General features: G+C 38.7%; 2 pseudogenes; both read left to right on the top strand.

The window, feature by feature from the left end:
- Nucleotides 1–18,360: 18,360 nt before the first annotated feature.
- On the top strand, nt 18,361–43,318 carry LOC149157481 (uncharacterized; annotated as a pseudogene).
- A 3,912-nt stretch (nt 43,319–47,230) lies between these two features.
- Nucleotides 47,231–51,169, top strand: LOC149157480 (uncharacterized; annotated as a pseudogene).
- The last annotated feature ends 20,920 nt before the right edge of the window (nt 51,170–72,089 follow it).

Raw genomic sequence — 72,089 nt, 5'->3', positions numbered from 1 at the left:
TTCTCGAGACTCTCTTTCTCTCCTTAGCTCCTCACCAGTCTGATCTATCCATTCACTCAATTTAAAGCATCAAAACATTTGCCTTCCTTGCCCCAATCAAAACTCTGCAGAAACTGTGCCTCATCCCCGAGCCTAATTTGCCTTTCCCTGTTTCCAACACAAAACCCTCAAAAACTCAAATCAAATCCTTTGCACTTAATACCTAGCCTAAAATCAGTTGCAAAATCATTCATCTCGAGCCCCATCGCTTGTCTTTTGCCGAGATCGACCCGGAGAGAGCCCTCTCCTGTCCTCATAGGGCTAGCTACGAGGCTGAGCGTGGTTTGACGTGGTCCTAGAACCTTGTCTTTTCAACCTGAGACAAATCTAGGCTCTAACGAATGCCATAAACTGGTTGTTGTACCGGATCTTGAACACCAGCAACCCATTGATTATCAGCTTGACCAACAGGGGCAACATAGGGCTACTGAAAATTTTGATAAGGATTGACTTGTGGTTGATAATAATTTTGATACGGAGCACCCTGAGGCTTCCCTTGAGGTTGCTGAAGTACTTGGAGACCATATTGCGGCTGAGCTCCAAACTACGCCTGAGGCTTAGTGTTATAGACATTTTTGTGCCTTAGAGCATTGAGCATGAAATGTCCATAATCTAAGGGATCCAAAGTCCCTAAACATGTTGTTCCTACCCCTAGAGGAACAAGGCCAATAAACCACAGCAATTCAGAGAAGTTCTCCACCAAAAACTGATCAAAACCAAGTCAATTCAGGATCATTTCAGTGGCTACACTAGCTGTCTGCGCTGAATGTCAAAGCCAACACTAGCTACCTGCGCTGAATGTCAACTGCTACACTGGCTACCTACGCTGAGCGAGAAGGGACAAGTGGCAAGCTCATTTCTCAAGGTGTCAAAGTCCATGAAGCTTCCAAAATGACACTTGCCTCAGGGAATTCGACTGGTGATGAGTAAGAGGTTCCAAATCTCCAAGTGGAAGCAAGAACCTCCAAGTGGAATCAAGAACTGAAAGAGGGAGAGGACACTAGTCACATCTCAAGCTGACTCATCCTCTCTCCAAACATCTATATATGGATCTCTCTCCCATGAGATCTGGAGGCTGGAATTTTGTGAATGCAAAGAATTGCTGTTGGTTTGAGGTTAGAGCTATTGGGTGATTTGCTTTGAAGGAGGTGAAGAGGAGATTCCTTTCTGCTGGGAAGGTGATGTTGGATTGGGCCTCTTATGGTTGTATCACTTCCCGAACTTTACTTCTTCATCAATAAAGCCATTTGAGTTTCTTCTATATGCATGTATCTCAATGATGTTTTGTCATATTTGCATATTTAGTTTTTTCTAATCCTTAAACTAGTTATGAATGTATGCTTCTTGTAGTTTCCCTCTCTTGCCATTTTGCAGGAACTTGGTGTAGCTGGGCCAGTGAAAGAGCAAGGAGTTGGGAACAAGCAGTAAGGAGTGAGATTGGATCAACAAACTAGCGAAAGACATCGGTTAGTTAATCTCCTTCTCCTCTATTTACATTTCATAAAGAAGAATACTTAGATAGTTTTGTCTTGTTTGTTGCTGAGGTACTATCACTCCTTAGAGTGGGATAGGGTCATTCCGTATTGGATACTTTTCCCAACAACAAATTGGCAACTCCGCTGGGGATCGTATCTTGTTGGTTTGTTTGTGTTTTTGCTATTCATTTCATAAACTCAGAGAGTACCGAATCGAACTGCATTTGGATCTTTCAAATGCAAAGTAGAGAGCAGCTACTCTAGTCCAATTACTGGGCCTGTTTATGATCTGAAGAGCTGATCCACAAGTGCTCTAACAGCTCTTAGTGATAGATCTTCATCCTCTTTTGAATCATCCCTTAGGTTGTACTTGATTGCTAGCTTTGATTTGGCCAAAAACTGTGATTTTAACTGCAAACCGTAGCTCAAAACCCAGGAACAATTCTCGTTCTGGCTTCAGCGCAGACCCAGTGAAGAGGTTCTGCATTTCAACGCAGGTCCCGTGAAGGCTACCTGCGCTGAATGTCAAAACCTTTGTGTTAGACCTGCGCTGAAACAGTCCTTGCCTTGTGCAGCTGTGGTTCCCTGTGTCTTTTGCTCAGTTTTCATCCTTGTTTTTGCAGCCTGTTATCAGTCAATGTACCTATCTGAAACCACCTTTCTTTGCCTCTATTCCGCCTCGGTTATATAAAGAAACTGTATTTGTTCTTTGCGTATTTCTTACATCATTTGCAGTTTCCCATTACGAAAGTAAAACTAGTCTTACTGTGGCCTCTTAGATCTAGACCTGTCATAAGAGTCGTTTTGATCTTAGGAGTAAGTTTGTTTGCTGTTCACAGTTGATTGAGCTTTTACTTTCGTCATATGGTTTGAATTTATGTATTTCTAGTGTCAAAACAAGTAAATCATACGGTGTCTTTTGATTTTGGACTAAAAGCTTGTTTATGTTTTCACTTGAAATCGAATTCAAAGTTATACAACAGCTTTCTTTATATAAACATCAATATTAAGAAAGAGAAAAAGAAATACCTGCATTGTGCATTTGCATTTTGACAGCTTGCATGTTGATTTAGGGAAAAAGTACATTACTGTGTGCTCTATGCTCTGTGTGAAAATATGATGTCTTTCTTTTCCCTCAGTAGTTAGGATTTTCATATGTTGAAAAGATAGAAAAAGCTTGCTTATCATCTTTAGACTGCATTTAGGAGTTGTACCATACATCTCGTGGTGATCCATAAAGGCAAACTTCTAAACAAGATCAACCTAAAATAAATTGAATTAACATAACAACACTTTTAAACATAACGCACACATAGAGGTCTGGGCTAGAGACGTGTTCCGGCGTCGTTAAACCTGATATCTTACCGTTGAGTGGTTGGGTGATTCCTCCACGGTGAAGTGATAAGTATCAATACGGACTTGTGCTCCCACGTACCGTTGTGTATATATTGGGAGACCCCTATAGGAATAAATCCTTTATCCATAGGAAGCCGTGTCGGCCGCCCTACTGATCGCAATGTAGTGAACACAGCATTCACGAAGATCGACCGCCCGTACCCTAAAAAGTATTCTGTGGTTTTGCGAAAAGTTTGGCACACCCTCTGCCTAGAACTCTAGAGCAGTTCCTTTTGGCCTTTTTCAGACTCTATAACGGAAAAATTCCATCCGAGCATTTGTCACTTCAGGCTCGTTAAAACATCGAAGGAGACTAGAGTCATCTTTAGCTTTTTCTTGACTCTTTAAAAGTGAAAAAGCAAGTTGTGTCTAAAGCGTCGTTAAAAAAATTATTTTAAACGAAACAAAATCACCTCCTATTCCTGCATTGATCTTTCGGTTGAGAAAATGGAACACACCAACCAAGGAATTCCCCATGATGGAAATCCTAGTCCTTTCTCCTCTTGGGGAGATGTTGGTGCACCCCACATGGCCACATTGTCGCTTCCAGGACTGACAATTGGCCTGCCAGTCTGGCTTTTCTCAACTAATGTAGTTCAGAACACCACGGTTCCTGAACAGTCGAGTCAACAGTTAGATCAGTCTAGAGCTGCCCACCAGCCTTCTACTTCCTATAACTCTTCCTCCCCTCCTTCCTCCTCGCAAGGTAGAGCCGGCAAAAGCCAAGCTCCCAAAGAGAAGAAGGAGAAGAAGAAGAGAGAGAAGAAGAAGAAGGAGCCAAAGGCGACTGGGGGCAAGCAAAAGGCATCTGACAAAAATCCACACACAGCACTGACCGGGCCTAAATCGCCATGTGTCATATGTAGAGGAGATCACGCATCGCAAATAGTCACATACCAACCCTGAATGGTCTATTCAATCAAGAAATGTCTCCACCCCCAGTCCTTCTTCCCGATGAGCGTGAGTGATTCGGAAAGATGGGACTGGAACCCAGGGGGCATGCATCCTGGTCTGCTTTGGGCAGAGAAAACCTTGGGTATAAGGTAGGTTTCCACGGGAGAATATGACTAGTCCGTACCCCGTCCGAAGAAGGAATAGGGGTTGTTCTGGAACAAGATTCTTTTGTCAAAGTTATGTGTTTGATGAAATAATGATCATTCACCTTTGTCTATTTCGGTAGGCATCGCCAAGGAATGTTCTGTTTAATCTGCTAATGGAACAATCTTTGGATAACCTGAAAGAGGTAGGCCTCACCTCAGTAAAACAAATGTTTTGTCTTTGAGTAGTGTTCTTCTCTTGTCGCAAGTAGCTGTTCTCTTGTCGCAAGTAGCTGTTCTCTTGCGATCTTGCAGGAATCTATTAAAGTTGGGTTAGCGAGAAGGCAAGTAGCTGTTCTCTTGTGATCTCGTAGGGACCCGTTAAAACTAGACTAGCAAGAAGATAAGTAGCTGTGAACACCCAAAGAAAAGCAGATGTGAGAAGCCGGAGAGGTAACCTTGAAATTGTACTTTATACCTGGGGGCATGCAAACCTTTTGGAGTGCAAGCAAAGAACGGTTATTTATCTGTTTTTGGGATTAGTCATTTCCTAACTTGCATAAAGAAAGGATATGGAGCAAAGCTTAGTGAGATGAAGCTCCATAAAAAATAGAATCTCGAGGAGACATTCTTATCTTATCACTGGTATAATCGAGCAGTTTTAGCAAAAGTTCATGCTCGTTAAAAAATAAATGCAAAAATCGAGCAGTTTTAGCACAAGTTCATGCTCATTAAAAAATAAACGCAATTGTGAGCAAGCTTCCCCCTAGAGTTCAAGCTCATCCAGAAAAAATGAACCAGTAAATAACCATTGTGATCGTAAATTCATCAGCCATAAAAGCCTTGGTCGTGTTTGCACCGTCACCTCCACTTTTCATTTGGCCGATCGTTCACCTCCATTTGATTGTTTACCTATTTTTAGGAACAGCTGCGAAGAGTGATTTCACCTAGCCATCCTTGTGACACTGCCGTGATTGGAAAATTCCAACCTGTACCTGGAATCTGCTGCTATCCCCGTTTATCACTCGTTCCTCAAAATACGAGTCTTCTTTGAGCTCTTTTCATCTGACTCGTAAAATATGAAAATTTTGGCGAATTTTGGCCTTCCAGCTCGTTAAAGCGACCGGAAGAGCTATCCCTCCTCTAGATTTTAATCTTTTTGGACCTGAGGGATTATTGCACAAAAAGATCGAGCGCTTGTTTAGTTCGGCTCGTTAAAACTATCGAAAATTCATCCCTTATGTATTGTTTTATACTTTTTCGGACTTAAGGGATTAGATGACGAAAAAGGACCTTTGGAGTTAACTTTACGTACCTTTTCAGACTCTCTAAAAATGAAAAGGACCGAGTTGTCTTTGTCGCTAGACTCGTTAAATGCATTAAATAGCGACAAACTTGTCTTTAGACGAGAACGAGTTTCCCTATCGCTAGGCTCGTTAAAACATAGCGATGGGCTTGCCCGAAGGGCAGGTTATAGAACAAGCATATGTTATCCTCCTCAAGCTTGACAAAAATAAAGAGGTACTGGTCAGCAATGACTGGGGAAAAATTGGGAGAAACTCAAAGCTTTGATGGTAGCAAGTCGCTCTTGAACATGACACTTTTCCTCCGTACCACATCGGGTTGGGTTGTTTCATTCACCGGTCACATCACCATGGTCTCGCCATACCATCCATATTTGGGGTAATGCTACCGATCCATCGCATCAATGTCGCCATATGTTCAAGAGATGTTGTTCAGAAAGAGTCAACCGTGTCCCATCCACTGCCATACATTATCCTTCATCCTTTCATGACCGCCACCCTGAATCATATGTCACAGATCGTTTTCACCTCCATCACATTCATTAGCTCCATTCCGTGTCACTGATGTGGGATTCATTAAGGCCCTCCTTTGACGGATCGCTTCTTGTCGACATCAGCTCATTATCCAAGAAGTTGATCTAGGAACACCCCCCTCAGTACTTTGAAGCTTGCATGCCACAATGGCAAGTTTCTCACTTCCAGCGACAGGTATACATCAATGACCTTCGACCGAAAGATTTTGCGTGGTGTTCGACGCCAAGTCCTTTATTCACACCACATGAATTGTACTGCAGTACCTTGAGGGTCATCATCATTATCGGTGATTCCTCTCGCGCTTGTTAACAATTTACATCATTGACTGGTAATCAAGCGATGTATTTCCACGTTCGACTTCAAAAAATTCTCACGTGGATAGACTTGTACTTAGAGTGAAGATCGGACGAGATTGAAGACCCCGGATCTAGTTTCATCCATCCGGGCTGCGATATATATTCAGGAAATAAAGACATTGACATGTGCAGCGGATGATCATCCTACTCAAAGGATGATAATTTCATCAGAAAATTATCAGTCTACCATCAGACGATTGTCTGTTCTATGTACAGAAAAATGTATTTATAAAGCTGAGCATGGGAATGCCCGCCTCAGCTAGATCATGAAAGCAGTATGAAAAATAATGTATTGTATTGTATCTTATTACAGGTCGCCTTCCAGCATTGAATGAACTTCGGATCCTCCTGATAAAGCATTTCACCCGATAAACGGCCTCATACTTTAGGGGGCAACTGTTATAGACATTTTTGTGCCTTACAGCATTGAGCATGAAATTTCCATAATCTAAGGGATCCAAAGTCCCTAAACATGTTGTTCCTACCCCTAGAGGAACAAGGCCAATAAACCACAGCAATTCATAGAAGTTCTCCACCAAAAACTGACCAAAACCAAGTCAATTCAGGATCATTTCAGTGGCTACACTAGCTGTCTGCACTGAATGTCAAAGCCAACACTGGCTACCTGCGCTGAGCGAGAAGGGACAAGTGGCAAGCTCATTTCTCAAGGTGTCAGAGTCCAGGAAGCTTCCAAAATGACACTTGCCTCAGGGAATTCGACTGGTGATGAGTAAGAGGTTCCAAATCTCCAAGTGGAAGCAAGAACCTCCAAGTGGAATCAAGAACTGAAAGAGGGAGAGGACACTAGTCACATCTCAGGCTGACTCATCCTCTCTCCAAACATCTATATATGGATCTCTCTCCCATGAGATCTGGAGGCTGGAATTTTGTGAACGCAAAGAATTGTTGTTGGTTTGAGGTTAGAGCTATTGGGTGATTTGCTTTGAAGGAGGTGAAGAGGAGATTCCTTTCTGCTGGGAAGGTGATGTTGGATTGGGCCTCTTATGGTTGTATCACTTCCTGAACTTTACTTCTTCATCAATAAAGCCATTTGAATTTCTTCTATATGCATGTATCTCAATGATGTTTTGTCGTATTTGCATATTTAGTTTATTCTAATCCTTAAACTAGTTATGAATGTATGCTTCTTGTAGTTTCCCTCTCTTGCCATTTTGCAGGAACTTGGTGTAGCTGGGCCAGTGAAAGAGCAAGGAGCTGGGAAAAAGTAGTAAGGAGTGAGATTGGATCAACAAACTAGCGAAAGACATCGGTTAGTTAATCTCCTTCTCCTCTCTTTACATTTCATAAAGAAGAATACTTAGATAGTTTTGTCTTGTTTGTTGCTGAGGTACTATCACTCCTTAGAGTGGGATAGGGTCATTCCGTATTGGATACTTTTCCCAACAACACCTAGGCTGCATTTGATAAACAATTTGGGCTTGAAATCCAACTTGAGTTTGGAGACCGAGTTGAGTCTGGAGTCCAGCCTGAGTCTGGAAACGGGTGGGGCTTGAGAAACAACTAGTGTTTGAATGCCCGGTTGACTGAGAGGTGGATTTATTTGAGCATATTAATGTCCTTGTTGAAACTGGGGTTGACCCAACTAGCAATAAGGCTAGCCTTATTAGTACTGAGGTTGACCTATTTTCCCAAAAGTTTGAACTTGCTAGGTAATAGGTTGACCTTGATGAAACTAAGACTGGCCCATTTGACCAGAGGGTTGACCGGCTAGACAGTAGGTTAGCCTTGCTGGATTTGAGGCTGGCCCATTTGACTAGAGGGTTGACCTTACTGGATAGAAAGTGTTGCACAAAATATTGTCACCATGACATTCTGCAATTCGTATGAGTCTATCACCACTCATACTCTCCTCCTTTGCAAGTCTTAAACCTCAGTTCTTCATGTCAAGCCTTGAAAAATAAGAGAAAGCCCTTAAAAGCATCTAAATCTCTGGTTCCACACTTTCTCTTAGCATTACCTGCGGTCCTGCACCTACTGGTCATGTCCCCTGCGTACCTAACCGCTCTGTCTTTGTGTAATGGGTGCAGACCCCTGTAAATGTCAAAAAGGCGCAAGTACATTCTTAAAAACTCACTTTGAGTCATTTCTAGAAGCTTCTAGAAGGAATCTTGAGGTGGCAAGTTCGCTCCTTTAAGGTTCATGCATCCCATACTTTAAGGAGCTAACCCCTTGATGTGAGGAGCTTATCCCTTTGAAGGAGGACTCTATCCCTTCATAGGTGGACCTGTAACCTCCTTCCTTTGCACTATAAAATGAAGCATTGGGCTGGTTACTGGGAGGTTGAAAGTTGAAGATTTTTTAGGTGAAATGCTGTTGGAACTTAGTCTTCCTAATTGAGCTTTTGTGAGGAAAGATTACATACCTTGTTGATCTCATTTGGAAGAGTGTGAGGCTTGTCAAAGTAGAGGAGATTCCTGTTTCAGGCCCTGGGAGGAGCTTGCACAACATCAAGGCACCAAAGGTTGTAAAGTTATTCTATTTTCAAAGTTAATACAATCAAGTTTATTTTTCTCAATAAGCTGTGTTTTATGGTTTATTTCATGGATTCCTTGATCACCATGATGAATACGATTTATTATATTAGCTATGCAGGTGTTATTTGATGTGTGCTTGTTTGTGATTGTAGGTTCTCAAAAGGAAACTCTTTTGGATGGTCAAAGCGTGGCTGCCACAAACTAGCGTTGGAATTAAGGTAGGGTCTAAAACTCCTCTTAGTTTTTATTAATGAATCGCAATATATTTAGAGAAAGGTAGATTTGCTTGTCCTGCTTGTTGCTAGATATCTTTTGATACTAGGGAGATCGATCTTGTCTGCAAGAACGATTTATCCGGCGATAGCAAGCTAGCCTTACTAGTTCTGAGGCTGTCCTGCTTGAATAGAGGGTTGACCTTGCTGGGCAACGGGTTGGCCTAGTTGAAACAGAGGTTGACCTAGTTGTCCAGAAGGCTGACTTTGCTAGGCGACAAGTTGGCCTGGATAGAATTGAGGTTGACCTAGTTGACCAGAAGATTTCCCTAGATAAACGAAAGAGGCACCTGTGGAGGCCAAAGGTTGTCCCTAAAAGGGTTGTCCTTGTATGCCTAAAGGTTTCCCTTGCAAGTTGGAAGGCTGCACTTGTAAAGGTTGGCCTTGATACGTTTGCCCCTATTATGAAACCAGCTCACAAAAAGATAGAAAATATAGATTAATGCCTTAGAATTCAGCTTCTTCAAGGGGGAAACCTCTTTTACATTACATAAATGAACAATTCTTGGATGATGCAAATGACAAGACCTCCTTTCTATATATAGGAGTCTAAGGAGTCATAATATAATCAAAGTCGACATAACAATAATAATGTAAGGGCACAATAATAACAATAGTGGGCTTCTATGGGGCATAATAGTAACAATATGGGGACTACATGGGTACAAAAATATAATAAGGGGGTTGTACTAATAACAATAAGGGGTTACACTAGTAGTATAGGGGCCTAACATGCCCCTCTCCTTCAAAAAGTGTTGTCCTCAAGGCTTGAGTAGTTCTTGATGCTTCTATAGAATATTCTTGTCCTCTCATGTGGAATATTCAATGGGTAAGTTCTTCCACTTGATGAGATACTCTGAAATTGATCGATTTCGTAGCTGTCAGGTTCTTGTTTCTGTGACTGCTCCAAGTTCCAATATGATTTTTCCTTCCTCTTCAAGTTCTGGCAATATTGTTTGAATGGAGATCTTTTGCAACTTTTGAATGAGTGGCCACACTTCTTCATCCTTCTTCCATTCATCCCTTGCTTCGTTTATCCAATCTAGTTGGATAATAGAAATAGCACAAAACAATGCTTCCACATCCTCATCTTTTCTTGAGAGTGTATCTGCAACAAAATTTTGCTTCCCTTTTCTATAGATGATGTCAAACTCATAACCCAATATATTTCTGACCCATTTTTTCTGTTCTTCTATAGATAATATTTTTTCTAAAAAGTATTTAAGACTATCATGATACATTTTTACCTTGAAGTGTCTTCCCATTCGGTAAGGTTGCCATTTCTTAAGTGCATGTAGTATTTCCAACATTTACTTCTCATAAATAGCTTTCTTGAGATTTAGCAGTAAAAATACCCAATCACCTACATCAAAACATTTTTCACTACAATGTTGATCTACTTGTTGTTTCATTCGATTTTGCACCAAAGTGGCGTTATCCTTTAAAAGTTGGAGAACTTGTTGTTGATGCTCGATGTGATCTTTCACTGCTTGAACCTTTTTCTTCTTGATATGTCCTTCTATCTCGAGAGTTTGAGGAGTGGTAATTTCTTCCAATTCTTTACAAGATATGGTCGGATTCATTTCTTGATGCTCGTTGTGATCTTTCACTTCTTGAACATTTTTCTTCTTGATATGTCCTTCTATCTTTATAATTTGAGGAGTGGTAATTCCGGCCAATGCATTATAAGATATGGTTGGATTCATTTCTTCTTTTTCGATGTGATCTTTCACTTCTTGAACCTTTTTCTTCTTGATATGTCCTTCTATCTTGAGAGTTTGAGGAGTGGTAATTCTTGCCAATGCTTTACAAGATATGGTCGGATTCATTTCTTCTTTCTCTGGGGTTGGTTCCTGGTGTATATACTCTTCCTTTGATGTTTCTTGATCCTTTTCTTCCTCCTCTTCATAATCTATGTAAAATAATTTCTTCTCAGCACACTTATGACTTTTAGTGCATTTGCTATCACAATTGTAACAAAGCCTTTTTTCTCTTTTCTCTTCCAATTGTTGTGGTGTAACCGTTGTAGGTTGTGGAAGGCTAGGAGAAACAACACTTCCATTATTATTGTTGTGACGGGTAGACTTCCTTGTTACCATAATTTTACTTTCCACTATGTAACAAAGCTCTTTTACTCTTTCCAATTGTTGTGGTGTTGCTCTAAAGAAGGTGTTGCTCTTTGTATTCTCATAATGTGCTATCATTTCCTCCATGAAAATTAACCACGTAACAAGTTGTTTACAAGAACAAAGCCCTTTATACCATAAAAATTGATCAGTTCTAAATATGAAGATGCAATACATACCTTTTGTAACAATGGTACACCATGTAGATCAAAATATTGCTCCATCTAAAGTATACAATTTACCGGATCCTTGCCATCAAACTTCCTCATATTGCCTTGTCTTGATTTTAGGATCTCTATCTTGAAACGACTATAACTCTATAATTTCAGTTCTTCCAGTTCTAAAATTGTGACCTGTAGTAGCCTTCTATGTCCTCCTTCCAATGCCACCAGTCTGATCCAAATTGGATTCTCCAAGGAAGGGTTATGCCAAATCTCCCACAGTGACCTGATTATAGACTATTTCAGTAGATCAAACTTGTACGACATGCCATGAGTCACTGTTTCAACCTTTGGCTCTAAAAATTATATACAAGAAACTGAAATCCATCCTCTTTCTGTAGCTTCTTACGAAACTTCAGTCCGATGCTCAGAGAGAAAGTTATGACAATTTTCCCCAGGTCACCTATTTGGAATGTAATTCAGGAGTCTGCAAAAAGACCAACTTCCTCATATCATATCTCCGCAAATATAGCGCGAAAAGCTCTAAAATTTGGATCCAAGGTTCAATGTGATTTCGTCTCAAATGTTTTTTTTTTTTCACTTCTGAAACGTCGCAAAAAAAAGTTATAGCGAAAATGCCACGATGACCTATTTGGAGCAACGAAACCCTAGAATCCAAAGCTCTCATACCAAATGTTATGGAACCAACTCACAAAAAGATAGAAAAGATAGATCAACGCCTTAGAAATTAGCCTCTTCGAGGGAGCAACCTCCTTTACATTGCATAAATGAACAATTCTTGGATGATGCACATGACAAGACCTCCTTTCTATATATAGGAGTCTAAGGAGTCATAACATAATCAGAGCCGACATAACAATAATAATGTAAGGGCACAATAATAACAATAGTGGGCTTCTATGGGGCACAATAATAACAATATGGGGACTACATGGGTACAAAAATATAATAAGGGGGCTCTACTAATAACAATAAGGGGTTACACTAGTAGTATAGGGGCCTAATAGCCCTTGCAAACCGAAAGGTTGTCCTTGTAAAGGTAGGCTTTGCGAGCCATGATAAGTGGTGTGATTCTAGGCAACCGCTAGCGAAACATAAACTTTGACTCTGGATTCTGGAAGGAGAGACCCAATGTGATAAATATGAGCCCCTCGAGGATCATAATAGTGCAACGGGTTATGTGGATAGGACGGAAGTTGGGAGCCCAGAGGTTATAATTCGGGTTTTGAAGAGCAAACATGTATTGCTCATATGACCATCCTACTGGAATAGAACTAGAAGAAAATGGCATATTACTTATACAGTGAATGACTCTGGACGTCAAGGATGAAGGATCACTGCTATCGGGTTCAACAGAGGGCCCGGTAACAGTAGTAACCACCGAGGACGTAATAACTGCAGTAATGGAAGGAGCCGTAGAGGCCACACAAACAGTTGGCATTGACATAACAAATGTAACTGAGACATCGTGAATCTGATTTATGAAAGGCCCTAAAGTCGGGTGATAGCACGAGACCACCCAGAACTCCGATTTAGAGATGTGGAACTCATGACATCAGACAAGGCATGATAGCGCAATGGTAATGACACACCTAGAGGAGTGGTAAAAGGGAAACCTTCTGAGGGAAGAGGAATTTCTCTGCTTGACACAAGGTTCTCTTCACTACTAATGGGACTTGTCTCATCCATGTCGGAAGAAGACATTGCAATCAAAACACCAGGAGGAGAAGACAGGAGGTCTTCTTCTGAAGGCTCCCAAATAGGATTCCAATTGATATCAAAAGGCTCCTCTCCCGGAGCTCGAGAGTCAAGAGGCTGAACACTTGGAACAATGGGAAGGGTACCACCAACAGTCAATACCTCAGAAGGTACAGGGGATGCAGAGTCCCTGTTGTTTGGTAAAGAGGATGGGATTGGTGATTCCACCAAGATGGCCTAAACTCAAAATCCGAGAAAAGTAGATAATCGAGTAGGGTTGCAACACTACACAAACCAAGAACACAGCCAAGATTAACAGGTAAAATGTGAGCATGGACAAATAAATTTTATTACATAGGAATGAAACTTGGCCTTTTCATATTTAAAGAGTTGAGAAAAAGGACAAAAGATGACTCTAGTCAACTTCAAATGTTTAATGAGCCTAAAAGGACAAGTTCTTAGATGATCCTTTTAATTTTAAAGATTCTAAAAGGAATGAAAGTGACTTCTCTAGAGTACTAGACAAGAGGTTTACCAGACAAATCGCAAAACTGCATATACACCTTAGTGATCAAATGAAAGAGAAATGACCAAGGACTTTCCGTACGGCAGTCAATCTTCTCGAATGTTGTGTTCGGTGCGTTACAATTCATAAGGCGGCAGACTCGGCTTCCTATGGATAATAGGATGATAACCTAGTGGGGTCTCCCAATATATACTCGACAGTACGGGGATCAGAAATCCGTACTAGTACCTAGTGAATCACAAAACGAGGAATCACCCAACCTTAGTGAAAACAATAGTAACTAGGTTTAACGACGTCGGAACACATCTCTAGCCTAGACCTCTAGGTATGTGAGCATTAGGTTCCAATGCGTTTTTAAGTTCATTCAATAGATTTTAACAATTAATCTTGAATTAAGTCTCGATTTCAAGGCCCTACCAAATGTATTCCAACAATTTCTAGGATGCAACTACAATGAGTAAAAAACCATTCCTTTCGATGAACGACTACCTAAATGAGGGTAAGGAGTTCATTTCCAAGCAAATGAAAACAATAACAAGAAAATGTAAGAACAATAGTGCATGCAAAAAATCCAATCACTAGGAAACACGATGCATCAATCTCACTTATCTCACAACTACAATGATAGAAAATGAGAGATTTGAACTTTGCTTTTTAATTTCTCAATCATGAAAAATCCACTATTGCAAACATGCTTTCACTTTTGTATGCTATATGAGTGCAATGTTTTTGATTTTTTGGACTTAATAACAAACAAGAAAATGCAAGCCTGACTGATCAAAACAAATGTAATCTATGTTCGATAGTGAACGGAAATCAAATCAACATAACAAACTGGTTCGATGACCAATCACTACAGACCAATAAAAAAGAATAGACAAGTAGTAAGGGAACAACTTCAAACAAGCCAATAAGATGGTTGTGGATGTAGTTCAGAATGTTGGAAGGACAAGCAACCCAAAACAAGTAGCTTCTTGAAAAAACCTTAAAAGACTGAGGTCAGACAGCCCAAAAACTCAAAACTCAAACAAACGGAACCAAGAAGGATATGCCTTAGCAAACACAATCAAAACAAGCTTGATAAGATGTAAGAGACAATAGAGGATAAGCTACACTGGCCTATTTAGGACGTAGGGCTGTGAAAAGCAACCCTACAGGAATCATTGCAAGAGTTATACTAGCAACATGAGATGAACGCCAAAGCGTTGCAGGCATGACGTTAGCAACTAAGATACGTCGTCACAAGAGTACACCTGTCTTCGGAGATGATTTGATTTAAGGAATCATCATAGTTGTATGACGGGATATCCACGACACACAGCTTGGTCAAAGAGGACAGGGGCGATTCATCACAACTATTAAGAGCTAAATAACAACAATCTTAATCAAGAGGCAAACAAGGCAAAGGCAGTTGAAAGACACCAGGATTATCACTCAGACAGTGAGGTGGACTACTAGATCTACTCAAGTGATCTAGAACACTGATGGCTCAGTCCCAAAACAAAGAGACAATATGTAATTCAATCAAGAACAAATCAAGAGAAAAACAAGAGACAACACACAAAGGACTTCCCAGGGGAGTCGCCAACTTGTAATGTAGGTAAAGTTTCCTCTGTGGACAAAGGCAACCCCTCTAGCCCTAGAGCGGATCTAGTCACAACAAAACAAAGACAACAACTAGTTCCTTAAATAGTCATCATTGAAGGAGCCTACCTTATGGCGGTGTTTGATGCAGTCGTTATTATGCTGCTTCAGCTATCGTTTTCTTCTCCTTGATGAGCGGTTCACCTGAAACAACATAAGAGAACAATGAAACACATAATAGAGCACAAAAATGAACTATCCACTTACAGAGTCAAGGAACCATAAGCTATCAAATATATTTCATACGTGATATAGGAGATAACCATTGATTGTATTAATATGAGAAAAAGTAAAGCTTACAACCATGCCTTGACATCACAAGCTTCCTTGAAGGGTCCAATCAGTATGTCTCCAAAAGCATTCACTCTCAAAGGTATCCCAAAAAGGATGATGGCTCTCTCTCTCACCCAAAAGCACTAGTATGAGACTAAGGCAATCACAACAACACTTTCTTCTTATAAGACCATTTCACACTATCAATCCACAACCAATTGCTAGACTATCAACAATTCACACTGCAAACTATCAATCCAACAACAAGAACTAGCTAATTTTCTTACTACGAAAAAAAACTAGCTGATCATAGTCATGGAGGATGCTTTTATAAGAGGAGGAGCCTCCATAAATGAGGGAGAGGAAGCTTATATTTATGGGAGGTTACTCAAAAGGTGGAACCACCATCTCAAATGAGGAAAGGCGAACTTCCTTGACCCAACAACCAGTTCCAGAACCACCCAGAAGCATTATGTTTGAACTAATTTGCCATATCTGGGTCGTCGCGAGTCAAACACTAAGACTCAGAGACGACATCGCGAGGCAGCAGTGTATTCAGAGCTATCATCACAAGCAGGATACTGATGACTTGTGACAATCCCTAAAATCTGACCGTCACTAAGAACATATTAACTCTTGCGATGATGTTGCGAGGTTCTTGTTTACTCTGGGCTATCGTCGCAAGCAGAATATTGATGTCTTGCAACGATCTTCAAACATAGGCAAAAAGGGTCAACTTCACGATGAATGAGCATGGTTAATCTTCTTGAGTGATTTCGAAGATGTGGACACATATTTTGATGTATGACATAGAGCATATGCCATTCAGGGACCAACCTTACCCGGGATCCGGGGATACGGGGTTGGTGACAAAATACTGTGTAACAATGGCTCAATCTAAATTCTAGGCATAATTTTTCCTTCAAAGTAATAAATTCATTATTAGAACCTGAAGTATAAATCTGGGAAACCTCATGTTTCTCGTCCTAACTTGAAGCATTAGTTCTATCATTTTTGTATGCCCAATTTGTGTCCATAAGGAATTGGTAGAATATGAATTCCTTCTTTGTTAAGAATAATCTCGGGTTGCATCAAGCTAGTTCTACCTCTGTCAAGAATTTATTGTCACCTATTGTTAGTCTCGGTACAATGATCATAATGTGTAACATTAGCCTCCAAAATTTCATCAGCTTCACTGAAAGAAATTCTATTTTCATTCATATGATGATCAGCTTCAGTATTAGTCTAACCAAAATTTTGGTTGTACTTCTCATCAAGGCCTCCTTTTACATGCATACACTATGTTTGACCTTCTATGCCTATTAATTCATTATCCTTGGATCCTTAGCTTTCAGGTGCATCATTCTCCTTTCTATAAATTGTGTTTGTAATTTTAGGATTCTCTATTATTATTTCTCCTTTGTTACCTTCAATTAGACCAAGAATATTTCACTTCTGTAGGGTTGTCAGTAGCTCCTAATATGTGTCTTCAGAACATTTACTTGTAATTTGATCATTCTTGGGCTAAAAATTAGTGCTTCATTTCCATATTTCTCTTCTGCTGCTTTGCAAGCCTCATTCCTTGCATTTTTCTCTTCGAAACACATGTCAATAAAACTATCATCACCCTATTCATTCTATCCTTCAATGTCGTACACTAGGGGGTATTCAAAATTCATAAAATAATGTTTATGCTTATCCCATTCCAATGACAGGCTAAGGGTTTCATCACTTGCAAATTCAAAGGCACACATTTTTCTTGCATCAGCGCACAACAATTTTTCATTCAGGTCATCCTCATCTTTATCACAATGATGACCAAAATTTGAACTGTCACATTCATGAGCTCTAGTGAATGTGAATTCTATCATATGGCTGGAAACAAACATAGGCTGCTATAGGCTCGGAATACAAGTTGAAAAATTCTCTTCCATAATTTCTTCCCCAACATATCCTGACCTATTGACTTGCATAATCTCATAGTTTTCCCTTGGAAATGAATTATCAAATCTATCACTATTTTCAAATAGTTGCTCCTTACCCTCCTCTGGAAAAGTGTGCATGTCATCAAGATTTGGAAGATCCTTGATGCTCCATTACCCTCCTTACCCTCTCTTTCAGACTTGAAGCTCCATTACCTTCAAGGAAGTAATTTAGAATGAAAATTTAAGAAATTTAAGCCCTAAATTATTTTGATGTAAGTGGGTGTTTTTTATTAATATCTGATTTTTATAGAGGAACATGATTCGACTGTGATGAAAAACATTCCTATTTCTAGTGCATACAATCATTCCCTATCTTTGGATATGAGCTCACCCCCTTCCTCTCTAGTAGATTCAATTCCACCAGCTTTACCTTGTGCATGTATGTACTTTACATTATTTATTAATTCTTGAATGATATAATCAAGGCAATTTATCCAAGTTAAACCCAAGATATTTGTGTTTTGAATTGGGTATGCATTGAGTAGCCCATCTCCATGGTATAAATATAACATTTAGTGAAGTATGTTTTATCTAGGGAGTGAGAGTTACATGGGATACATTGGATCCGAGGAATATGAAAAAGCATAATTGAGTAGTATGACTGTTTATGATAGCTTTGCGTACATGCCCCGACTCTCTTAGTAAAATTCTTAAATATAAGAAAGCCCATAAATTGGAATAATTTGAAGAATATGGGAATGAAATGCCTAGGCTATACACTCACATTTGTATGGGCCATAAATTCATGCTTTATATTGAGGAGACACGGTCAAAAAGGCATTTGATAGGTGAAAACTTTATCAATCATTTGAATTTCAAACATGTACACACTGACATAGATATTGTGTGCTATTGCATTCATCGCTACGTTTGTAGGTATTTGGTACACTAGGAAATTAATATTATGTTATAATTTTTGTCACTGCTCTAGATATTTCATCTTAAGACTAGGATATAGTTATGATGGGAGCTCCAGGTCTGTCTAATACGCTTCCACAGATGTGGTAATTTCAAGATTCATGGTGGAGTTTTGTTGGGCTAGCTGTGCAATTCTACTCTCAGAATGGACAACAATATGGATGAATCTAGAAGGCCAAATACTCTTTTCATGGATGTAGACATTGAATGGAAATAGAGGATCAACACTAAGTACATGGAATCCTAGGTCCTGGAGACCAAAATTCTTGTAAATGGAGTGGCATCTCATGTTCTTCCGAAGACTTGGCTACATGTATATTTTTGTATTCCATAGAAATATTAGGTCAAGTTACTCCATAGTTTGCAACTCTTAAATATCTTAAATCACTTGTAATGTCTGCAACCAATCAGACTGGTACACTTCCAAGAGAGATTGGATATTACAATAACTTACTGTTGTTACATCTCTATGGAAATAGAATAACAGGAAGTATACCCTCTGATATTAGTAATCTAAAGAATCTCTAGACCCTTATTCTCAACCCCAATGAACTTGAAGGAACCCTCCCTCCAAACCTTGCTAATTTCTCTAGTCTCGTCGATTTATTTATATTTGATAACCAAGTGGTATGATACCACAAAAACTCGGTAGGCTATCAAATTTCTTCATGGAGGTGGGAATCTAAACATTAAAGGTGAACTACATCCTAGACTTGGAAAGTGTAATAATATTACTATTTTGGGGCTTGCATATGTTAAGAAATCTAGGGCAGTGAGATGAGATGATTTCTCTTGCTTGATAACTATTTGTGATGTATTTTATTTTACTTCATTCACTTCTTTTACTTACTTATTATTATGTTTTATGTTAATCAAACAATTACCAAACACATAAAGAACAATGATACAAAGGCCACACAATATAGGCGATCACACATGGCCAACATCTCTCCAATATTGAGAGGAAAAACCACAAGATTTATTCTTCTTATAGAATATTCAATTGACGAATTCCAACACCTAGACCCTTGACAAAAACTCCTCCAAGACCATGTCAAATTTACTTCTTTTTCCAAGTCCATTTGCTGCTTCTTCCTTGACTTCGATTTCAACCTTCTAATACCTTGACTGCAATTTCAACCTATCTTGCTACAATCTCGTACTCCCTGCAACTTCTGTGAGTTTTTACCCTTGTTTCAAAATCCCTAGTTGCATGTATGAGATGATAAAGGCATATTTCAATGCTATTTATCCTTCACTTGTCTTGATCCCTTCTCCTTGTGAACATGGCTAGTAAAGTGACTCTTCTTGGACTATATATCGACTTCTTTCAAGGCTTGTAATATTGTACTACAAAAACCCTATCTATCTTCACACATGTGATATGAGGGACCCAAAACAAAGCCAGAACAACTTCCATATTCTCTTTCTCTTACTCGCTACTCAAGAGGCTTCCCTTGTTTCTTCTTTTGAACTTATTTTCTTGGTGATGATTCTTCCTTCTTCGTCCTTGAATGAGGAAGTCCTCTTGTATATATAGGCTTTATTCTTATGCTTGTAGGCCAACTTGATATAGCACCCAAGATGACATGTTGTAGCACTTGAGATGAGGTCTTGGAGGGTCTATTGACTTCAACTAATTTCTTTTTACAATATGTAACATGCCCAAATGGCTCATTCATACATGACAATGACTCAATGACTTTATCATAAGCCTAGAAGTGCTCAATGAGTGCTTGACACATAAAAATACATTCTCTTGAGCATGAAACCCATGCCTCAAGACTCACAATAATAAATTATTTTTCTCTTTTTATTAAATACATAAAACCACGATTATATCTGTCATTATGAAAAACAAACTTAGTTACATATTTCAACACTCCCTCCTAACCAGGGAGGTATTCAAAATCCTTACAAGGTACTTCGACATTCTAAATTTGAAGGATTCTCATAAGAAGATTCGGGTTGGTAACCCATTTTTTTAGCATCATATCATCTAGCATTGTCACATAGCAAGGAATTAACTAATAAATCTATCTCTCCACATTATCATAACATAATGTTGGTGAGACCAATGATTTATAGACACCTTCATCATTGTCTCTCAAGGAACATATCCCACTCAGGTTCTCTCAGGATATGTCCTTCCAAGACTATTATTATCTTGAATTCCTAGTCCTCAAAGAATATTGGTCCTCTATGATTACTCTTATCTTGGATGTCCTACCACATCCTCAAAGAGTATTGTATGCCAGATGATTACCAAATCCTCCATTGTTTCTTCCCAAGTGAAGATAAGAATGGTGTGTCTATCTTTGCCTCTCATTCAGGGAGGATATACCCATTCCTATGAAGGGATGCAACCATTCCTATGAAAGAAATGTACCCAAGCTCCCTCTTAACCAAGGAATTGCTTCCAGAGCTCTATAGGTGGAGATCATGGGACAATCAAATACTTGTAGGGATCCCTCTTTTAATGTCATGAATTTTATCTTCTTTGATATGGAGCCTTCATCTTTTGGTACTTATTTGTAGGGAATCAACCATCCATCACTTTCCTCAAGTAAGTCATGTCATTTTTCCTCATGTTTGAAAGTGATCTTCTAGTTCATATATGACTTGTGATCATATAACTACCTCCTTTACATCATGTTTCCTTTAGGATCTTTCATCCCAACATATGAGTATTAGTTTTAGGTTACATCCACAACATTTCTTTTGGTATCCCTGTATTATCCCATCCAAATATTGTTCAAAAATAAAAATGGAACATCAAAATAACATTACCTTTATGATGGCCTTACATCATGACATCTGCTTGTTGTGACATCAACATCCTGCACATATATTAACACATCTCCAAAAGGATATTAAATTTCAAGGGTCATCTTCCTTTCCAGACTTCATCACAGTATTCATACCTTTTTCATGGAGATGTCATGGTCAATCCTTCTAGTTATCAAATGTTGATTTCCTTTTTGTATGTGGCTATAATTACATTTTTCCTTATCTCTCCTTACTTTCTTCACATATTGATCCTCAGGACCATCGATCCATAGTTCCTTTATTTGTTTTAACCACCTCATATTCCATATGAGGACCTATTACATTGATTTAATCATGCCTTCATGCATCCTTCCAAAGGAGGAGATCCCTTTCTCTTGATCATGCTCATGAGGTAGAGGATTTATCCATGTTATCAGCAACTATATGACATGGCTCAATTTTAGTAAATATAAGCATATATACCTCATCTCTTCCTTTTGGTCATCTAGAATTCCTTCGATAGCTTCCTTGATTGAAAGAACTTCAATTACCTTGACGTGCTTCACTTCTTTTGACATCATTCCATCATCCTCTTAATCCCATACAAGTTGGAATTTTCAGCAAGCCATTTGCTTCTCCCATGAGATGAATCTTTCAATGAAGATTCCATTATAGGATCCTGATTACCCTCATTTTGCAAATGCTTCTTCCTAATGATGTATAATGAACTCTTCACTAGATGAATTTTTTATATCCATAAGTAACACTTATGCTTCCAATGAGGTTAGTAGGAGCTACTTCTTTCTAATAATGATTGCCATACAATTCAACTATCTTTAAAGTTTCCCATAATGATTTAATGATCTCTTGCTTTAAATCATATGTTGTTATGATGCCATTCTTAATGTGATGCATCCTATCATACTATATTGGTTGTAATTATTTCACAATGGTAGATGTCTTACACATTCTACTCCTTCTAGGTATCCATAACTCATGAATAATTCCCAAGGGTCTGTATAGTTCCCTTATTTTATCATGCTTCTTAAAAAAAGGTTCAACACATCCACCTTTACTTCTTGTACCTGCAATATTTATTGACAAGCACACCAAGAAAAATATATGATACCAAAATATGATGTCAAGCTATATTATTAGGGTTTTATGCAATCAAGAGGTCATCCTAGGGTTTCTTACATTCAAACTCTAGGTCATATTATTTTTCTCTTCATGTCATTCTAGGGTTTATCCCATGTCTCAGAATCCTAACAAATGCTAGAAATCATAGGGAACAAGTACCTTAAGAATAAGGTTCCTCGTTACTAGGGTTTCTTATGGGCCATCAAAATACAAATCCTAGAGCCATAATTTTAACCCTACAACATCTTATGATGGACCCTCGAAAATTAAAAGGAAAATATCATACATTCCTTATGGATAACTACCTAACTGTAATGCTTGGTATTTCAGGATGCCATGGTACTATTGTCTTTACTGACCCTTCTTCCTTTTTCAAGAATTATTTAACTGGATAAATTATTGTCCTTCTTGTTGAGACATTCTTCTTCACGAGTTCCTTTATAGCTCCTTTCTGCTACTTTGATGGCTACAAGACTTATTTGCAACAAAACTTCATAATGTAGACTATTTTTGGCACTTACTTTCTACCTGTAGTTTCTTGATTTAATTGCTTATTAAAATATATTGAGGAAATTTAGCCTTCTTAGACATTTGATTTCTCTACAGAGAACAAGTATATTTGATTTGAAGATGATTGCACCCTTAGTTCCACAGATGATAGATTCATCCCAATCTCGGTGCTTTTCACACTGTGATATGAATTTCTCTGTCTTCTTGGGGAATTCAATTCCTTTCTAAGGATGTCTTGAAATTGGGTCATGTGATTGCTACAAATAATCTGGTGATGAAAACAATCTTCTTCTTTGAGTCACAAATATTTGATCTTCTTGTCAATGGATTCAGACTGTTCTGAATTTTTGAATGAGGCCTTCGACCTCTTGAAGCAGTGATGTAGTATCTTCAAAAATCGCTTCATTATGCACACAATTAAGAAGTATGCTTACTTGGAGAAAGATTGATATTGTTGTTGTAATTTGTATCTTTGGAATGAGTTTCAATGCCTTGAGAGAGATAGAGTCTTCTTGAGATTTATTTGTTTTGAGATTTGAGAACTTCAGAACTTGGTCAAGCCTTCTTGGTAGATTCTGATCATTCCTTTCTTTGAGTTGATACTTCAACGAGGCTGCCAAGAATGCTAGGGTTTTTGATATTTTCTTTTATGTTATTCTTGTCCTTGAAATACCTTGGAGATGAGAATATATTCTTGATGATTGAGACTGTTATCACTTAGAACTAATAAAAAAAAAAATTATGTATATAGTTGTTTGTCCTAGTCCAAGTACAAAGGTCTGTGTCAAGTTGATTTCGTTTTATATGTCTTACTTAGGATTTGAGTGTTAAAGTTCTTAATTTAAACCATACTCGACTCCTATTGGTTCTAATTCATCCATCAATCGTTCCATAGTCATGTCTTATCCATGTCCGAGTCATCGTGTCTTTTAGTGATTTCGCAGCGTAATCCTATTGGCCAGTTTCGCAGCGCAATTATGGTTTAGCATTTTCGCAGCGCGTCATGATTAGGCCGTTTCACAGCGCATTATTAGAATTTCAAACTAACAGCGCTGCGAAATCATGGATTCGTGCTTTTTGCAGCGAATCTTTCCTGAAAGGTCAAGTCTGTTATCCGAGTCATTAGTTGTGTCCACTCATGTCAGGTTTTGTACCTCTCGTATCACGTTTAAACACTCATTTGCCACTATCCCACTAATAGATCTGTTAACATGCACAGAAATATCATTCCCAAGGGATTTTACCGTGCATGTACTTAATGACAGTCGTAAGTGATGAGCCCCAATTTTTGGTACAATTTGGGCTCATTTTGGCCTATTTTACTTGCTCAACCATTCATCTTTTACTGTTTATGCATTCATTTCTTAGTATATTCGTGTGTTTGTAGGAAGAAGGGCAAACATTATATTTTTGTGGCTAATACATGTTGATTTCAGGTTTTTGGCATTAAAGAGAGAAAAAGACCATGTAAAGGGAGACAAGGAGACAGCAAGGAGGACATTACAGGTTTATAGGGAGGTTTTCTACGGCCTTATATGACCCCCCTCGTAATTATCACCTCAACTCCGAGCTCCAACAGCTCTCCCCACCGAGCTCAAAGGCAGCCAACTCGTTCTACAGGATCAGCAGTTTTACAGCAGTTTGACTTCAGTTGGACAGCCAAGCCCCACGAATGAAGGAAGCCTGCCTAATCATCATTTTGTATAAATATGCAAGTCGTAGCCTATGTTAGGGGATTTTTGAACTTTGGGATTACATTTGTAATTGTTGTGCACAAGTTGCAAGCTTGGTTTTTGTTTTTGTGTAAGCCAGTTTTGGCATGACATTAGATTTTTGATATGAATAAAGGAAACCAGATTTGAATCTAGTTCTGAGCTTTCAAGGGAGCTATAGCTCTCAGGTTAGGGCCCAACCTGAGAGCAATAGGCCTCCTCTGTGTTGTAATGTTAATTACTTTTCGTTCCAACACTTTATTTCATCGCTTTCCCATGCAATTCGAAATTACAGTTTGCTGAGTTAGTTTTTATGAATTTGAGTGAGTTTAGCTTATGGTTGAAATGCTTTTAGTTGTTTAGTTAGACTAGCAGGTTGATAATACATTGGAGCTCCAAGGAAAACGGTTGAGAAAGCCTCCACTGCCATCTCTGTTTGGAGATTGGAGTGCAGCCTACACCAACCACAAAAATACGCAGTTCTTTACTTTTTACATGCTGCAACACAGTCACGGTTATGATAGATTCTTTCATGCACTTCACTCTTGCACCATACACCTTCATCACAGCTTCATGCACATTTCTCTTCACGCTTTGGATTGCTGTTCATTGAGTTCATAGCACAGGTAGCATAGGTTAATGAATTTTCGTCTTGGTGACAGTCATAAGCCATTTGTTTTATTTACACTGCTCTTCATCGTTCCATTACCTTCTCCTTCGTCTTGATCATGCATGCAACCACATCCTTGACCTCTGCTCCGCTCTGTTATCTCCCAATCTCTTCCACTCCTCACGTAACTCCATCCTCTCAACCTTTCGTTGTTCTAGCCCTCCATTTTCCAACCTACTCCATACGCTCGTTCCCCATCCTACTTCTCCACTCCTGAGCCATCAACATCTTTATCCCTACCTTACATATCTCCCCCTACCATTCCATCACACCACCATCACTTCAAACACCCATGGTAGGTCATCCTGTAGCAATTTGTAGACTTCCTGTAGAAACCCCGGCGTTTCCTGTAGGAACCCCTGTAGACATCCTGTAGGAGGCCACTCACTCGGTTGCTGAGCCTCTGAATGTGAGGAATCTCTGTGGACGGATGCTAAGGATCCCTGGGGACCTCTCCTAGCCTCCCCAACCTTTCCCACGCTTTCCTTTCTTCTGCATCACATCTGCACAACCAAATCCTAATAAGCACAAAAATACAATCACTCCATCCACTTAAAGAAAAAATACAAAAACATGTCTTTTAAGATGCAAGTAGCTTAGATTCATGCATTTTCACTTATTAGAAGTAACGGCATCATTGGTAGAAGTTTCCTTCACATTCTTTGCATCATAGAGGTTAGACTAGTTAAATTAGGGTTTCCTAGGGTTTCTATGCTTTGATTTGCTTTCAGTTCATTTTTGTCAAGTAGATTAGTTTTCCTTGAGATAGCTTTCGTCCATCAGTTAGCAAGCTTCTTCTTAGAGCCTATAGAATTTGGCTTGAGCCCTAGCGGACTTGTGCCAGCTGACCAAGTGACGGCTGCGACAAGAGCTAGTACTTGTGCATACAGCACCGTCGCTTCCAAGTTTGTACGAACTACCGGGTTGATAAAATGAGAGACAGGAAGCCCCAGGAGTTGTAGCATTATTGCTACAATACTGGAGCTCACCATCTTTTTGGCGCCGTTGCCGGGGAAGCGGCAGAGTATTGGTGATTGTTGCTATTCTTCTATTTTCTACTACAACTTTCTGCTAAGTAGTTTATTTCATTTCCATTCTGCAAAAGTAGCATAGACATTTCCTGCTTTCATAGATTAGCATTTCCTGCTTTCATAGATTAGCATTTCCTGCTTTCATAGATTAGCATTCCCTGCTTTCATAGATTAGCATTTCAATTCCGCAATTTCATTTCTGCAAGCGTAGATTAGCATTTCAATTCCGCAATTTCATTTCTACAAGCGTAGATTAGCCTTTCAATTTCGCAAGCGTAGCCTAGCATTTCATTCCTGCAATTTCATTTGAGCAAAATAGATTAGTCCTTTCCTGCTTTCATTTCAATTCCGCATTTTCATTTCAGCAAGATAGTTAGGTGCAGTTCAATCTATTTTAGTTTTGTAGGTAGAAGTAGAAAAAACAAAAAAATCAACCAAAAAGATTTCATTTCATGCCTTGTAGGAGTAGAGATAAGTTAGAAAAATGATTGCACAACACCCCCACTGCTTCACACAGCCAACGTTCTTCTTCGATGGCTGTGATGAAAGAACCCCTGGGTGGACATCAAGACATATCTGAAGAACCTCTAGGGAAGAAGAAGAAGAAACATTCCTCTGAAGCAAATGGATACAAGAAGAAATGTTGGGAGCAGTCCCTTGTCCAAAGATGAATTTGCAAATCAGATCGAAGATTTCAAGAGTGATATGAGGCAGTTTCTTGCCATGCAACTGGATACCTTGCGGATCCAAAAGAAGCAAGAAGAAGCCAAGAGGGCTTTGGCCATTTTTTGTCCTAGGTGCACTAGAAAGCATCCTAGGAACGAATGTCCAATGCACCCTCTAGAAGTGTGTTTCATCTGTGAAGAATACCATCCTACAGATCAGTGCCCTTCCTTGCCCAGAATCAAAGCTACATATCAAAGAGCCAAGGGAGCCACTGAATCACTCTGTTATATGAACCAAAGGAGGCCACATGGACCTAGATCTTACCAGCAGGAACTACAAGGGACACCCGAGACCTATTATGACCCTTACCAAGCCACCTTCATGCCTTCTTGGGGTCCCCCTGCTCATCCTTCCTGGTTCACACCTCCTCCTTATTCCTTCACAGATCCATATTATGCCCAACCAGCTACTCATTCGTTTCACTCTTATGCTCAGCCACAGCCTCAGTGGAATGCACCTTATCAGGAGTGGAGGCCCCAGTACAACTCTCATCCCGCTCATTTTCCTCCACCACCTGCTCATCCACAACCATCGCCTCCTCCTCCACCAAGGAAACCCCAAATGCCTACCCAACCACAATGCCATCCATCTCCATCTCAGTTTCACACCTCCACTCAGCTACCCGTACCTCCATTTCCAAAACCATGCAATGGAGCAGCTCAACCCAATTGCAAAGCTGAGGCACAACATGTGCAAATGACTCCTTTTGAGCTCAATGATGTTCACCAAAGCTCAGGAAGAGTGTTGCAAAAGAGAGAATCTATTGACAACATTGAAGGACCAAAAGCAAAAGAAGATTCCAAAGAGGAGATCAAAGAACCATGGGCTGCACTTAATGAAGAGAAGAGATCAGAATCAGAGATCGAGAGAGTTCCTTCATGGTTACCATCAGATCTTCCATGTATTCAAGAGAAAGATCAGCAAAAAGAGGAAGATGAGAAAGTCATGTTAGAAGGTGACATGAAGAATGATCCAGATCAGCAAAAGAACCAAGGATATCAAAGCTATATTGAGATATGGTTTCAGAAGGTCACTAAGTTGCAGCAGTACTTTCTTCCTCAGTTTTGTTTGATCCCTTCAACGCCAGATCATTTGGTCTCTGAGATCTGGATACTTGTCCAAGCATGCATTTCGAGCCTTCACATCATTTTTTCTCTAATCTCGATGTGCACATGGCTCCATTGGAAGTATTCTTATACTTGAAAATGATTTTGTTTTTCAAGTAGGGTAGGGTAGAAAAAAAAAAAGAAAAAAAAGAGAAAAAATGAAAATAAGAAGGAAAAAAATAAAAATCTAAGGTGAAAACCTCCTCGGAGGCGCCTTAGATTGGCTCATTGATTGAAAACCTCCATGAGGCGGTCAATGGGTTGAAAAAAAAAGAGAAAAGGAATAAAGATCCTTGGGTGAAAACCTTTCTGAGGCGCCAAAGGCAGGTGGTAGGGGTGAAAACCTCATTGAGGCGCCCCTGCTATCTTTCAAAAAAAATAAAAAAAGAGAAAAAACAAACAAAAAGAAAAATACAAGATCAGCAAGTTTATTATGTGAAAGTTGCATGCAGATTGCAGGTGTTCTTTGGAGGAGAAGAAGCCTCTCAACTCAAGGCCAAGGGTCCTTATCATGCAGCCAGGACACCTCACCGCACCTCCTCCAAGAATGCTCATTTTTCCTCAAGGTATGTGCACTTTCATTACAGCTTTAGTCTTCTACAGGAAGACGCAGATTTTCTATAGGAAGACGCAGATTTTCTACAGGAAGATGTGGATTTTCTACAGGAAGGTGCAGACTTTCTACAGGGAGAGCTGCCTTTCTACAGGAAGCTCTGTATTTCTACACGAAACTTCCTGTAGAAGCTCAGAACGGCCCAGAATGCATTTCATGAACAGATCTGGCGGTTAAGGGTGGGTTTGGATGCATGCATGCCATCATTGTCAACCATGCACATTGTTGCAACATTATTCCACCATCCGTGTCGCCATGCAACAAAGTACCTGCATCAAAAAAGGCAGATCGATGAGTTCTCGGGAAAAGTAAACTGTCAATGAAAAAAACGCCGGAGATCTCACCTCCTGTTCACCACAGTCGTCCAGAAGCACCGAGCATGATCGTGAGGCCATCTATCGTCGTGCAGCATGCACCCGAGGAGGAAGAACGGTACCAAGACATCCCGGGGAGTCCTGTAACCGTTAAACCTGCTAGAGTGGATACCATTCACCGCGCGGGCCATCTGAAGTAAAAGGTGGGTGCATGCAACCAAAGCATGCCATCTATCAGCGGCAGCTCGTGAACATAAACCTCCGGGACTGTGTAAGATCGCCAGCAGCAGGTAAATCGATTCCTCAGCATCCCAAAGAGCCGAAACACCGTGTACAGCCACGCAGGTAAGTGTCTCAACCCTTCTCTCCTTCAGACTGCATGAATGATTACTTTGATTGATTGCTAAGCGTAAAGGTGAATGGGTTGAGCATCGGTGTGGCCATTTGGCCGGCCACGTCAGTCAGTGAATGGTCTAGTTGGATGTATGAGTGGCAGCCAGGACAAAACGTATGGGCAGCATGCACGTGAGAAATCCCGTCGGGAAAGAACGACTAATAGAAAAAGACGGCGGTAGATCCGCGGGAATTGATGCGGCAGCAAGGGAACGCACAGTTGAATGATGGGGATGACGTCACCCAACGGTCTAGCGGGGACAGCTCACCCCCCGCGCCACGAGTTCCGTCGAATTCAAAATCTAATCGGCTAGATCGCATTCATGCATGCACCAACCACCAGTTTGAACTCGAGCGGCGATCCTGATCCTTTTGCAGAGTGATACGCCGAGTCTTTGGCTATCAGAGCGGTCGAAGAAGCACACCCAAGGCGCAGACCGACTGTAGACTCTCCCGAAAAATCGCGCGCGGCATTCTACAGGAACGCTGCCATCCTACAGGAACACAGTCTTCTATAGGAAAGCGGGTGCCTCACGTAAAAAGGTGGCCGAGTAACGAGGTAACCCTGGACTTTTCATGCAACTGGTCATTAAAAGGTGGTAGAATTGTCATTCACCGTCTGGTTATAAGGAAATGGTGAAATTGTTGTCTGTGTGCCTATACTGTCATTCTACAGGATTGCTGAGTAATTAGACTGTGTCATAACATTTTGTGGGTTGTGCACATTTTTCTACACTCTGTCTCCGAAACTAAACTCTCTTCCACCATCACCACCTCCGGCTAAGAAAACTGTGCCATCATGCCGGGTGGGTTTATTAGGCGAGAACCCACTGATTCAGATAAATTGAGAAGAAATCAGGAAGTGGTGGAGCTCTTCACCCGAGCACAATGGATATCATTTTGTGATAAGCTGCAGGGTTACGATGATGAAGTGGCCGAGGAATTCTTGCAGGCCTTGAGGCCAAAATCCAAAATGCTGGCCACAGTGAATTTCAGAGGCCTAAGCCTCAAGCTCACCCCGCAATCTATCAGTAGAATCACTGAACTGCCTATGGGTCTGTCGTGGGATAAAGAAGAACGAAAATTGAGCCAGCAGGCCAAGAAAGAGTTCTTCCCACCTAAGGAAGAATTCTCGGAGGACAAAAATGGGGTACGAAGGACAAGCTTGTCGCCACCATGGAACGAAGTCAGCTTGCAAATCATGAAATATATCACCTGTGAAGGTCGTTATAGCATCGTGTATGCATATCACTTTCGGCTGCTCAATGAACTAAGACATTGGATTGATCTTCCTGCAGAGCAGAGACTGAGCATTCCTTACTTTTTGCTACAGTCCTTGATGGAATGCGCTACAAAGCTCAAGGACGGCATACCGGATCAGGTCGCCCACCATGGGTTGATCAAGCTTCTTGTGGAGGACGCGCTCCACTCACATAAGGTTCCCCTCTCATGGGAATCATTTAGAAATTTAACGAGAGAGGGGGACATAAAGATGTTGATTGAAGAATCGGATTCCTCTAGCAGTGAGGAAGAAGAGGCAGTAGCCGAGAGTAAGAGAGGGAAAGGCCAAAAGATCCCGACTCCAGCACAGAAGAAAGAACGAAAAGAGAAGCATGAGGGAAAGGATGACAGAGCAAAAGAGGACACCCCCATCCTGTCAGCAAGAGAAAAGAGGTTGAAGAGTAGGACGGACAGAGCTGAGGTGGTCCCCGTCAGCGCAAGCACCTCATCAGCTCCTGCAGCCAAAGCCAAAAGCGAAATCCATGCAGCCAAGCAAGAAAAGGTGGTGACATCTGCGTCTACAGGAACACAGAAACAGGCTTCTACAGGAAGCCCGAAAGCAGTCCCTACAGGAAAACAGAAGCAGGCTTCTACAGGAAGCCCAAGAACAACGCCTACAGGGAAGCAGCAACAGGGTTCTACAGGAAGCCCAAAAACACAGAAGCAGGCTTCTACAGGAAGCCCAAGAACAACGCCTACAGGGAAGCAGCAACAGGCTTCTACAGGAAGCCCAAAAACACAGACGCAGGCTTCTACAGGAAGCCCAAAAGCAGAGAAGGGGTCTTCCACAGGAAGCCCGGCAGTGGTCAAACCCGGGTCTTCTACAGGAAGCCCAAAGCTCGTAAAGAAAGGGTCTTCTATAGGAGGGCCGAAAGTGGATAAAGCAGGGTCTTCTACAGGAAGCCCGAAAACAGAAAGGGAAGGGCCTTCCACAAGGAGCAGTGGGAAAGTAAAAATCAAGGGAGAGAAGGCTGGTATTCTCGAGAAGGAGATAGCAGCTGCGTTGGCCGCCCTTAGCACACCTGCAAAGCTAAAGGAGAAGAGAGAGAGGGAGATCCCTCTACCTTTCGAAGCAAGGACAAGTCAGAGAATGAAAACGAACAAGTCGCAGCCTCCACCCAGCAGCCAAACCACCTTAGGGAGTGTTCCTACTTCACCCAGTGAGAAATATCCCTCTAAAACACCGGCCACCCCCGAGAAGGGAAGCCCGAAAGTCACCTCCTGGACACGAAAGATAGGCCAATCGCCTTCCGAAGCCCGGCTCAAAGAAACAGGAAAGAGGGAAGAAGTTCCACCCTCATCACCACCAGGGGCAGAGAAGGCAGGGCCATCAAAAGCGGGGAAGAAAGAGCCTGTTCCAGTCCCTAGTCCTCGGCCAAGGACAAGGAGCAGGAGCAAGGTTGCTCATGGATGAGCAAATGGTTTAGCTGGGGGGTGATGATGAGCCCCAATTTTTGGTACAATTTGGGCTCATTTTGGCCTATTTTACTTGCTCAACCATTCATCTTTTACTGTTTATGCATTCATTTCTTAGTATATTCGTGTGTTTGTAGGAAGAAGGGCAGACATTATATTTTTGTGGCTAATACATGTCGATTTCAGGTTTTTGGCATTAAAGAGAGCAAAAGACCACGTAAAGGGAGACAAGGAGACAACAAGGAGGACATTACAGGTTTATAGGGAGGTTGTCTACGGCCTTAAATGACCCCCCTCGTAATTATCACCTCAACTCCGAGCTCCAACAACTCTCCCCACCGAGCTCAAAGGCAGCCAACTCGTTCTACAGGATCAGCAGTTTTACAGCAATTTGACTTCAGTTGGACAGCCAAGCCCCACGAATGAAGGAAGCCTGCCTAATCATCATTTTGTATAAATATGAAAGCCGTAGCCTATGTTAGGGGCTTTTTGAACTTTGGGATTACATTTGTAATTGTTGTGCACAAGTTGCAAGCTTGGTTTTTGTTTTTGTGTAAGCCAATTTTGGCATGACATTAGATTTTTGATATGAATAAAGGCAACCAGATTTGAATCTAGTTTTGAGCTTTCAAGGGAGCTATAGCTCTCAGGTTAGGGCCCAACCTGAGAGCAATAGACCTCCTCTGTGTTGTAATGTTAATTACTTTTCGTTCCAGCACTTTATTTCATCGCTTTCCCATGCAATTCGAAATTACAGTTTGCTGAGTTAGTTTTTATGAATTTGAGTGAGTTTAGCTTATGGTTGAAATGCTTTTAGTTGTTTAGTTAGACTAGCAGGTTGATAATACATTGGAGCTCCAAGGAAAACAATTGAGAAAGCCTCCACTGCCATCTTTGTTTGGAGATTGGAGTGCAGCCTACACCAACCACAAAAATACGCAGTTCTTTACTTTTTACATGCTGCAACACAGTCACGGTTATGATAGATTCTTTCATGCACTTCACTCTCGCACCATACACCTTCATCACAGCTTCATGCACATTTCTCTTCACGCTTTGGATTGTTGTTCATTGAGTTCATAGCACAGGTAGCATAGGTTAATGAATTTTCGTCTTGGTGACAGTCATAAGCCATTTGTTTTATTTACACTGCTTTTCATCATTCCATTACCTTCTCCTTCGTCTTGATCACGCATGCAACCACATCCTTGACCTCTGCTCCGCTCTGTTATCTCCCAACCTCTTCCACTCCTCACGTAACTCCATCCTCTCAACCTTTCGTTGTTCTAACCCTCCATTTTCCAACCTACTCCATACGCTTGTTCCCCATCCTACTTCTCCACTCCTGAGCCATCACCAGCTTTATCCCTACCTTACATATCTCGCCCTACCATTCCATCACACCACCATCACTTCAAACACCCACGGTAGGTCATCCTGTAGCAATTTGTAGACTTCCTGTAGAAACCCCTACGTTTCCTGTAGGATCCCCTGCAGACATCCTGTAGGAGGCCACTCACTCGGTTGCTGAGCCTCTGAACGTGAGGAACCTCTGTGGACGGATGCTAAGGATCCCTGGGGACCTCTCCTAGCCTCCCCAACCTTTCCCACGCTTTCCTTCCTTCTGCATCACATCTGCACAACCAAACCCTAATAAGCACAAAAACACAATCACTCCATCCACTTAAAGAAAAAATACAAAAACATGTCTTTTAAGATGCAAGTAGCTTAGATTCATGCATTTTCACTTATTAGAAGTAACGGCATCATTGGTAGAAGTTTCCTTCACATTCTTTGCATCATAGAGGTTAGACTAGTTAAATTAGGGTTTCCTAGGGTTTCTATGCTTTGATTTGCTTTCAGTTCATTTTTGTCAAGTAAATTAGTTTTCCTTGAGATAGCTTTCGTCCATCAGTTAGCAAGCTTCTTCAGAGAGCCTATAGAAGTTGGCTTGAGCCCTAGTGGACTTGTGCCAGCTGACCAAGTGACAGCTGCGACAAGAGCTAGTACTTGTGCATACAGCACCGTCGCTTCCAAGTTTGTACGAACTACCGGGTTGATAAAATGAGAGACAGGAGCCCCAGGAGTTGTAGCATTATTGCTACAATACTGGAGCTCACCAGTAAGTGCTGCATGAGTGACAAAGAATTTGTATTTCAAGCGATTTGTTTTCAAGCGAGGCTGTTTTCAAGAGAGCCAGAATTCAAGCGAGGCTGAATTAAAAGGAACTGAACCACCATTGCAACTGAAACTGTTAGACTCTGTGTGTGTGAAGATTTTGAAAGGAAAATGGAGAGAAAAGAACACAAATCCGGTAAATGCCAGAGGACTGAACCTGAGGGCTTGGATATAGCGTTGAGGGATGAAGGCGTGAAGAAAGCGTTCAAAGATGCCGACTGCTGGAACTTTTGCAAGAAGCTGCAAGGAGGACATGCGCAGGTAACCAAAGAATTTGCGCTTAATTTCACTGGGTTAAATTCGAAGGTAGCCATGTTAGAGGTTCAGGTGTCTCCAGAAGCAATATCTGCTGTAACAGAGATCCCAAGAGGACAGGAAGAATGGTTTAAAAATTTTAAGTTTGATATGAATCCCTGTAAGGAGTTTTTAAAGGAGGCATATGTAAATGAAGACTTAACAAAAGCAGTGCCCAAAAATTATGTCAAGGAACATTATGCTCTTCTTCTCACCTGCATTCAGAAATACTTGACCTGCGAAGGAAGGTACAATAAGGTCTATTCTTACCATTTCAAACTGCTCTTGCATTTCACGGGAAAAATCTCCATAGACATTCCTTTTTATTTGTTTCGCAGTCTGAGTAAAATGTGTGATAAAGTGCAATTAAGGAAAGAGGACTGTGAAACCTCTCTGTTTCATCATGGTTTGATTAAGTTGCTAGTTTTAGATGGCCTCCAAAAGATAGGCAGAGACTGGAATTCGTTTATTTTCATGGCCGGATTTCAAAGCAAGACTGGCCTTACTCCACAACCAGTCAGAGAACTCACCATAGCTGAACTTCAAAAAGAGGCAAGAGCTAAAAAGCAAAACAAGTCACAGCCAAGAAAACCAGTGAAGCCATTGATCATTCAAGAACCACCTCAGCAATCAACAAAAGAAAAATCTCAGGATAAGAAGACTGTACCTGAAACAAGTAGAGCTGAAGCAGTTTCAAGAGTAAGGACAAGAAGCCAAATAAACAAAGAAAAGGGTAACGCCATAGCTGTTGATGAGAGCCCAGTGTCTAAGGCAAGTTTGAGTGATTTATTACAGGCCATTGAATTTGAAGAGTGTGAACCAGTTCATATTGATTTGACACAGTCACCGCAAGAAGGTACCAAGAAGTCTAAAGCCTCAAAAAGGCTTAAATTCGATGAGCCAGGTGAAGGATTTGTGTTCAAACCCAGAAGACCCATTACAAGGAAGCAAATAAAAGAAGCGCAGTAAAAAACAGAGGAAACTGGGAAAGTTAAGCAAAGTGACACAAGCAGAACATCCATCACATCTCAAGGAGATAATATAGCAGTCATAAAAAACCAGTTAGAGGCAGCTAAACATGAGATTGCCAAACTGAAGCAAGCAGTTAGAAAACATGCAGATGTGTATACAAATTATCGTAAAGCTCTGTGGGGAGGGACTGAAACCTATCAAAATCAATTGAATTCAGTAGTTGATTGCCATGCACAGTTTCATACATGGACAGTACCAGCCATCCAGGAGGCCAAGTACATAAGAAAGATAAATATGCACATAAGAGCTGAGAATAAAGCTCTGAAGAAGAAGATTGAAGGCCTGAAGGTACAACTGGATCAATTATCTACTAAATGAATTTTCTCTTCACGAGAGGTTTTGTTCCAAATTTTTGTCGTATCTGCTTAGTCTTATTGTTTTTGAAGACATGTAAATCCATGCTATATATATGAAAGGTCGAAGGAAGTTTTGGCAAACAAATGTTTTGGTGATAAAGGTCTCGGGTCAAAGGTAAGCTGTTTCAAATAATACAGCAGTTTCGTAGCGCGCTACGAAACTGCTGAAGGTGTGGATTTTAACGCAGAACAGGCAATTTTGTATTTTGAGCGGAAATTTTGGAAAGGAAACGCCAAAAGAACATGCAAGATATCAGGTGGAGCTACAATAGCCATTCAGATCAAGACAGGTGTACCTTGAAAAGGGTGGAATATTTTAACTCAAGTTAAATTTCTGTTATAAAGCCACTTTATCACCGTTCAAAGGGTAAATGCATTTTATACAAAGAACTGTTGCCCGCACACATATCTATTAATGCAGCCTCCAACACATCAGGAACGTGGCAGTGTTCCATATTTTGGGTCATTAAAAGTTAGAAGACATGCTGCTGTGCATTTGAGAAATTTGAGAAAAATTGGAACTGAGAAGCAAGGGACATCTCCCAACATGACTGAGTAGTTAAAGGATTTAGCGTTCACGGCCGATATGGAGTACTAAACATCCAGCTCAGCCACATCAAAAAGGGACCAAGTGTCAAAGAACAAGGAGAAGTCATTATGCGTGGAAGATAGAGTTAGAGTTATAGTTAATTTAGAACTCTTAAACACTACAGTCAGTTCCTTATTGTATTTATTAGTTAGTTCAATAGCTAATAGGTGTCATTAGAGGCAGTTATCGAGCTCCCCTCATGCTGGAGGAGGAAGCTCGAAGTAGTTAGAATAATGATTCTATATATAGCTGAAACATCTATGTAATGGGGGTTGGAGATTTTATAAAACAGAGTGTTGTTTTGGCTTATGTAAAGACAAAGTTCAGTAATATAAGTTATCTGCTTTTCTTCTTAGGATTCATAAAGCATTTCCATGTTCAAGATGTGTTGTTTTACTTTGTCCTTCATGTTTTTTTCAATTGCATAGATGTGTAATCACTCAGAATTCACTTATGCTGTTCTGATTTCCTGTACCCATCTATGAACTGTGGTTTTATAAGAGTTGTGTTTTGAACATTTAAATGTCACATGCCCTGACTTCTATGTAAAGGCAGTATCATTATTTATTGAGGTTTGATTGACTCCATAAGCCCAATGGAAACTTATGTAATGTTTGTCCAGCCTTCATATTTGTTAATGTTATTCCACAAGAGTTAGCCATCTTATTAATAGTCAAAATCAATAACCCTTTGAGAGAGCCCTATGAGGCTAAGGAGGCTAAGCCTTAGTCAAAAGTTTGGTTTGAAATAGTTACTTGAAGTCTTCCTGGTCAGCAGCCTTCCAGGGCTTGATTTTGAGATAACAGAGACCCTAAATAATATTTGAGTCCTTGAATGTCCTTTATTGAGCTGCCCTTCCTTGACTTGTCACCCCAACTTGTACTTTGGGAGGCAATCTCTAGCTTCGGAGAGATCGGTGCCCAAAACATTTATTCTGAAATCTAAAAGGATTAATTGGTTGTCCCATCATTTCGTAAAACCCCATAAATTTGATTAAAACCCTTTAATTTTCCATATGTGAACAATATTTCCAAAGTGGCCTTCTCATGTTGAATACAAATGAAGAAAGAGCATAAAGAAATGATGGTGGAAAGTTTTAGATAACAGGTCTCCTTGCACATAATCTTTTATCTTCAACTTTAGAATAAATATGATTCGTGTGTAATGAAATTTGAAAAAGAGAAACTCATCCTTAAGGGTTTTTAGCTTTAATTTAGAGAAACTTAGTGAAGTATAAAATCAAAGCCCAACAATTTCATTACTCTTTTCTAGGAAGAAGAATAAACACAAAATAAAACAAGGAAAAACTTATCATACCCAACAAATTCGTGAGTGAATGTGAAAACTTTATTCATCAACACATGAAAAGTGAAACAACAATTTTCTATTTTCCTCATAAATCCATAATTCTGGACCACCATTATTTCCACCTCCTAACTTAATTGTCTAACTGATCAAAACTCGGTGTGAAAATAGTTAAGAAAATAGTGTCTTAAAACAAAACTTCAGCCTCTTTAGCTTTACAAATTAAAAATATTGGGCTATTTAGATGATGGGTGCGGAAAAACACACGATATTTGGAAGCCATAAAACCACTTACGGAAGAACCCTTGGTTTATTTCGGAATGGAGGGACGGTGATTCCGTAATAAACCCTAACCATCGATTTCTTCCTTGGTAGTTCTGACAAAATTTGCTTACGGGAGCACTCTCCTTCTCAATTGTTGTGCATTTTGTCCTCCCGTAATTTCATGGATCTAAGCACAAATTCTATGAACCGTCGATTGGAGAACAAAGTAACCATCATTTAAATACCTCTTCACCTCCGTTTCTTACCTTTTTTTTTTTTTTATTGTCTCAATTTGATTTCTCTTGCACAAAATAAGTTTATCTTTGAACTGTGTAATCTCAGGGTTTAATTGAGAAAGTGGAGTTTTCTCTTCAGGGGTCAACTGATCAATCAGATCAGTACTCATTTCTACTCGTTTCTTTGCCTTATTGCAATGTCTGAATTGCTTGCGCCTTTCATTATGACAAATTCTATCACATTCGCACACAGTGAATGTTCCAGAAAATCCAAAGTATCCTTCCACAATGAGAAAACTAGAATTTATGCTTTTGGATCAACACAGAATACGCCTTCTGACTGCTTCCATCTTTGTACCAAATGAACCCCGTACAGAAATCGTTAACTCAGATCGATCACCATCGCAATATTGTGCTCGATTCCAAACTACAAGAATTTAAGTCCTTGGTCAATAATGCTCACTGCTCATCTGGTTTATTTAAAAGCAAAAATTGATTTTTTGCAGACGTTTTATAAATGTCGGGCATATGAGGAACTGACGATATCTCTTAACCAGTCCAAATGTTTGGAAAGTTCCCACGTACAAGTTAATTGGGGGTATCGTTAAAAAAACCCAGATCACAGATTTTTAAAATTTAACTTCATTTGCCCAAACATTGAGCTCGAAATTCACTGCCTGGAAATGCTTGGGTTTTTTTATTAATGTAATAATGTTGCTTCATTATTGATCGTGAAAAAAAATCGGTATGTTATAAGCCAGGCCATGTTGCAACGCTTTCTAGATTCACAATCGTTTTTCTGGTAATAACCAAGGAAAACAATAGAAGTTAATTGGGGGTATCGTTAAAAAAACCCAGATCACAGATTTTTAAAATTTAACTTCATTTGCCCAGACATTGAGCTCGAAATTCACTGCCTGGAAATGCTTGGGTTTTTTTATTAATGTAATAATGTTGCTTCATTATTGATCGTGAAAAAAAATCGGTATGTTATAAGCCAGGCCATGGTGCAACGCTTTCTAGATTCACAATCGTTTTTCTGGTAATAACCAAGGAAAACAATAGAAAAATTATTTTCCATATTGTTATTTTAAGAGCAGAGAGGATGCATATCTGGAACATATATCTTCACCTTCACTGCAATTTAATATGATATAAACTGTCATTTAATAATTCAAAGTATGAGTTGTTCCATTCTAATTGCAATATGATATAAATTGTCATTTAATAATTCCATGTATGAGTTGTTCCATTATTGGTTTGTAGCAGGAATACATGATTATTGAGTGTTTTTTATTCCCCAGAAGTGATGCAAGATCTTCTGACTTTCACCATTAAAAGTTGCCCTTCCAACAACGGAAAGAAGAAGATCCCTAGCGTAGCAAGGATGAACATCCCCTGAGTTCTTAGATTTTCTTCCAAATTAGGAATATATTGTGCTGTGCATATGTCATCAACCCAAACTGGAAGTGTGACCTCCTCAATGCCAAAAACTCCTTCAACGTTATTGATTCAACTACCTTTATTTGATATTATGCATGTCGTGATCGTTCATTGGCACTTCTAATGAGATGGAAGATCACAAAATTCCATTCCTCATACCTTATAAAAGTTTCCATAATAGGAGCATTACAGCTCCACCCTCCATCACTTAATAGGAATCCAACAATGCATGTGTCCATTAAAAAACATGATTCCATTGCAGATACACCAATTCAAAACATGACAATACTAATAATGAGGTTCTTTAGTGGAACCTCTTAGCTATGCTAGATTGAGCTACAACAGATACCATGTTGAGAAATCTAGGGAAGTGAGATGAAACGATGTCTCTTGCTTGGTAACTGTTTGTGCTGTATTTTTATGTTACTTGATTCACTTCTTTTTATACTTACTTATTATTATGTGTTCTCTTCATCAAACAACTACCAAAAACATAAAGAACAGTGAGACAAAGGAAATGGGATATATGCTATCAGCAAGGCCATAACCTTTCCAATCTTGAGAACCCACAAAAATTATACTTCTTATAGAATCTTTAATTGATGAATTCCAAGACCTAAACCTTTGAAAAAACTCCCAGTACAAGTCAAATTTTCTTCTTTTTCCAAGTCCATTTAGCTACTTCTTCCTTGTCTTCAATTTCAGCCTTCTAATACCTTGACTGTAATTTTGACCTATCTCGATGCCAGCTGGCCCTGCCTGCAACTTCTGTAATTTTCGGCCCTTCTCTCAGAAACCCTAGGTGCATATATGAGATGATAAAGGCATATTGAAAGGCTTTCTCTCCTTATCTTGTCTTGATCCCTTCTCCTTGTGAACTCGACCAACAAAGTGATTCTTCTTGGACTATATCTCCGCTTATTTCAATGGCTGCAATATTGTACCGCAGAAACCCTAGTTGTAGTCACATGTGCGATATGAGGGACCCAAAACAAAGCTATAGCAACTTTGATCTTCTCTGTTTGTTACTCGCTACTAAACAGGATTCCTTTGTCTCTTCCTTCGCACTTATTTTCTTGGTGATGATGCTTCCTTCTTAGTCCTTGAATGAGGTTGAGTCCTCTTGTATATATAGGATTTCTTCTTATGCTTGTAGGCTGACTTGACATAGAACCTAGGCCTAAATGTCTTTAAGATAGACTGATTTGCTTCTTTTGAGGGTTGACTTATTGTAGCACTTGAGAGGAGGTCTTGGAGGGTCTTTTGACTTCAACTAATTTCTTTTTACAATATTTAACATGCCCAAATGGTTGATTCATACATGACAATGACTCAATGAATTTATCTCAAACCTAGAAGCACTCTGTTGGTGCTTGACCTATAAATTCTCTTGAGCATGAAACCCATACCTTAAAACTCACAATAATAAATTTATTTTTCTCTTTTTATTAAATACATAAAATCACGATTACATCTGTCATTTTGAAGACTGAACCTAGCTACATATTTTAAGAGCAGAAACAATGATTTCTGGAACAATTCTTCCTTCATTTGAATCATTAAGAAAACTGCAATCACTTGCACTTTACACAACTCGGCTATCAGGGTCAATCCCAGATGGGCTGAGAAATTGTTCTGAACTTTTATATTTATATCTCTATGTAAATAGTCTGTCAGGTTCTCTACCCAAGGCGCTTGGTAGGCTACAAAAGATGGATTATCTTCTTCTATGGAAAAATAATTTGGTAGGATCTATACCATCAGACCTTGGCAACTGCACAAGCTTGGAGGTGATATACCTATCACTAAAGAACTTTGTATAGAAGCATTCCTAACACAGTAGGTTACTTGAAGAATCTGGACGAGCTTCAACTCAATGTTAACAATGTTTGTGATTCAATACATTCTTCCCTGGTTAATAGTCTTTCTCAGCTGCAACTTTATAGCAACCAGATATTTGGAGCAATACTTGATACAGTAGGACAACTCAGGAATATGATGTTGTTGTTTACTTGGAAGAATAGGTTTAAAGGAATAATTCCTGCCAGTGTAGGTATCTGCAAATCATTTCAGGCTTTAGATCTTAATGACAATAGGATAACTGGAAGTATTTCTTCAAGCATATTCTAATTGAAAAATGTCACAAAAATGACTGTTCTGTCAAATAATATCACTGAATCTATTTCTCCAAATATCGGTAGTTTCAAATATTTGATTAGGATTTGGCTGGGTGACAATAATCTTATTGGAGAAATCCCAAAAATAGGTTGGAACACTAGAAAATATGGACTTCCTTGAAATGGAAGATAATTAGTTTACAGGAACCCTTTTTCCAGAAATAGGAAGATGCACTGCACTTCAGATGTTGGATCTTCATGGAAACATACTTACAGGTAATCTACCAAGCATGCTTGGTTTTCTAAAAAATATTCATGTATTGGATTTATGAGTGAATATGTTTATGGGTTCCATACCCTCTACATTGGGAAATCTCATTTCACTGGACAAGCTAGCAATGAATGGAAATGATTTTTCTGGAGTGATACCAAGAGAGATTTTGTTGTGCACTAAATTACAGTACCTAGACTTGAGCAGCAACAAATTGACTAGTGGAATTCTTTTCTGAGATTGGAAGCATAGAAGGATTGGACATTGCAATGAATCTCAGTTGGAATTATCTCTTGGGGACCATTCCATTATAGATTCACAAAATGGGCAGCCTTGGATATATCTCACAATATGCTGGTTAGGAATTTGAGTATTCTTGGCCAACTACCAAAATCAAGTGTCTCTGAATGTTTCATACAATAATTTCTTTGGCTATCTTCCAGACACAAATTTTTTCATAGAATTACCTGCAAGTAGTTTATATGGACTTGTAGATCATTGTACTTCGTGGACTGATAATTGTTTTGAACAATTAGGGGCTGAGTCCCCTGAAGGGAATTCTAGAGTTTTTAATGTTAAGATAATCATAGGCCTTTTGTTTAGTGCTATAGGAATGATGTTGTTTCTGGAGATATGTGTGTTGATAAAAGCTAAGAAAATTCCTCAACAAGAGTTTGAAGATTCAGAAATGGGTGGCCATGGCAGATGACACTGTTCCAGAAACTCAATTTCTCTTTAGAAGATGTTGTTGATTGTCTGGTTGACAACAATATCATAGGAAAATGTTGTTCAGATGTTGTTTATAGGGATGAAATTCCTAACAGAGATGTCTTTGCAGTGAAGAAGCTTCAGGCTTCAAAGAAGGAAGGACAACAGATCAGAGACTCATTTGGTGCAGAAGTGAAGACACTGGGCTCTATCAGGCATAAAAACATTGTGAGACTTCTTGGTTTTTATTCCAACAACACAACCAAGATTCTCATGTATAATTACATGCCCAACGGAAGCTTGGGTGGTTTGTTGCACGAGATGAGAGGATCACTAGACTGGGAACACAGATACAACATCATTTTGGGAGTAGCACAAGCGATTGAGTATCTACATCACCACTTTGTCCCAGTGATCATTCACTATGACGTCAAAGCTAACAATATATTGTTGGGTTGTCATTTCGAGCATGACCTTGCATATTTAATCCTTTCCAAGCTCGTCAATTCCTCTAAAAATTACACCAAATATTCAACAAATGTGGCTGGATCCTATGGGTATATTTCTCCCAATATGTATTGTTAAATCCTCTGTTGCGTTCATGTGCTATTAAGAACTATTTATAGGATTTGTTTCAGTAAAGGATAGGGAACTTAAAGATATTTGTTAGGCCAAAAAAAAGCATGACAACTATATGCACATAATTTACCAAGCATTTCATGTTGTAGCATCTTGTACATTCATAATTTTTCATGTTGTAGCATATTGTACATGCATAATCCACCTTTTTAATGTTGCATTTTTAATATTCTATTTATACATACTTCTTATAATTCTCCTATCATTTATTGACCTTTGAATGCTCCCAACATAAAACAAGCACTCCATGTATAATGGAGAGATAAAGCAGGGCATCGAGTGCTCCAATTTGTGAACCATTGTAAGCAAATCATTTTGGTTGTAAAGCCCTCAGATATAGTTTGTCTTAGATATTCTTTTTGTAGATGCACCTTAATGCCTACCAATTAGTGCCTTAACCATGGTGGATTTCAACCCCACTAGTGAAACAAGGCCCCATTGCAGTCTGGCCTGGTTGACAAAGACCATCTACAGTAAAAAAAAATATCGATTGTGGCATGCATACAGTTCTCGATTTGAAGGTTATTAGTTGTTCAGGGTTAGAAATAATTATACAACGCATAATATGTAAGAAGTTTCCGGTGTACCTGAGACCACTTGGTGTTGTTTCTGTATGAGAACATAATTTCTTGCTCCTATATGGGATCTTAAACTCCCACTCGTATGTTCTGTTATGGAGCAATCAATGTTGAATCAAATGTGTGATATAAAACATGCAAAATACATAAAGCACATTACCATCTAGTTTATCCTTTACCATGAAATATTATATGGCAAATTTAGTTATAAAACCCTGCAACTAACTCACTAAATGTCCTAGGCTGAAGGGAGAAAGGCCAAGGTTGAAGGTTGTGGTTTAATGCAAATCCCGGGTCTTTATCTCTAGTTGTACCTCCAAAGCTTCCTAAAGTAAAGTGTAATGGCAGTCATAAGTCTGGTCCCATAATCCTATCCCAACTCTGTTCTCTGATGTCCTAACAATAATCCAATCCATCTACCCAAGGCATACCCGGCAGGCCAGCTAAATCAAATCTAAGCCATAAGGTAAAGCACCACACGACCCTCTACCTCTCCTATCTATGCTATGGTGGGCCAAATAGCGGTTCTATTATATATCTATTACCAACTTTCTAATTGTTATGCTTTTGGGCTAGTATTCTAGAGTTGCATAACTTTTTCTTATAATTTTTATATTAGCCTCTAATTGTGTGAATGTGATACCATGCGAGATAGTTGAGTTTCAATGTTTAATATGGTTACTTGACCTTCCCATACAACTTTAAATTGTATGCAGTAGGGTCTATATTCCTTTGACATATGCCTCTGTTTAGGAGCAACAATGACCTTCTGTCTATGCTCATGCTTTGGAGTCTAACCTAGCGTAGAGATCTTGTACACAGGATCAAATTTTGTTGAGTATAGAGTTATTGTATGTGAGGAAAGTTGTTGAGATCTTGTACACATGATCAAATTTTGTTGAGTATAGAGTTATTGTATGTGAGGAAAGTTGTTGAGCTTCTTAGAGTTGGTTTTGTTACCTAAAACTTGTGTGTAATTAGATTGCAGATTTTGGAATATATAGGAAAGTTTATAGAATTAGGGAAGTCAATGGTTTGTCTTCACTCATGTCTGTGGAATTTCCAAAATATTTTGAAATCTAAAATTGAGATAAGGATGACCCTTTCCAAAAAAAAAACTGACACATTAATTGTTGAACTTCTTATAATTAGTTTTGTTCCCTAAAGCATGAGTGTAATTAGATTGCAGATTTTGGAATATATAGAAAATTATATAGACATGAGCGAAGTCAATGGTTTGAATTCACTCATGTACGTGAAATTTCCAAAATGTTTTAAAATCTACAACAATATAAAAATGGTCCTTTCCCAAAAAAAAGCATTGCACTTGCAAGTTTAAAATGCCTTTATACCAATATAACATATATTGTGCAGACTACCTCATTCCCAAGGGTTCGAAGGTCATGCTACTTTTCAGAAACATTCATCATAATCCATAATTCTTTCCAAATCCTCATACATTCGATCCTTCCATATTTGATGTTAGTGAATGTGATGATTCCATCTGGATTTTAAACAGGATATATATATGTGTGTGGGGGTTTACAATGGACATTAATGAAAATTTGTGATTTTCACTGTCTTCTTTTCAGATATATTATTTCCCTGCAATGGATTAAGGTTACATCATTGTTATTGCAGAGACCTTCAAAACGGAACACATTTTTTCCCCTTGGTAGTGGAGTCCATTCATGCCCCAAGAATGAACTCACAAAGTTGGACATGCTTATCCTGATCCACAATCCCACAACCAAGTACAGGTACCATTTCTACTAGTATTTGATTCCCTAAATCTATTGAAAAACATAAAAGCTACAAAATCATATTTCTAGATCATTTCAATCCTAAAGCTTTCAAGATGCAGACTAGATTTGAGCTTTGGCTAACAAACATACATAGAACTTACAAATTTTTGTTACACCCATCCCCATCAGTTCACTACACACATACCTTGCTATGTCATGGATATAAAGGTGGCTAAAGTAGCAAGGAATATGTTGACAATATTTTAGGCATTATATTTTGTAAATATTTGCCTAGATTTGGGAGGCCTTTCACAAATATAATGGAAATTTTCCTAGAAGTACAAGGTTATCAACAAATGAATATATACTCATGAAAATACTTGACTGTAAGGAGAAGCATATAGGAAAATATTATCAAGTGGAGCCATGGTGGTATATTCCTTGTTTGTTTATCATTAATGGTGATTTATCAAGACTTTTTTTTGATGGTGGTATATTCCTTGTTTGTTTATCATTAATGGTGATTTATCAAGACTTTTTTTTGACTTCATGCAGGTGGGACGTTGTAGGCACCAAGAGTAGAATTCAATATGGCACCATCCCTATTCCCAAATAAGGACTTCTAGTAAAAGTTAGGCCAAAGACTGAAAAATCTCCAGGTATATGATCATCCTCTCCAGGTATTTAGTAGTTCCAATTAAGCAGTAGTAGGAGGAGGAGACACAAATATGTAAGATTTACATGCTACTACATAGGGGGTTGTTCAAAAAAAGTAATTAAGAAGAAATTAATATTTTGTTTAAAGAATTTAATTAAATCAATTTGGATCTGATATCATTTACAAGATTTTTCACTAATTTTTTTATAAGCAGTAACTGTGTATGAGCCTGCACCATTGGATGAAATGTTGGAGGATTGAATATTTTTTGACCATTAGAATAATAGTTAATAGAAAACTAATAGTTGGAACATGTAAAAGCGATGTTCAATAATTATCAAATAACTACTTCTTGTTAAAACGATTATGGTTTCTTAATGGCCTGATGCAGAGGTTTTTTCGTTGCAGATACAACATAATAATTAGAATTCTATCTCAAGTGCAATGTTATTACTTTTTATACAATCATGACATATAATTAACTGCATAATTTGTAAATTCCTTCTAGTGTTAGACACATCGAGTTCGAATTTGAAAGAAAGTGTATAAATCCCTATTACTGCGGAATCTCTTCCAATTGTCCTGAACAACCCAAAAATCTGCGAGTACTGGGATTGAGGTTTGTACAATTGAAATTTTTTCCTAAGCGCTAGGTGATTTGGTAAATAGTTTGTAGGAACTAGACCTTTCAAGTTGCCAATATCTAGAGGAGTTACCAAGATCAATTTCAAAGCTTCGATCTTTATGAGTATTGAGAATGGAATCCTGCTCTGGTTTGAGGCATCTACCAAATGACTTTGGATCATTGAATTGTCTCCAAGAACTCCATTTGGGCTCTTGTGAAAGTCTAATTGTGCTTCCTAGAAGTTTGGAAAAGATGACATCATTGCAAGAAATCTCCATCTATTTAAATTCGGTGTATATTTGCATAGGTCAGACTGCGATTTCGTTCAAATAACAAGGGTCAGAGGTGCACGGACGATGCCTAATATTTTCCTCACAACCATCCCTCGAAAATTCGTATGGATTTTGTTTATTATATTGTTGTGCAGATAATTTATTAGCACAGGTTGTTCTCAAGACATTTAAGCTTTGACAAGACTGAAAAAATGCTTTCCAAACGAAACTGTCCTCACTGACTGGCTCGAAACAGACTCCTTTCGTTGTGCATGGACGAGTATATAGTGTATATAGGGAAGGTTTTTCTCCCTGGATTTATCCTTCATAGCTATGCAGGGAACCATATCCCCTGCAATAAGAAAACTGACATTTTTGCAAAGTCTGAATTTGAGCAATACTGCATTCACAGTGAAACCACCTTTACAGCTTTGGGGTCTTCCAAAACTAGAATGTCTAGACTTATGAAGCAATGATCTATATGGTGTGATTCCCCGTGAGATTTCTAATCTTGTCAACTTATTTTAAATTTTAATTAAGTATTTGGTAGCCTTCCCAACGAACTCAAAAATCTTGAAAATTTGAAGTACCTTGGTCTCAGTTCCATTATATCCATTTATATTTTATGGTAGCATTCCCCCAGATGGAGAATTTGTCAAAATTGTTATATCTGGATGCTAGTGAAAATTCCTTCTCTGGAGTTTTCCCTGCTGAATTCGGCCATCTTACTAAGTTAGTCACTCTGGATCTCAGCTAGAGCCTATGATGCAATATCCGGATTGCTGCCAAAGGAAATTGGGGGCATAAAAAATTTGGTCTATCTATGGATAGGATCAAAAACATTTAGTGATGAAATACCAGCTGAAATTGGAAAACTTGTTAAGGTTAATATATTATATTTTCTGGGATGTAAGTTCAGTGGGCACATTCCCTCAAAAATTGGAAACCTTAAATCTATGATGAAATTTGACCTCTCAGAGAATAACCTTGAAGGATCATTACCAGACAACATTGGCAGTTTTCACAACCTTCTGTATCTAATGAAAATGATTAATGAACTAAATGGGTGGATTCCAAACACAATTTCCAATTGTAGGAATTGCAGATACTAGATTGGTCATTCAACGCACTGAATCCGCCACTACCCAATGATTTTGAAAATCTGGAGTCAATTCAGAGTTTTATTGTTGAGGAAAATATTTTGACATGACCCCTTCCATCCTGGCATGGTGTATGGAGAAGAGGAACTTCTATAAGGTTATCCAAAAACCAGTTTGTAGGTCACATACCTCCGGAAATGGGCAACTGTTAATCTCTCAGAACATTGGAAATTGATGCTAACGGGCTCTATGGATCAATAACATCAGAGCTTTGTCATTCCCAGAGCCTAGCCTCTCTCTCTTTGTCACTGAATCAATTTACAGGTAGCATAAAGAACACTTTCCGAGAGTGCATGAATTTGACAGACTTGTTATTGGATGGGAACAATTTGTCTGGTGGAATCCCTGACTATCTTTCAAGTCTTCCTTTGGTCACCTTAGACATGGAACTCAATAACTTCTCTAAAAAATGACCAGATAAGCTTTGGAGTTCACAGACATTGCTTGGAATATCACTCAACAATAACTTCCTTATGGGTGGGATGTCTCCCTCCATGTATACTTCTAGCACTCTCTAGAGGTTGCACCTTGATAACAATTATTTACAAGGATTTACTCCTAAATATGTTGGAAACATTAATAATTTAAGAAATCTATCACTTCATGGAAACAGGCTGAGAGCCAGAATTCCTCCTGAACGTTTTGACTGTGTCAATCTCGTGGCTGTTGATTTGGGAAGTATTTGTCTAGCACAATTCCAAGAAAGATTGGGTAGCTAGAAATGTTGGACAACCTTTTCCTTTCTCATAACAAGCTTTCTGTAGAAAGATTGGGTAGCTAGAAATGTTGGACAACCTTTTCCTTTCTCATAACAAGCTTTCTGGTTCCATTCCAGGTGAAATTTGTGCTAGATACAAGGAAATATTCCCATTACATGATTCCGAGCTTACACAACACCATTGACTTTTTGAATTTTCATGGAACAATTTGAATGGTAACATTCCTGAGAAGATTGGGAATTGCAGCGTGATAATTGAGTTAAATTTACAGGGAAACCTACTTACTGGTCATGTTCCTCATAAACTTTCTTAGCTAGAAAATTTGACTTTGCTGGATTTGTCCTTGAATTTTCTTAGTGCACCCATTTTACCTGTTTTCTAGAGACTCCAAAACCTTCAAGGTCAGATTTTGTCTCATAACCAGTTTTTTGGCAGTATTCCTATGTGGTTAGGAAGGATTTCAGGCCTTGTGAAGCTTAATTTAACAAATAATAAACTAACAATCACCCTTCCTGCAGCTCTTGGAAATCCAAAAGGGATCACTCATTTAGATTTGAGCAACAACAATCTCACCACTAGTCTCTTACCATCATCTTTTCCAAATCTAGGCAATCCTTTATTCTTTTAGGATTTGAGCAATAACAAATTTACAGGTACCATTCCAGATGCTATAGGAAATCTAACTTCACTAGTGTTTTTTGTTATTCATAGTAATAGTCTTACTGGAAGCATTCCTTCAAAGATGGCTAACCTACCCTGGCTGATGTACTTGGACTTGTCCTCCAATAATCTTAAAGGTATCACTCCTCCCAACTTGTGTAAAATATTTGACCTTGAATTCATAAACTTTTCAGAAAATGCATTAGTAGGAGAGATTCCCGAGAATTGTGAGAATTTCAGGGAGTACATTTTCATTGCTTTGCTTGATCTTGGCCGTTATTAGGTGGAGTATGTTGAGACATGAGGCTTTGGTGAAAAATCTTGAGAAAACAATGCTCACAATTCCTCTTGAACCCAGTGACTATCATTTTTGAAAAAGATGAGGGAACCTCTTAGTATCAATTTGGCAATGTTCGAAAGGCCTCTATTGCACCTTAGCCCAACCGATATTCTAACAACAACTTATGACTTCAACAAAACCAATATCATTGGAGTTGGTAGGTTTGGCACTATCTATAAAGTTGTTCTTCCAAAAGGAAGGTTGTAGCTGTCAAAAGTTTGAGCCACAGGCTCGAACAAGGTAACCATGAGTTCCTAGTGGAGATGGAAGCTATTGGAAAGGTGAAGCATAGGAATCTGGTACTTTTACATGGTTACTGCATTTTCTGGGAGGAGAAGTTTCTGATTTACGAGTATGTGGAGAATGATAGTCTTGATCAGGAGAAGTTTCTTATTTACGAGTATGTGAAGAATGATAATCTTGATCTGTGGCTCCATAATAGCGCAGATGTTGTTGAGGTCATTGACTAGCCAAAGCGCTTCAAATTTTCCATGGGTTCCACACAAGGTATGTTATTTTTGCAACATGATTTCATTCCCCACATTATTCACAACGATATGAAATCGAGCAATATCCTTTTAGATGGGTCATTTAAACCCAAGGTTGCTAATTTTGGTCGTGCCCATCTCATAAGTGCATATGATAGTCATGTAAGCACAAATCTTGTAGGAACCTTCAGTTATATTCCTCCTGAATATGGGAAAATATGGAAGGCAACAACTAGGGGTGATGCTTACAACAATGGAGTGATTTTGCTAGAATTGTTAACTGGTAAGGAGCCTACAGGAATGGAATTCAAAGAAGGGCAAGGTCGAAATCTTGTGGGTTGGATGAGGGATATGATCAATATGGAAACAATAGAAGATTCCTTGTATCCCTTCATCTCTTGCGGGCCTGGGAAGTCTCAGATGCTGCAGGTGCTACATTTAGCAGAATTGTGCACATCGAAAGATCCAAGGAAGCACCCCACAATGGTAGATGTGGTCAAGCTCTTAAAGGTAATTGACCCAGTCGAACAGAGAGTTAACCTTGATTCTTGATTATGTTTGTGCCTATCCTTTCACTATCTGCTAAGAAGAAATCAGGTTCCTTTCAAACACTTATTTTATTTATTGAAATTGAGTCAGAAAACATGATAGCTAAGTAGTCTTCCTTTTCAGTACGAAAGAAGTACGTAAACAGTTTTTCCCTTTTAAATTAGGATGTCAACAGTGTAATCAAGTATCTCCAAAGAAAATTTATTTTATAATTAGAAAATTAGAAGTTTCTTTTAGGGAAAACAGATTCAGATCCACCCCCTTTATACTTTGTCACCCTTATCGGTGTTCGTTCTTCTTTGCTTCTTACCGTAAGTAAGAAACAAGAACATGATTCTTTGTGGATCAAGAATTTAAGTTGCAAGAAACTATTATGTTCTTAACAATGGTAGTGGTTCTCAATCCGTTTAACAGAAGCAGTAGTTGAGTTGTCAGCAGTGGCATGAAATTCTTGTTGTCTAAGAATAAAATTGTTTTTAAATGAATGAATAGTGTTTATAAGAATCGATGGACTAAATCAAATTATCAAACACATTTACAACAGCAAATATGAGACAAAGGCATATAAAACTAAGGTATGAGACAAAGGCATATAAAACTGAGGTAATGACATCCCATTACAGTCTAATGTAAAACTAATGTCAAGAAAGAATGGTCCCTCAACAAATGAATCCATATAAGATTATATTGAATTTGTTTGGACATTTTTCTGAACATTTGCGCTTCCTAGCAGTCTGGAAAAGCTTACATCATCGCAAGAATTCCATCTGGGTAGGTGTACAAGTCTGGGAGCGCTTCCCAACAAGATGGAGAAGCTTTCATTATTGAGGTTATTGGACTTATCCAGCCGTGAATGCTTAAAAGATCTCCCTTATGGCTTCAGAAAGTTAACATCCCTTGTTAAACTTTGTCTAGTTTGTTGTACTAAATTAAGTAGTATTCCTGAAAGCATTACACAGTTGAAGTTGTTGGGATCCTCAATGTCCTTTAGTCTGACAGGTCTAAAAGAACTACCTGATGGGTTTTTTAATCCCTCCTTTATAGAAAATCTTGATATGGAAGCTTGGCATAGTCTAGAGAAGTCTCTCGATAGATTTGGATAAGTAACATGTTTAAGACTATCAAACAGTGTGAAGGTGTTATGTCACTCACTAGATTTATTAATATATCTATTTCTTATCTTTGCTTTAAACTGATTCATCCAAGGGTAAATTTTAAATTTGTCATTTTCCAAAAAATATTTGAATAAACCTCCAGTGTCACAAACCTGTTCAATTTCAAGTGAGATAGTTCAATATTGAAAAAGATCAAGTGAGATAGTTAAATATTTACTATTGGAACTTGAAAGAGCATATTTGAATATTGACAGGCAATGTATGTTGCAAAGGCTATAAAATCTGTAAAGTTGGCATAATGTAAGTGATTTAGCTTTATCTTCTAGTTTTGAATGACATTTTGTTTACTAATTTTTATATTAAGTGATCTTCCACATGTTATGATTCTTCTTGAATTTATGCCTTATGAAGTTTCCTTTGCAACATCTAGTGCAATTTCTAGTTATATTAAAACCAGTTGAAAGATACACATAATTGAGGTTTTCATATAGACATGGAAGGGAGAAGCATATGTTAGGCTAAATGAGCTATTCAACTTGCTAAATGAGGTTTTCATACAGACTTGAGTGAGTTAAAATGGGCTAAAAGAGCTAAAGTGGTAATGGTGTCAATGAAGCCATGTGAAGCATTTTTGGGACTTTTTTCTATATTTCTTTATTGACAAATTCTGATGCAGAAAGAAATGTGAAAGTTAATAGTTGTGGCAAGATATTAACAGTTTGTGCTAATTCTAGTTACTTTGCTTTGTAGGATTAGATTAAATTGTTTGTAGATTATTGTGTATTATTAGCTTGTTATGTGGGTCATGCTATAGGGGTGTGACATTGAACTAACTCCATTGAGTTATTTTTTATTAAGTTAAAAAAAGGGCTTCATGATTATAGATTTTATAAAGATTATGCCATTATGTATTGAGCATTTTTTTCAAAATCAATCCCTGTGTATGCAATTTCAAGGATTGTCATAACTCCTCACATAATTCTTTAAATGGTGCTAGCTCAATGGAAGAGGATGTGCCTAATAAGGAGGAGGTTGGTGGTTCGATTCGAGTGTGCTCTAATATGCATTAATGAATGATATTGTATTTTAATTTTAAATTAAATACTTTTTATATTGATTTATTTTAATGATGAGAAATTTTTCTAGATTCATTGTTTTATATTGTCTCTAAAGAGATAGAAGTGATATTGTATTATTTTTAAATATATATTTTTATTGTCTTTAGAGAGATAATATCTAGGATTTAAATATGTATTGTCTCTATAACAAAAATATGTATTTAATCCCAACTATTGTCTCTAGAGAGACAAAAATGAAATTGTGTCTTAAGAGACAATAATGCTTGTGTTATATATTGTCTTTAGGGAGACAATTTTTTAAGACAAGAATTTGAGACACTCATTCAAAGACAATACACAAGTTTTTTTGTTTCCTCAAGTTAAGACAATTTACCCAAAAATTGTCTCAAATATTTTCTTAAACACCTGTCATGTGTAGTAGTGCCACCACCCTCAAACAAGGTGTTCAGGGAAAGATGGAAAGAAAGAAAGGAAAAAATGGTAAATTATATTATTTTATCATACTTAAACCTCAAAAAATTCAATGTAATTGATTTTTTATATATAGTTTTTTTCTTGGTAGAGGGCATAAACTACTTGGTTGGGCTTGGTTGAAATGCCTCTAAACATTCACAAAATGTATTTTTTCCCTAGTTTTCACGTGGAATAAAATTACGATTTTTTCTACGAAAAAAAACATCATTTGAGATCATAATTGGTTTATAAAGGTTAGATAAATAAATATTTGAGATTATTTATAATTTTATAATCATTAGGATAGGAATTCCAATATTACCATAGTTTTGATTATTCAAGAAGTTACAACAAGTCAACATTCCAAGTGATATTTTGAAATTGAAATATAATTTGAGTGTGCATAGGGAATTCTAGGAGAAGGTTTCTTTCCCTTGGAACCATTTGTAGGAATTTACAGGGTAAGTTCCTCAGAAAGAACACCAAAGGACACCGCTCACAAACAAATCACAGATCAATACACCAGTACTTTTGACGTGGTTAAAGCCCTCAAAGAGGGAAACAGCCCACGGCCTGAGCCAACACTTCAGGCAATTTATTAATAAAAGAATGAAAATTTACATATGCTTCTCTCATAGACGGATTACCCTACAAATGACCCTCCATGCTCTTTAAATAGATATCATGGACCAATCGGGTGTTAAGCCACGGATCAAGTGTGGGTAATACCGATGAGAGAATGAATCGTCAGATCACTACATATTGTGACCGTCATATTGTAAGTTACAAAATGTACATAGTAAAAAAACACACTTTACCTAACTCTATACTAGACCAAGTTGTACTTAACTATTTCCTATGTGTCGGAATATCCTAACATCCCCCCTTAAGAACAACTTGGGATAGGATTGAAGGATTTACAAATATGACACAATAGGAGAAGGAAAGAGGCACTAGAGCCTATCCCCCCTTAGTGACAACTTCCTGAACTCCAACCATAAATCGAAGTTTAGTGAACTTCACCTCTGTGAGAGCCTTTGTAAAGATGTCTGCAACTTGATCATCTGTTGAACAATATTGCACTTCAAGAACATGGTCATGAATGAGCTTTCTGATGAAGTGCATGTGCAGTTCAATGTGTTTGTTGCGCTGATGTTGGACTGGATCTTTGCATAGCTGAATGGCACTTTGATTATCACATCAAAGTGTAGTCGGATGTTGTTGCTGAAAGCCAAACTCTGACAGGATTTGACGAAGCCACAAGGCTTCCTTACTAGCTTCTACGGCACCACGATACTCTGCTTCTGCTAAAGAAATAGAAATGGCACCTTGTTTCTTGCAAGCCCATGTAATAGGTCTTGAACCAAGAGTGAACACATAACCTGTAGTAGACTTCCGATCATCAGGGTCACCAGCCCAATCGGAATCAGTGAAACCAACCAATAGAGGAGCTGCTTCGGCACTGTAATGAATCCCAAACTGAATTGTACCTCGAACATAACGAAGTATTCTTTTAGCTGCTTTCTAATGACTTTCACGTGGGTTTTGCATAAACCAAGCAACAAGGCCAACAGCAAAGGAAAGGTCACAACGAGTATGGGTTAGATACAAAAGTTTTCCTACAAGTTGACGGTATAAGGTAGCATCAACTTCAGGAGAAGTACAGGTGTCTGAAAGTTTGACTCGAGACTGAAAGGGAGAAGGGGTTGGCTTACAGTCTTCCATGTGAAAATGGCGTAGAATATCACAGGCATACTTGGACTGAGAAAGGGAAATACCTTCCTTGGATTGCAAGACTTGAAGACCGAGAAAATAATGTAAGTGTCCTAAGTCTGTCATTTCAAACTTCCTTTTAAGGCTAGACTTCACATGGTTTATAAGTTTGGGATCACTACCAGTCAGGATAAGATCATCAACATAAAGAACAAGAATGATAAGAGACTTGCCCACTTTCTTGGTGTAGACAGTATTGTTAGAATGACACCTAGAGAAGCCAGATTCTAAAAGAAAGTTATCCATTTTGGCATACCAAGCTTGAGGAGCTTGCTTGAGACCATAAAGGGATTTCTTAAGCCGACATACAAGGCTGGAGTCTGTTTGTATAAAGCCAATAGGTTGTTCCATATATATTTCTTCATGCAAGTCCCCATGCAAGTCCCCATGCAAGAAGGCGGATTTAACATCCATCTGATGGACTTCCCATTTGAAAGAGGCAGCAAGGGAAAGAACAAGGCGGATAGAGTTCATTTTGGCAACAGGGGAGAAGGTTTCAGTATAGTCAATGCCTTCAACTTGTGAAAAACCCTTAGCAACAAGACGAGCTTTATGTTTATCAACTTTCCCATCTGGTCCATACTTGGTTCTGTAAACCCATTTTCATCTAACAAGTTTTCGTCCCTTTGGTAGAGGAACAAGATCCCATGTATCATTTGCCAATAATGAATGATATTCTTCATTCATAGCTGCTTCCCAATCTCGATGGCCTGAAGCTTCTGCAAAGGTGTCTGGATCATAATTCACTGAAGCTTGAGCCAGTAAAGAAGAGGCTCTCTCGAACTGAGAACGTGTACGTCGCTGATCTGTAGGATCACCGGCAAGATCACCTCTTGCATCCCGAGTAGCACGAACCCATTTTGGAAGCTGAGGAGCTGAAGGAGGATCCTGAGAAGGTGGGGGAGGATTTTCATCCTCGCTTTCATCATCTGAAGAAGAAATATTTTCAAAAGTAGAAGAGATAGGGAGAGGTGGCACATCCGCCGAACTAGGCTCGCAGGCCGATATATTTTCAGCAAACTTTACATCTCTTCTAATGATAACATTTTTGGACTTAAGTGGAATAAGTCTATATCCTTTGACATCTTCAGAATATCCAACAAAAATACATTTTTCACTCTTAGGTTCTAAAGCTTTATGTTTCTCATTTGGAATATGGGCCCATGCTTCACTTCCAAAAACACGAAAGTGACTTACATCTGGTTTGATTGAGCTCCATGCTTCTTCTAGAGTGATATTCTTTAAAACCTTAGTAGGAGTGCGATTTATTATGTAATTTGCACAGTTAATTGCTTTTGCCCAATAATTAAGACTGAGTCCTTTAGATTGAAGCATACAATTAGCCATTTTCTTTAAGGTGCGATTCTTCCTTTCAGCTACACCATTTTGTTGTGGAGTATATGGAACAATATGTTGCATTTGAATTCCATTCTCAGTGCAAAAGTTGATGAATGTGTTTTTAACATATTCTCTGCCATTATCAGATCTTAGCTTAAGAATTTGATGTCCAGATTGTTTTTCAACAAAGGCCTTAAAGGCCAAGAACATGTTAAATACTTCACTCTTGAGTTTTAAGAAGTATACCCAAGTGCGTCTAGAGAAATCATCAATGAAAGTTAAGAAATATTTGTAGCCAGAGAATGAAGCAACTGGAAGTGGACCACATAAATCACTATGCACGAGCTGTAAAGGGACTGAGGCGTGCCAAGAGGCACGTTTTTCAAAACTATCCTGATGATGTTTTTCGAGTACATATCCGAAACAAACACCATCTCTGCAAGATACCATTAGAAGACCTGTCACCATATTTTCTTTACATAGATTCTGAAGAGAGCGATAGTTTAAGTGACCAAATCGCTCATGCCAAAGTTTGCTCACTTCATCATTATGAGCAACAAATACTGAGGGAAGATTTGATGACCCAAAGTTGTGAAACTTATACAACCTTGTAGAATCATCAGCAATGCCAGTAGCTAAAATCTGTCTAGGATCTCTTAGTTCCTTAATTACAACATCGTGAGGTGAAAATTCAACGATTTTACCTTCACCTGAATGAGTTATCTGATATACAGATAGAAGGTTGCAGGATAAGGTTGGAACACATAATACATCATTAAACTGACCATTGTCTATATGAACAGTTACAGTCCCTACAACACTAAGAGATCTATCATCACCAACATATATATTTTTGGTGTTACAATCATTTAAAGAAGAAAACATGGCTTTGTTTTTGGCCATGTGATAAGAAGCTCCAGAATCAATGAGCCACTCATGAGATTGAGAAGAAGAAGATACATTTAGTGCATAGCCAGACCGAGATGCTTGACAACTACATGCAGAAAGTGCCATTCCTGAAGATGAAGTTGAAGTTGAAGATTGCTCCAAATGGATGTTATGCTTCTTCATTGCTGCTTCCAAGGCTTCCATCTTCTTAAAGAATTTGGATTCTAAGTGGCCATCTCAATTACAAAAGTTGCAATGTCTTTCAGTCTTCTTCCCTTTGTTTTTATTTGTCTTATCATTTTGTTGAAATGATTTTTCATTTTGAGGCTGAAATTGCTTAGGACCCTTGTTTGGTTTAGGACCATTCTTTTTAGGATACAACTTCTTAGGATTCTTTGGATTTGGTTGCTGCTCGGCAGCTAAAGCTTTCTTAGAAGAGTTTCCAAGATGAAGAAGACCAAGGTGTAAGAGTTTTTCTTGTTCTCTTATTAAAGAATCACAAAATGAATCAAAGGAAGGGGACTTGTAGGTTTGTCCAAGAGAAGTCTAAGGGTCTTGAACTTGGACAAAAAATCTTCAATGCAAGAAAAATTATTGGGGTCCAATGTAAGCAATTCATTTTCAAGTTGATGGGCTTTAAGTTCATTTTTAATTCCAAAGACTTTGGTAATCTGTTTCATTGCTTCATCAGGAGTATCAAGTTCTGCAATATGGAATCTAAGATCTGGAGAAATAGACATCCCTATCAACCCACGTGCTTGGTCTTGCCTATTTTCCCATTTAGCTGCCTTGTCTTTATCTTTTGGTTTGGTCTCTTGGCCTGTGGCTATTCTGTAAATACCTTTACTTCTAAGTAAATCCACAATGTAGGACCACCATTGGAAGTAGTTGGTGCTGTCAAGAATAACTTGGCATGGAATTTCCCTTAAAAAAAAAAAAAACGGAAGCTATAGATGCTGAAACTAAGTGTTTCAATGGAAATATCTCGAAAAATTAGGCTGTTTAAAAAAAAACGGTTCTGAAAACGGCTTCCGGATGAAGAAGTTAAGGCTTTTTGAAGAAAATTTGATGAAGTCGTCGACGAAGTGCAGGAATGAAAAATCTGCCCCCACAAAATGGAGACTTGAACCCAAGACCTCTACTCTCATAAATTAGCTTTGCACCAAGTGATCTATACAAAAAGTTTGAGAGAGAGAGAGAGAGGGCAGTTTAAAAAAACGGTTCTGAAAACGGCTTCCGGATGAAGAAGTTATGGTTTTTTGAAGAAAATTTGATGAAGTCGCCGACGAAGTGCGGGAATGAAAAATCCGCCCCCACAAAATGGAGACTTGAACCCAAGACCTCTACTCTCATAAATTAGCTTTGCACCAAGTGAGCTATACAAAAAGTTTGAGAAAGCTCTTTTTCCCTACAAAACAAAAAACACAAAACCAAACACAGACATACAAAAAAAACGAATCTTGCGGCTCGAAGTTAGCTTTAGCCGGAAACTAAATATTTTCAAAAACGAACCTTGTGGCTCGAAGTTAGCTTTAGCCGGAAACTAAATATTTTCCTCAATGTTTCTGATTTTCCGAGATCACACTAAGGCGCAGCGGAAAAGAGCATACGCATGAGAAAAATCCTTCCTTTCTGTTTCTGATTTGCCCAGATCGCACAGAGTCCTAGGGAAAAAAGCATACGAAGAAATGAAAGGTATAGATCCGGTAATAAAGAAAAACTAAATAAACTGAAAACCGAAATAAACAGAGAGAAAATAACTGTAAACTGCAAATAAACACTGTATACCTCCAGATCTTAAAAACGACGTAGCTAGGGTTACTGGAAACCTTTTCGCGTGAAACGAAAGGGGTTCCTCACTGGAGCAAATGCTCCCAACACAACAGAGCAGTCCTCTCGGCCCGAAAGCAGTCAGAAACAATAGATCTAGGAAATGGTAGTCGGATGCAGTTCTACCGGCTTCAGATTTGGATCACCAACGGACGCGGCCCTCAAATAGCTCTGATACCATGTAGGAATTTACAGGGTAAGTTCCTCAGAAAGAACACCAAAGGACACCGCTCACAAACAGATCACAGATCATTACACCAGTACTTTTGACGTGGTTAAAACCCTCAAAGAGGGAAGCAGTCCACGGCCTGAGCCAACGCGGCCACTTCAGGCAATTTATTAATAAAAGAATGAAAATTTACATATGCTTCTCTCATAGACGGATTACCCTACAAATGACCCTCCATGCTCTTTAAATAGATATCATGGACCAATCGGGTGTTAAGCCATGGATCAAGTGTCGGTAATACTGAGGAGAGAATGAACCGGCGATCACTACATATCGTGACCGTCGGATTGTAAGTTACAAAATGTACATAGTAAAGAAACACACTTTACCTAACTTTATACCTAACTCTATACTAGACCAAGTTGTACTTAACTATTTCCTATGTTGCGGAATATCCTATTAATGTAAATATGAAATATTCTTCTTAGCAATGTTGATTTTTATTTTTTGTGCCATTCAAAATTGAAAGATACTTTTCATCTTCTAGATTAGTGTTGATCACCTTCTTGTAGTATCTTAGCTTCTTGTAAAGCCTACTCCTTGATCCTATTAATATGTATACATGATATGTGTATCCTAGCTAGAGGCGAACACTTAGTAAAAATACACTAGCATTCTATGGTCTATTATTTTGGAATTCCACTTTGATTATGTCAATTAATTATGTGATCCATTATTTTATTAGGTATTAAGTAAACATGGTCCTATTCTTTCATGTCATACATTGAAAGAATACAAATACTATTTACATGTCACTAGATTTGGTAAAATAAAAAGTGGCACAAAGTATTGGAGTAAAGGGGGCAAAGTTTATTAAATAGAGTGAGATGGGTAGAATGAGGGGAGATATTTTGGGGTTCATGCAAATAATAATTATTGGAGGGAGAGGATTGGAAGGGGACTTCCTTTTGGAGGGATAAGTTTTTCATATTTGATTTTGGGAGATGTGTTGGCGAAGGAGGAGTTAGAGATGAGGGTTGTCAAGATAACTTGATGCTGGATTTTGGAGTTAGACCTTGGGAAGGTGTTTCACACCTAGAACTTCGACACAGTGTGGTTGTTGTTCTGCACTTGGGGTCAAAGGGCTAGAGAACCTATGGAGGTTCCCTAGGTTGAAAGATAAGTTATTCCTAGTTAGAAAGATGGCAACTGGGGAGCAACACATCACAAGGGAAATAACTATCTAACAACATATTTATCTATGATATTTTCAAATTGTTTAAAATATGCCAAAAGAAATGGAAAGAGAAATATTTATATGTTATAAAATCTTCAAAGAAAAGACACTAATTTTGTTTTTTTTTAATGACTAGATGAAATAATCAGCAAGCTTGGCCCCAAGTAAGGACCTCAAAAATGATTGAATCCACAAATTCAAAATCTAAGGCCTAAACCCACTAAAAAATCCCTAAACACCCTAAATAACCTTGGAACAACTCAAATTTTACTTTTCTTTCTCTCTCTTCCCTGTGTTTCCAACCGTTGTGCTACTATAGAATATCCTTACCTTCATGTCAAAAAAATGATAAGAAACTAAACAACAATAAGTAATATATTTTTAGTAATACACATCTAGATTTAAGGGAAAAGTGTGAAGCAATCCTAAGTTAAATAACATAATTTTAGTAGTTAAATTGGATGCCTTTGAAAAAATTCCATAAACACAAAGCCAAATTGATATGCATATCCATATTTGAAAAGTTCCTCAAATGAGAGAAGTCATTCTTATAAATTAGAAATTTGGAGTTGTATTTCTCTTCTACTCGTGATAAAAAATATCTGTCATGTTCAAATAGATCAACTGAAGTAGGTTACTATGAAAACACTGGAAAAGACCATAAAATTGGTACAAATAAGAGTTTAGTCTTATACAATGGTCATTCCTGAATGGAGAACGAAAAGAATTGTTGATGCATGAATGTAGCTTAGAGGGAATGAAATGCAGAGGAAGAATTAAACTGCAAGATTTGGATTTGTTATCTCGGGTTTTCAGAAAGCCCAAATAAGGTTTCAATGATCAAGGGAAAATTCAAGAATCTTTTTTCACATGTTAAACAACACCTCATCTCCTACTGACATCTCAGATGGTGAAAGTGTAGCTCAATTAGAAGATAGGTCCTCACTGGGAAAGAAAGAATATGATTCCTAACAAGTTCAAGATTAAAAAAATCATCATATATTTTAGACAATAATGTTGAATAAAATAAATTCTTTCATGCACCGAACGAGTGTCTGCATGATAGATCTAATCTAACTTGTAATTTAGTATCACTCCATGATATATCTATCAACGAAAATGATGGTTCCCAATGGGAGAGACAAAAAATGGCTTTTTGCTTGGGAATCAAATGAATTCATCTAGCACGGAATTAAAATAATTGAATGGAATCTTTGAAGATAAACTAGTTGCAATAAAAAAAAATTGATCTTTAATCATTAACAACGTTTATAACTATGTTGAAATGATGCATTTCAACCCCTATTCATGGATAGAATTCCCATGAATATTTTGTGGTAGGGTTGCTTACTATCTTGCCATAAAAGTTTTCAAATCCAAATTTCCTCTCAATCGACCTTAATGCTTGCATATCCAACAAAAACCATTGCTTAGTAAAGGAACTCCTACAGGGAAAATTTTAAGAAACCCCCCAAAATTTATAGTATAATGAGTGGATGAATCCCCATTGTACATAGGAAAATGCATAGAATATTTTATCAATAATATAATATTCATGTATAGTTTTTTGGTGAATATTTAAGTGAATTATAACTTTTTTGAAGTCTTGGCATATTTTTCACTAAATTATAAAACATTGTAAAGTCTTGATAAATCTTTCAGAGAATTAGAAAACATTATAAAATTTTGGATAATACTTCATAATGTATGCAATCATATATAATAATAAGAAAAATAATAATTTAAACTATAATATACTTATTTTCCATGTTTGAGAAAAGAAGCATCATGGATTATTTTTGTCAAGTTTATTGTTATAAACTCTTGTAAATCTCTTTCTATGATTTTATCATTGTTTATCACAAAGGTGTTATTACCTCCCAAGGGGAAACTAGTTGGAGAGGTACTCCCAAAAGTGTATGTTATCACCCCAAGAAACTCACCTAGGTTGTATATTAGTGATGCTAGGGAACATTACAAACTCAACAATTTTTTGTTGGATAAAATGATGGATGAATGAAAGAAATGCTGCACATTCAAGCTAGATAACCACTCCTACTATGATTTACCCCTGACATGGGTGAACACCCCCAAATTACAAGGCTTTTAACCACCAATTACTCACAGCTTAAGGATAAGGTGATAATGGAGAAGACTGACCACACCAGCAGATGCACAGGACCCTGTGATGGCCGGCTGCAACCAGCTAGGAGGTCTGTAAATCTATTATCTAATACACAGACAAGATGACAGCTCTATGGTATTAAAACAACAAACACCTGCAAGAAATTTCGATGATACAACTAAATTCTAACACAGAGGGGGGATGACAGCCCCTCTGATGCTAAACATTCACAGACCATGAAATACATGCAAAGCTGGCACAACCTAGAACATAGAAGAAGTGAAAAGTGATCAAGTAACAGCAAAAAAAGCTTGTATTGGTTGGAAATGAAGACTAGATGTTGCAGGTCACATAACAGTTACAGTCTCCAGAAGTTGAAACTCACAGCAAACTCGCACTCAGCTAACACTCATCAAACTGATTACATTGTTTTTCTAAGTATATATAGAGTTTTTTTACAAAAAATCTCTGCTAGGGTATGCGTGGAGGTGTCTTAATGGATCACCAACCACATTTACAAAATGTTATGGGATTTGATACATTCTAACTGTTTTTATGGACAAAATCTACTCTTTCTAGCGCTCTGCAGTCCTGCTCAGGAAGATCAAGTAAAACATGGATGAAATTTCATGCCTGATAAATGCTTTTCACTGCTCGAGGTCGTCCTTCTGTCCTTGGGCCATTTTGTTCTTGAATGTGGTAGCTGAAGTATTAACTGCAGAGAGTATTTGGATCACAGACGCCTTCCTTTTTCGGGTGCACAGGGGTGCTAAAATACAAATATGGCATTGAAAATGGGCGATGGGCCGGTCATAACTATTAATCGTTGGATGGCGAAGATGGATGGCGGAGATTTTCTTGTGGTGAAAGCTATGAAATATGGAAAATATACTATCGGAGGCGGACGAGTGGACATGAGATTTTATACAAAGAAGTGGTGAGTCAAATCGGGTCCGGCACCTGATATCGCATCGGCAAAAGACATAAGGGGGAAGCCTTGATACAACTATCGGATTGGGTGATTTACGATTTGCGATCAGATCGCATCATGAAATCGCAATTGGCAGAAGACACGGTGAAACTTTAAGACACGGATGGATGCAATTTGTGATAACGATTATATCACATCGCATTGCAACGCTACATCACATCGCATTATCGCAGGGGCGGAAGACAAGGGGTGATAGGAGGCAGCGGGAAAATGTGCGATAGCGATCAAATAGCACCGCAAAAGGAAGAAAACGGAAATAGCCGGATTATTAAGATTATAATGGGCATGAAGGAAAAAGGAAGAGAAGACTGATGCGATCTGTCTTTCTGAGCATAAACACATGGCAAAGCTGATATTTGGTCCTCCCAAAAGCTGAAGTATGTAGCAAAGCTAACACTGGCTCCTTCTGGGGATGAGATCCTCCCTGTGAGGTCTCAAGAACCTGCAGTCCAATGCCTTTCCAGCTCAAAGCAAACTAATCAAAATTCCTAGTATTCCATTGGGCATGGAGTCTACACCTAAACTGATAAAAAACAAACTATTTATAACTTTTAAGGGCAAAGACCTTAAACTATATAAACTTTCAAAAATTGCTCATTAACTGGGCCATCAAAAACTGCTTCACCTCCCATACTTTTCAGTATGAAGGTATTGTTCCCTTGAATCTGTGAGATGATGAAAGGCCTAGTCCAGAAAGCATCAAATTTCCCATGATTGCCTTTCTTTTCTTTCAGTGCATCCCATTTCAACACCAAGTCTCCAACCTGAAAATTAACTACTGTTTCCTTCTTGTTAAAGGCTTCCTTGATGCTTCTCTGATGTGCTGCAGCGCTTTCAACGAGCTGTTCTCTAATATGATGCAACTCTATCAAATCAGTGATTCTGTTAGCCATATCATCTTCCTCATTCTGTTCTTCTTGAAGGAATTTTGCCACAGGGAGAGTTAACTGAATTGGGAATACAGCCTCAGTGCCATTTACCAGCTTGAATGGAGAACTCCCTGTAGATCTCTTAATGGTCACTCTGTCAGCCCATAGTGCATACTTGAGCTTTGAATCCCAATTCCTTTTATTGTCCTTTAACAGTTTTTTAATTATCCTGATCAGGCTTTTATTAGAGGATTCTGCTAGACCATTTCCTTGTGGATAATAAGAGGTGGAATGAACAAGTTTAATTCCCATTGCATCACACATTTCCACCAACTCCTTTGCTCTGAAGGCTGCTGCATTATCTGTGACTAATTTGTGTGGACAACCAAATCTGCTGAAGATATTACCTGTTAAAAACTTCATGACCACATTATGATCAGCCTTCCTTGTAGGTACTGCTTCAATCCATTTGGTAAAATAATCCGTGGCAACTAATATCCACCTGTGCTGGCCACTGGAATGCGGATTGATTTCACTAATGAAATCCAAGCCCCACTACTAAAAAGGTCCTTTTGCAATTATTAGCTTTAGGGGCAGGGATTTCAGCTGTTGCTTTCCTTCAAATCTTTGGCACCTGTCGCAAGCTTTAACAAAAACCAATACATCAGAAAATAACGTGGGCCAATAGTGCCCAGCTCTGAGAATTTTGTGAGCTGTAGTTTTCCAATAATGATGCTCTCCACACTCGCTGGAATGAAATTGCTGCATGACTTCTCTTGACTGCTCTTTGTCCAGACACCTTAGAAATATCCCGGATGGATCCCTCCAATAGAGCAGGGTATTATTGATGCAATATTTTGCTGCCCTGAGTTTTAACGTTCTAGCTTGACTTGTGCTTAAGCCCGAAGGGATTTCTAGCTTCAACAAAAAACTAATTATTGCAGCATACCAATTACATGAAGCTAGATTCTCGGCCACCGACTGTTTTTTCTTTGTTTCAGCTGCGCTTTCCTCTTCTTGTACTTGACCATCTTCTGCAATCGTGCCCAGGAGATCAATGTCTAAATGTCTGCAATTTTCTTCAGCCAACAACTTGGCAAGCCCCTGACCTCTTACTAGCTTGGTGGGCCTCAAGTCTATGTTAAACTCAATCATTTTTGCAATCCACTTAGCCCTTCTTCCATCAGCATCAGGTTGCGTTAGGACATCTTTAATTGCAGCCGAAGGCACATATGCAATTATCTTTGAATGCAAGATATAAAATCTGAAAGCTTTTAAGGATTTAATAAGAGCATATTCCTGTTTCTCTATAATTTCATACCTTAGTTCAACATCCCTCAAATTCTTGCTGAAAAATTCCATTGGATGCTCTGAACCTTCTTCATCTTGCTGCAACAGAACGACTGCAATGGTATCCTCAGAGGCAAATGAAAACAGGTGAAACTCCTTACTATAGTCAGGACTTATTAATGTGGGAGCTTCCATTATAGCCTTCTTGATGGACTCAAAAGATTTTCTTGCTGTTTCAGTCCATTTTACCTCTGCTCCTTTTCTCAACATGGAATGTAACATGCTTTACCAGCTCAGCAAAATTAGGAATGAACCTCCTTACAAAGTTAATTTTGCCCAGAAAAGATTGAATATCTTTCTTTGATCTCGGTACAGTCAAAGCTTGAATTTCCTTGACTCTTTCTGGGTCAATTTGAACACCTGCAGCAGACACAATATGTCCTAACAGCTTGTCTTCATGCAAGGCAAATTGTGATTTCTTCGGATTGACTGAAATCCAAAACTCCCTGCACTTCAAAAACACCTTTTGTAAATGCTGCAAATGACTTTGATGGCTGCTGGAATAAACGGTTATATCATCAAGGTAGATGAGGACAAATTTTTCCTTCTCTCACACAAACGCTATATCCATAGCCCTTTAAAAAGTGGCTCAGCATTCATGGCCTTTTGGCATACATAAAAGTACCCCAAGGAGTGGTAAATGCAGTCTTTTCTTGATCATATGGGTGCACAACAATCTGATTAAAGCCTGAAAATCCATCTATGAAAGACATGACTTTAGCTCCTGAGACCTTTTGCAGCAAATGCTCCATCTTTGGCAAAGGATAATTGTCTTTTTTTGAGCATTTGTTCAAATTTCTAAAATCAACGCACAGTCTGATTTCTCCATTCTTCTTCCTTACCACCACCAAATTAGCTACCCATTTAGAATACCTGAGAGGCACTATGATCTTGGCAGCCAACAATTTTTTAATTTCTTTTTCAATTAATGGAAGAAGCATTGGGTTTATTGGCCTCAGCTTCTATTTAAAAGGAACTGAATCTTTCTCAAGAGGGATTTTGTGCTGGATTATGTTCTCGTCATGTGTTTTCAGATCACTATATTCCCAAGCAAACACATAAGCAAATTGCCTCATTAATTTGCAGTATTTAGAACTTTGGTCAGCTGATAAACGAGTGGACAAATCCACATACCTAGGCTGACCTGGGCTTCCTATATCATGCTTACAAACTGCAGATTGATCTTCTTTTTGGGCAGCTTTGTAAGGCACATCATTTTGGTCAAACAATCTCTCAAGAGGAATTAAACCTTTAGGAATATGGTTACTAGGAAGTTGGACAATGTTGCTTGTGCCAATCTTACTTCTAAGCTGGGACTGGGGATTTTCTAACAAGGCATCATTTTCTTGGTCAATTTGCATCTCAAAAAACTCATCAATGACTTGAAGAAATCTATTAATCTCACCATCATCATCAAAAACTTTCCAATGGTGGACGTTATCAGGCAAGGAAGGTTTGTAATTCATTTGCACCTCATAAACTAGTTTGGGAGGCAATGGAGGGATGAACAAACTAGCAGAAACAACAAGGGAATCAACAAGCTGATTTTGGCTTCTAGGAATATATGAAATGCAGAAATAATCAAAGAGATATTTGACTCTCCATACCTCATCTCTGTATGCTTTCAACCTCGGGTGCTTTGCCTGAAATGTTTTATTTACTTGCTGAATTATTAGATCGACATCTCCAAATAGTTTCAGATTCCTGATTCCTCTGTCTTTTGATGCATTAAGGCCTAATAACAGTGCTTCATATTCTACTATGTTGTTTGTCACTTTGAAAACCAGCTTAAAAGACAGCTGAATGCTTTCTTTCTCTGGAGACACTAACACCACCCCTGCTCCTGCAGTTTCCTTGGAACATGCTCCATCAAAGAACATCTCCCAAACCTGACTTCCTTTCTCTTTCTCAACCTGAACTGTTGGTTTTCTGATCTGCATTTTGGCTTTCTGAGATTCTTCTATTTGGAGAATACATGCTCCAAAATCAGTGTCCACTACATATATGGGATGATTTGTAGGATTCTTTTCATCACTGATAATATACGCCAACTGTGCTTCTCTATATAACCTCCTACTTTCTCCTCAAAACACTGGTACAATAGCATAGGATAGATCATTCTGTAATGTCCCACCTAGTCTCTTAATCCACCCTCTAGACAACAGCATACCAAATTTAGGAGGGACATCAGCCACCACAATATCCATCATCATACTCTTCATGGGAAGCTGAGTTAAGATAATGGCCAGATCCTTAATCAATCCAAGACACTTCATCTTCCTTGAATCAAAAGAAAACAAATCATGATAGGGCCTAGTTATATCAAGGCCTAACTCTTCCATGACAGCTTTAGGCATTAGATTGTGGCTGACCCCTGTGTCTAGCAGGCAATTGTGGAGGATTTTATCATGGATAGTTAATGAAACATAGAAAGATGGAGAATTATTATCAGTAGGTTGAATCATGGGGCTAAGCACAACAACAAGCTTGTCATCTTGCAAATTGACCGAGTCAATGGAGGTTTGTTTGGTCTCTAGCTCAAGGGCTTCAAGGATAGGATTTCTAAACAATTTACTCTTCACCAACTCAACCAAAGGCACATATATCTTCAAATTTTGGACCTCTGACACAAAGCTGAAAGAAGAAAATGATTTATCAACAATTTTTACCTCTTGAACTGGAGCTTTGAGGGTGACAGGATCAACTGCTGGTCTTCTTTGCTTGATCTTCTGTGGTTCTGCTTGGACGGCAACACTTTGTGCAGGATCCTCCTTGGAATTTTTTACATTAGATCTCAGGTTATATCTCTGCTGTTGTTCGCCAGATTGCAGAACAACACCCCTGTCCCACATCTGACTGTTTTGTTCTTGCAGCAATGACTCTTCATATTCAGCCAATGTCAAAAATGCAACGCTGCCTTTACCTTCCATGCAGTGAATTTCATCTTCATCCTCTTCAAATTGTTCCTCCTCCATGACTACATTCTGGAAAGGAGCCTTAATTTTCTGATCTTCTTTTGACTCTTCACCCCTTTGCATTATTTGTAACTGATCGTTTACTCTTCTGAATGGATTTGGATTTCTTGGAGCAAATGTGTTCTGCTGCCTTGTTTTGCGTGAATTCTGCTCAACCTTTAGCTTAGGAATTTCAGCAGCCAATGACTCTATCATCTTAGTCATTTTATCTAATTTTGGCTCTGAAGATGAACTAAAAGAGGTAGAAGCCTAACCTCTCTACCTCCTTCTGTCAGCTTGATTTTTAAGCTTTTCTGTTGCCATAACATTAGACTCTACTTCCAGTGCTGCAACCTGCATATCAGCTAGAGTATCACATCTTCTTTCTCTCAATAACAGGAAAAAATTAGAGTCAAAAGCATTGGCATAAGTGAGTTTGGCTGAGCTAGGAGTAGGCTTTACCTCAACTGGTATCTTACTATACATTTGATTGAATCTTTTATTAAAATCAGACAAAGATTCGCCATTTTCCCTCTTCAGATTACCAAAATCAGTATGATAATACAACAAGTCTTGTTTATCTCCCCACTCCTTCAAAAATGCATCATCTAATGCTTCAATATCTGTTATTGATCTTTGGGGTAATTCTCTAAACCATTTCCTAGCCTCTCCATCAAGGCTCTGGACAAAAACTCTCATCCACACATCATTTTCACTTATATCCAAATTATCAGCATAATTGTAAAAAGCTTCTAAGTGTTCTTATGCTGTTACTCCCTCTGTTCCAGTAAATTTAGGCATATATTTCTGATATTCTCCCGCAGGCATAGGATTTAAAGGGACAGGCAAGACTAGAGGTCCATATCTAGCATCTACAATTCTTTCAATCCTTGTAGGTGCTTGCTGTCCTGCCATGATTGAGATATTTGGAAGAATACTAACAGATTGAATGGTACGGAGTAATGAGATGAATGGTAGAGACAATGGGATGTTATGAATAGAATGGGAAGCTTTCTTTGGATTGAGATTGAAAGGGGAACTAACTGTACAAGGGGTTGAACTAATCTCTGAAGGAACTTGCTTATTAACAGTGCTGAGTTTTAAATCTTGAAACTGTAAATCTTCAGCAACAACTTCATCTTTTAGAGAAGAATTAGACTTCTTAGGCTTACCTGATCTTGATGCCCCTTTTTGTGATGATTTCTTCGATTTAACACTCCTCTCAGGGTCAGGCAACGGTTCAGCTAGAGACTTCTTAGGATTTCTTCGGGTATGTCTCACAAACTGAGCCAGAACTTCAGTGTGGAGTTGCCAAAGGATGGTTTTCCACCAATGGAGTCGCCAGACAAATGATTACAACCAAAATATGTGTTCAAACCTTGTCTGTCATCAAAGCTTGAAGCTGTGTCGTTCTCCCAGGGAGGCTGAGCTTCGATTCTCCTCCCCCCGGCAACGGCGCCAATTAATGTTATCACCCCAAGAAATTCACCTAGGTTGTATATTAGTGATGCTTGGGAACATTACAAACTCAACAATTTTTTGTTGGATAAAATGATGGATGAATGAAAGAAATGCTGCACATTCAAGCCAGATAACCACTCCTACTATGATTTACCCCTGACATGGGTGAACACCCCCAAATTATAGGCTTTTAACCACCAATTACTCACAGCTTAAGGATAAGGTGATAATGGAGAAGACTGACCACACCAGCAGATGCACAGGACCCTGTGATGGCCGGCTGCAACCAGCTAGGAGGTCTGTAAATCTATTATCTAATACACAGACAGGATGACAGCTCTCTGGTATTAAAACAACAGACACCTGCAAGCAATTTCGATGATACAACTAAATTCTAACACAGAGGCAGGATGACAACCCCTCTGATGCTAAACATTCATAGACCATGAAATACATGCAAAGCAGGAACAGCCTAGAACATAGAAGAAGTGAAAAGTGACCAAGTAACAACAAAAGAAGCTTGTATTGGTTGGAAATGAAGACCAGACGTTGCAGGTCACATAGCAGTTACAGTCTCCAAAAGTTGAAACTCGCAGCAAACTCGCACTCAGCTAACACTCATCAAAATGATTACATTGTTTTTCTCAGTATATATAGAGTTTGTTTACAAAAAATCTCTGCCAGGGTATTCGTGGAGGTGTCTTAATGGATCACCAACCACATTTACAAAATGTTATGGGCTTTGATACATTCTGACTGTTTTTATGGAAAAAATCTACTCTTTCTGGTGCTCTGCAGTCCTGCTTGGGCAGATCAAGTAAAACATGGATGAAATTTCATGCCTGATAAATGCTTTTCAGTGCTCGAGGTCGTTCTTCTGTCCATGGGCCATTCTATTCTTGAAGGTGGTAGCTGAAGTATTAACTGCAGAGAGTATTTGGATCACAGACGCCTTCCTTTTTTGGGTGCACAGTGTTGCTAAAATACAAATATGGCATTGAAAATGGGCGATGGGCCGGTCATAGCTATTAATCGTTGGATGGCGAAGATGGACGATGAAGATTGTCTTGTGGTGAAAGCTATGAAATATGGAAAATATACTATCGAAGGCAGACGAGTGGACATGAGATTTTATACAAAGAAGTGGTGAGTCAAATCGGGTCCGGCACTTGATATTGCATCGGCGAAGGACATAAGGGGGAAGCCTTGATAAAACTGTTGGATTGGGAAATTTGCGATTTGCGATCAGATCGCATCGCGAAATCGCAATTGGTAGAAGACACGGTGAAAC

Source organism: Pinus tabuliformis, chromosome 5_2 (assembly GCF_031772625.1).
Source record: "Pinus tabuliformis cultivar Carrire ecotype Pingquan chromosome 5_2, CPIR1, whole genome shotgun sequence".
NCBI lineage: Eukaryota > Viridiplantae > Streptophyta > Pinopsida > Pinales > Pinaceae > Pinus > Pinus tabuliformis.
Note: the sequence above shows the minus strand (reverse complement) of the source record. Positions and strands in the feature narration are given on the sequence as shown.